General features: G+C 39.3%; 2 protein-coding genes across 2 annotated transcripts; one reads left to right on the top strand and one right to left on the bottom strand.

Annotated features, from left to right (window-relative positions):
- Nucleotides 1-38,444: 38,444 nt before the first annotated feature.
- On the top strand, nt 38,445-41,721 carry LOC114264490 (uncharacterized). Its single transcript, XM_028205108.2, has 2 exons — nt 38,445-38,925; nt 41,361-41,721. The coding sequence occupies exons 1-2, from the start codon at nt 38,521-38,523 to the stop codon at nt 41,571-41,573; spliced, it is 618 nt and encodes a 205-aa protein (XP_028060909.1). The 5' UTR covers nt 38,445-38,520; the 3' UTR covers nt 41,574-41,721.
- A 2,435-nt stretch (nt 41,722-44,156) lies between these two features.
- On the bottom strand, nt 44,157-47,419 carry LOC114264572 (uncharacterized). The gene is made up of 3 exons (XM_028205258.2): nt 46,993-47,419; nt 46,631-46,777; nt 44,157-44,553 (listed from the first exon to the last, which is right to left on the bottom strand). Exons 1-3 carry the CDS (start codon nt 47,322-47,324, stop codon nt 44,349-44,351), a joined length of 684 nt encoding a protein of 227 aa, XP_028061059.1. The 5' UTR covers nt 47,325-47,419; the 3' UTR covers nt 44,157-44,348.
- Nucleotides 47,420-72,089: the final 24,670 nt, after the last annotated feature.

Raw genomic sequence — 72,089 nt, 5'->3', positions numbered from 1 at the left:
AATCCCCAGTAGAGCAAGGGCTGTGTATCCAGAATCAGGCAGTGGGCTGCTTGGGTTATTTTGCTGTTGGCTGTTTAGTTATCTGATTATTGCAGTGCAAGTGTTCAATTTTCAGACAACAGATCAATTCCATTTACATTGAAGTGTAACATGATGGGATGCGATGCAATACATGAGATATGTAAATGAAACACTTTTAAGCAAAAATTTTGTTCATTTCATAATCTCTTTCAAAGTACAAAGTTTTGAAGAAAACAAAATTTGCCTGCGGCAGTACCAGGTAATCTAACTACCAAAGAAAAGAGAAAAAGTACAAGAAAGAAGAAGAATAACAAAAATCCGCATCTGTGTCGAGCACTCCAAGGGCCATCAGTCTATCCTGGTCCTCTTCCTGGACGAGGGTCCAGGAGCATCATCAGCATCGTCGTCAGAGCCCGAGCTAGAACCGCCTCCAGTCTCCTCCTCCGATGACTCGGACTCCGCCTTTGACTCCTCCTCATCATCATCATCCGGGACTGGAGCTCGCGAGCTATTCCCAACATGAGTGCGCCCCGCCTTGGAGCACTCATCTCTCCCCCGGGCAGGGACGGAAGGTCCAGCTGGAGCACCTCCTACCATAGGAATCTGGAAAGGAGGCTGAAAAGGTACACAAAAGGGAAATGCATCAGTATACTGTGGGCAGTTTAACGGTGCAGAATGCAGTGCATGAGTACAGTGTGTGTATGTCGTGGGCAGTTTAACAGTGCAGAATACAGTGTATGAGTACAGTGTGTGTATGCCGTGGGCAGTTTAACAGTGCAGAATGCAGTGTATAAGTACAGTGTATGAATGCCGTGAGCAGTTTGTCAGTCCAGAATGCAGAGTACAGTGCAGAATGCAGTGTATGCAGTGTATCAGATGCTGTGAGATCAGTGTATCAGGTGTTGTGCCGTGCATCAGATTATGTGAAGCAGTGTATGAATGGTTTGAGGCCAGTGTCAGAAGAACATACTGGAATGCTGTAGAGGGCCAGGAGATCAAAAGTCCGCTGGAGCATCCCCATCATCGAGGCATTCATCTCCAATGACTGCCGGGTATACGCAGAAGAAGCCTGCAAAAATATCAGATGCATCAATATTCTGTGGAATATCAAACAAACTGAAATGAAATGACTATACAAAAGTGCAGTAATACATACCGGAGGCAAATCGGGGACACCGACGAACTCGTGATCGGCTGGTGGAGGGGCGAAGGGGATCTGATAGGTCGACCCACCCTGCCCTCGGAAAGTCAGTGCAGCAGGCAGGGCGGGCCAGCCAGCTCCCCGTCCTCCCTGAACTCTGCCCCTGCCACGGACTCGGGCCCTCCTCGCAGCCCCTGCTCCAGCTCCAGCTCTCGCCCCAGCCGCTGGCGCCACCGGCCTGGATCCCTCTGCTCGACGGCCGTCGCTTAGAGGTCGCATCAGGTACGTCTGCACGTACTCCCGATAGTCGCCGATACCTCTGAAGCGGGCCTCCTCCCAGCCAATGGTGTAGTCCTCCATCTGCTCGGTGGTGAGCCTCTCGGTCTCCCTCATGTCCGCAGGAGGGTGAACCGGGACTATCTGCTCAGGTAACCCCAGGGTCTGGCGTAGGAAACGCTCACCCAGGTACCAAGCCCGACAGACCGGGCCCTCCAGCAAGATCCGGAAACGTGTGGTCTCATCGGCACCAGCAAACCGATCCCGCGTCGCCGCCGGCAACGGAGCCCACGGCCGCCAAGTGATCTGAAAGTGACAGACAGTTTGTTATCTATTGTTATTGAAATATGCAGTGGAAAAGCGAAGCTTAAATAAACTGCAAGTAAAACATACCTCCGCGGGGGTAATGGTGTCGAAGTATCGGCGAAAAAAGCCGAATGTCTCTCGCGGCCGCCGGGTGCATCTCCCGTCGAAGCGGCGTGAAAAGGGGACAACCAGAGGGGTCTCTGTGACTGGTACGAGGGCAAGCCTAGGAAAGTAGGCGTAAACCCACAGCTGTAAGGTAAATACCAGTGCATTTATCAGAAAAAGCAGAATATACAGAATAAAGCAGAAATGGCAGAGCCGTGTATTGTGCAGTGTATTATGTGCAGTGTACAGTGTGAGCAGTGTACAGTCAGTGTGAAGCAGAATGTATGTGTGTGCCGTGTGTACAGTATACAGCAAGTATAGAGCAGACTACAGTGTGTGCAGTGTACAGAGTACAGAAAATATCGGACAGAAATGAAAAGCGGAGAAGAAATGTACCTCCCAAGCCCGCCAGTAGCCTCCGAGCAACCGGCCGCTGCCGCGGGAAGCTGAGCTCATGTATCCATAGAGGGTGGCCAGAGCGGCGCCGCCCCAGTCGTAGTGCAAAATGTCCCAGACGTCTACCAGTGCGCTGAGAAGGCAAAGAGGCACGGTGTTCGCCCGGTCGGCGAAGATGGTCGTCCCAAATAAGAACATGAGGAAGCCGCGGGCGTACCTCTCCTCGGCCTCCGGGGTCATCGGATCTGCATCACCGAGAGTGGGCTGGACCCTAAACTGTACCTCGAACCAGGAGTACCGCACAAAACCTGGGCGAGCAAGAGGTGGGGCCTCCCCCAGCAGATGGACCTGAGCGGCGGTCCACTCATCCATGTCGATATCAAAGGGGATCGGATCACCCCCTACCCCGATGCCTGTGAGCATCGAGAAATCATAAGGGGTCATCGTCATGTCCCCTGCTGTGGAAAAGTGAAAAGAATCGGTGGTGTCCCACCACCTCTCTGCCAGAGCGGCGAGTAGAGGTCTGCAAGTAGTGAGTCGCGAGAGCCCTTGGCAGAAGGCGCCGAAGCCCGCCCGGTCCACTATGCGACGGACCGCGTCAGGGAGCTCATCGTACCACTCCCGAGCGCCAGTGTTCCCATACCCGCGGATGGTATGGGAATCCTCCTGTAAACAGAAAATAACAATTGCAAGGTAACATTCAAAATGCAGTTTTGAAAAGCATACAGATACAGCATGCGTGCAAGTTTGACAGATTTTAAAACAAATACCGGGTGCCGGTGTGCTTACAGTGAACTACAGCGTGTGATGCGTCAACATGTTTGGGGGGTTCAGAACAGGTATAGCATGCGTGCAAATTTAACAGGTTCAAACAAATACCGGGTACCAGTGTGTTTGCAGTGAAAAACAGTGTGCGCCGTGTGTTTGAGTGATTCGGGGTTAGTGCAGTGTGTGTGCATGTGCCAATCTCAAACAGATGTCAGTTGTATGTATGTTTACAGTCAACTACAGTCTACGGTATATCAAATTTCAGCAGTTAAAGAGTACAACTAGCTACGGCAGTTTTGTATCCTACATTGTGGAAAGTAAAGCAGAAGACAGAGAATTACCTCGGAAGCGCCACATGAAAGGTGGGAGGTAGGCTCGCGCAGCAATAACTCAGGCGCCACGTGCCTCTCAAAGCTCCGGAACTGGCGCAGACCGTCGGGGGGCAGAACATGGATCGCCGGCCGGTAGGTCGCCGGGTCGAACGGGCGCTCGCGCAAGGGCAAGAGCTCGACCTCGGGATCCATCTCGTGGTCCGGGGGAGTCCCACCGCGTGGAACGTCGTCCGCCATGTCGAGAATGATGAGAAAATAGCCGGAAGAAGGAAAACCGGACCGGAATACGAAGAGTCAACCGAAAAGTCAACTCCCGAGAGGGTCGGAAATGACCGGAAGGGCCGGGATATGAAAAGGCACGGAAATCAAGAGGAAAGTGAGGAGAACAAACTCCAAAAAGACGGGAACGCCAAACGAAGCACCGAAACAAAGTTTTGTTAAGTTGAAAATGTCCGAAACGCGAAGGAAATCGCGAATCCGATGACGAAACGGGCGTAGAACGCGAAGAAACGGGCGAAAGAGGAGAGGAAAACACTCTAGAGAGAGAGGGCTTGGGGCGGTGGCGGAAATGAGAAAATAGGGTTTGAAACCCTATTTTAAAACACCCGAAGTGAAAAGTCGAATCTGCCCCGACTCAGCAACTTTTTGCCGGTCGGCAATGTTTTGTGCCGGCCGGCACAATTGTGCCGATGGAGTTATTTTTAAGCCTGTGGACAGCCGGTGGCCTCCCCTTCCGGCCGGTGGTGTTCCCACAGCCTTGTTTAGGCCATATGAGTAGTTTTTGGTCTTCATAGCTCAAGAAAGTGCAAGAAAGTGCATCTCCGACGCTCAACCTATCTCCGCTTTGACCTCGGGTCGTGTCTTCTGTGCATGGCACTCGAATTTGTGCAAGGTGTATCCTTTTTGTATCCTTTTAAATTCAAAAGTTGCCCCGTGTGCGTTCCACGCGTTTGCCGCACCATCTCGGTGCATTACATCGCGCTATTACGCGCCTCACAGTTGCATGGTTATGCATACTACATGCGTTGTAACACGCACCCCTTGCATTGTCATGCACATCTCTCATGCATTGTTATTGCATTTTCATTACTAGCATTGTCGCGTATTTCAAGACATACGTCGTCTCGCGCATCGTCTGCATTGTCGTGCATCTCGAAACACGTGCGTTGTTACGCATTTAAGTCCATTTACATTTCGTATGGCATGCGTGTCACACTTCGCATCATTTCGTGTTTTATAAGGCATGCGTGTCTCATTTGTATCGTTTGCATCGGCACGTGTGCCTCATCTTGCATCATGCCTCATTTGTATCGGCATGCGTGCCCCATTTTCATCGGCATGCGTGCCTCATTTGCATCGGCATGCGTGCCCCATTTGCATTGGCACGTGTGCCCCATTTGTCATTGGCACGTGTGCCTCATTGTCACCGGCATGCGTGCCCCATTTTCATCGGCATGCGTGCCTCATTTGCCTCATTTGTACCGGCACGTGTACCCCGCTTGCATTAGCATGTGTGCCTTGTTTACATTGTTTATACATTGTTTTTGTATAGACTGCATAACATTTTGCATCCACTTTTGCATTGTCATGCATATTAATTACATTACCTGCATAGACCGCATGTTTGTAATCATTTTATTACCTGCGTAGACCGCATGTTTGTAATTAATTTTATTATTTGCGTAGACCGCATAATTGTTCAATTTCATTACCTGCGTAGACCGCATGTATTGCTTGCGTAGACCGCATAATTGTTCAATTCTATTACTTGCGTAGACCGCATGTTTGTAATTAATTTTATTATTTGCGTAGACCGCATAATTGTTCAATTTCATTACCTGTGTAGACCGCATGTATTGCTTGCGTAGACCGCATAATTGTTCAATTCTATTACTTGCGTAGACCGCATGCTAATTACATTACCTGCGTAGCCCGCATGTTTGTAATTAATTTTATTATTTGCGTAGACCGCATAATTGTTCAATTTCATTACCTGCGTAGACCGCATGTATTGCTTGCGTAGACCGCATAATTGTTCAATTCTATTACTTGCGTAGACCGCATGCTAATTACATTACCTGCGTAGACCGCATGTTTATAATTAATTTTATTATTTGCGTAGACCGCATAATTGTTCAATTTCATTACCTGCGTAGACCGCATGTATTGCTTGCGTAGACCGCATAATTGTTCAATTCTATTACTTGCGTAGACCGCATGCTAATTACATTACCTGCGTAGACCGCATGTTTATAATTAATTTTATTATTTGCGTTGGCCGCATAATTATTCAATTTCATTACCTGCGTAGACCGCATGTATTGCTTGCGTAGACCGCATAATTGTTCAATTCTATTACTTGCGTAGACCGCATGCTAATTACATTACCTGCGTAGACCGCATGTTTGTAATTAATTTTATTATTTGCGTAGACCGCATAATTGTTCAATTTCATTACCTGCGTAGACCGCATGTATTGCTTGCGTAGACCGCATAATTGTTCAATTCTATTACTTGCATAGACCGCATGCTAATTACATTACCTGCGTAGACCGCATGTTTATAATTAATTTTATTATTTGCGTAGACCGCATAATTGTTCAATTTCATTACCTGCGTAGACCGCATGTATTGCTTGCGTAGACCGCATAATTGTTTAATTCTATTACTTGCGTAGACCGCATGCTAATTACATTACCTGCGTAGACCGCATGTTTGTAATTAATTTTATTATTTGCGTAGACCGTATAATTGTTCAATTTCATTACCTGCGTAGACCGCATGTATTGCTTGCGTAGACCGCATAATTGTTCAATTCTATTACTTGCGTAGACCGCATGCTAATTACATTACCTGCGTAGACCGCATGTTTGTAATTAATGTTTTGATTGCGTAGACCGCATATTTATTAATTTCATTACCTGCGTAGACCGCATGTTTTGATTGCGTAGACCGCATCATTATTAATTTCATTACCTGCGTAGACCGCATGTTTTGATTGCGTAGACCGCATCATTATTAATTTCATTACCTGCGTAGACCGCATGTTTTGATTGCGTAGACCGCATATTTATTAATTTCATTACCTGCGTAGACCGCATGTTTTGATTGCGTAGACCGCATGTTTATTAATTTCATTACCTGCGTAGACCGCATGTTTTGATTGCGTAGACCGCATATTTATTAATTTCATTACCTGCGTAGACCGCATGTTTTGATTGCGTAGACCGCATATTTATTAATTTCATTACCTGCGTAGACCGCATGTTTTGACTGTGTAGACCGCATTATTGTTCAATTTCATTACCTGCGTAGACCGCATGTATTGCTTGCGTAGACCGCATAATTGTTCAAATTCATTACCTGCGTAGACCGCATGTATTGCTTGCGTAGACCGCATAATTGTTCAAAATTCATTACCTGCGTAGACCGCATGTTTTGCTTGCATAGACCGCATATTCGTTAATTTCATTACTTGCGTAGACCGTATGCTTATGATCAATTTCGTTGCCTGCGTAGACCGCATGCTCCACTTACATGTCTATATTTTCGCAAGCATTGTCATGCTCCCCACTTGCTTTGCGCTGTCACGCATTTCGAGTACACCACTATTCATGTTGTTAACAATATTGTACCTGTTAAGTTTGCTTTCTTTTCAGGCACGATTTTGTATGTACGGTTCATTTAAGGCTGGTGCAACCAAACGAACCGCGCAAATAATCATACGGTCTAGGAGACCTTAAATCCTTGGAAGGTGTGAGACCTTTGGCACATTGATGTGCATAGTTCGCTTGCATTGTCATGCGTATCAAAAGCCGCGCGTTGTCGTGCACTTCAAACCTTTACATTTCATAACAAAAAATATATAGTTGCATTGTCATGCATCATTATCATATAATGTAGACATCGCATCGTAGGTCGCATGCATTCATTGCATCACCTTCTATTTATGGCTTGCGCCTTTCCATGTTGAGCTTGGTTTGGTATGTGCCCATACTTTTCACGACGAAGCATAGTTCAGTGGACCGTTCTATGTTAGCCGCGGCTTGTTTGTGTACATGCCTTTCCTAGGCAAGATTTGGTTTGGCCCGCGTGCCATGTCCATTGCATTGTAGTTTGCATACATTCATTGCATCACCTTCCCTCTATGGCTTGCGCCTTTCCATGTTGAGCTTGGTCTGGTATGTGCCCATACTTCTCGTATCGAAACATAGTTCAGTGGACCGTTCTATGTTAGACGTGGCTTGTATGCGTACATGCCCTACCTAGGCAAGATTTGGTTTGGCCCGCGTGCCATATTCATTTCCATTACATTGTAGTATAATTTTTGCATCCGGCATTAGGATCATTGTCCTTTCTCCAGCGGGTCGTTTCCCCACTTATGTCATTCCACCCAATACTTGTTCTTGTGTCTGTCTACAATGCTCACAGTTCAGTTGACCGTTCTGTGGTAGACAGACTTGTTACCTCCATCAATCTATTTGACATAGGTGTGGTTTCGAACCACTCATGATTGGATCGTGATTCAATTGCTTTGCATTTTAGTTTGCATTGTTTCAATTACATTGCATCTTCATTTGCATTATTTATACATTGTTTTGTATATATTGCATATCATTTTGCATCCATTCTTCCATTGTCATGCATGTTGCTAATAATATCGTACCTGTTAAGTTTGTTTTCTTTTCAGGCACGATATTGTATGTACGGTTCATTTGAAGCTGGTGCAACCAGACGAGCCGCACAGGTATTGTATCCTCCGAGTGAGACGTATTGAGAATTGCATAATTCTCTTACATCCTTTCTGCATTGTAGTGTAGTTTGGTGTATGCTAGCTTAAAACCGTCGCATGTGTGCTTCGTTACAGCTTTCTTTGCATGATCATAAGTTATGCTCGGCTCTGTGCATTGTCTTGCATTTTGCCCCTGCCTTCGGGCGCATATCTTGTCTGTTTTGCATGTTTGTCTGAGTCTTCGACCTTGTCAAAAATGGGTCGTCTCTGGGCTTTGACATTCACTCCCGTCATTGTTATGACTTTCGAGTTCTGTCAAAGAGGGTCAACTGTAGACACCCCATTTTTGACCGTCCTCAAGACTTGGACGTCACCGTTTGAACACTCGGTGATTATCCATGTTTGTGTTCGTTTGGAGTTCCCGGAGGTCTCGGCTCGCCATTGTTGGAGAGCTTAGACAGCCATTGTTAGGGTTTGAGTTCTAGGGTTAGGGTTAGATACACATTATCTCTCTCTTTTTCCCTCTTGTGTGTGTTAAAGTGTGTTTAGTCCATACTATTGCACACAAACACCTAGTGTTTCACCTTCACTTAGCTACTAAGGTTCTAAGGGACTGATTTTGAAGTTTTGGTGTTGGATTCAAGCCAAGGAGGGCCATTGGAGCATCATTTGTAAAGGGGTCTTCAAGGGTGAAAATCTAGTCCCATTATTCCCCAATCTTGCATTGTATTTTTACCTGTCTTAAAATCATTTTTGAGCTTAGTGTATAATATAAAAAAGTTCTATTTTTTAGCCCTCTTGATTGTTTATTAAGGGTGTTTTGTGGTTTGAGGGTGTTTGACCCCTCTTAGGCCTTGAAAGGCCTCATTTTGTGCTATTTTGTGCTAGTTTCGAGACTTTGGTGTTTGGGCCTCTTCACCACTGAAATCTTGAGGGATTTCAGTGGTGAAGATGGTGCCTTGAAATCTCCAAAAGGAGAGGGCCATCCCCTCTCCTTGTTGTCATTGAAATGGACCATTTTTGGCCTCTTGAGGGAGCACCTAGCTAAGCTTCATGTTGACCATGCCTTAGTTGTTTTTTGTGCTTAATATGTCATATAATGCCTCTGTTTTTTGTTGGTTTTGGTACTCCATGCATGCTTAGCATAATTGCCATGTAATGCCTTGTGATCCCTTAACATGTCTTAGGTCGTGTGCCTTTGTTTCTAGCATGTTTTAGGCTTACATTTGTGAAGATTTTGTGCTTATCTTGACATGTTTTAGGTATGTCCATAAGTGTTTGGGTTGATCTTGGCATGCTTAGTATAGCCCCTTTGCATGTTTGGCTTGTTGGTCTTAAGTGCATAAGTGTGTAGCATGCATCGCTTGTATAATTTTCAAAGGTTTGGAACCATTTTCCATGCTATTCCAGTCCCTTAAACATGCTTGCTTGATTGCCTTGCATGCCTCTTTAATGCTTTGGAAGCATGTGTTGCATGCTCCATGTTTTGACCATTGTGCATGCCTCTAAATTTGAGCCACTTAGATGCCATCTAAGTAGCCCTTTAGCCTTGTTTTAACATGCTAAAAATTTGTTTTTAGTTGTTTAATGCATGCCGTGATTGTTATGCTAAATGTGCTTCAAAGCTTCATGACTTGCCTCAAGTATTTGGACCATGCTTGCGTGCATTTGCCTATCTTGTTTAACATGATTTGGGCATCATTTTATAGCATGATTTTAGAGCTCATGTTGCATGCTAATTGTCTATGAAATCTCTTTTCGAGTGTGCTTGAATGTTGCTTGTTTAATGCTTGAGGCTCGGACCATAACATGTGTTTGTGTGCATATGTGTTTAGCCTCCATTTTTGGGTATTTTAGCCACTGTTTTGGGCCTATTTAGAGCTGCCCAAATCATGTTTAAGTCCATCTTGCCATCAATTTGCATTGCCTCATGTTTGCTTGTATGCTTGCATAAGTGCCTTGCCATGCCATGTTGCATCCTTAGCTTGTATGCCTAGGTTGCATTGCATCTTGCATGCATGCCTTGTTCCTTGACTTGATTATAGGAATTGGGCCTTGATTTGTGTGTTTGGTTTGCACTTCATTTGACATAAAAGTTGCACACTTGATCACTTGGGCCATCATGCATGGAAATGCGTGATCGGTGGTCCCAGAATCGAGACACATGCCCCTTTGAGTCACAAACATGATAAGGGACATGAATGGTGCATATATGCTTTGAATTGTGTTGCCATGCTTTGCCTTGCCCTCTGTTGCTGTCAATTGCAGGTTCTGCAGGCATATATTGCCGACCGGCAGTAAACGAGCAGCCAATGGATTCATCTTGTGCCGGTGACTACACCACACTGCCGGTGGCAATTCTATTCAGCCGGTGGCACTCCTCAATGTCCAGAGAAGCAGTCCTGAGGTTTTGACAACCTCCAGAGGAGTGAAGGAAGGAAAACAGAGGCAGCTCATGCATGGCGGCGCATTTCCCGAGGCGATTTACTGTTTTCTTAGCTTAATTTAATTTGCTTAATTAATTAGGCAATTTGTAATATTTAATTAGCTTACGTAGTTAATTAATTTGTATTATTTATTTGGTCCCTCCGAGCGAGGGCAAATCTGTAATAAGTGTGTGTGAGTGGAGTGTATGTCTTCCAATCCCCACTTCTTTCTTCCCTTTTATTTACTTGCTTATGATGGTAGATTAGGGCATCTTTAAAATTAGCATACCTTATGCTATGCATGCGTGCATTCATGCATTTGTATTGCATACATTAGGCTCGGTACATCATGCTAACTGCATTTGTACTTCAATTCCAATTTGAATACGTGCATCGATTAATCATATTTCACACGCCATGTTTAGGGTTAGCCGAGCCTGCCTAGATTGCATTTTTGCATGTGATGCATTAGCCATTTTTAACATGAACTAGGACATGCATGTTTGCTAACTAGTTTATTGTTTTGGCACGGAGTACGATGTAAGTATTTATGCTTTAGCATCCCGCATGCGTGTGAGAGTTGCCATGACAGTATGCCTGCCATGCGGCTAAGTGCTTATGTGTTAAATTGTTTTAATGCCTGTGGGTGAAGGTTGGATTGTTTGGGTTGGAAAAACTCGTTGAAATCCGTATTTTAGCCTATTTGCAAGTAGCAAATTCCCAAGCGCTTTTCAAAACCGAACGGATATGCAATGCTTATTTCGAAATTAGGCAATCTAGTCTATACTTGTTTGCTGCACGCATAACATAGTAATTCTAGGCTAATAAATGGAATAAGAACACATAACGTCTTCAAAATCAGATATCATGGTTAGTAGAGGCCGGTCTTCGGTTCGGGCGAAAGGGGGTGCTCATAGCTGACCTTCCCCGATCGTACCCAAGCTCCCGAGCTGAGACAAGTCCGGTGATGATGGACATGTGGCCTTCGGCACCGAGTCAGGGTTTCCTAAATTTCCCCATTAAAAAAATATTTAGGTGGCGACTCTGTATCTGGCAAAGCAGTCCATGTTTGGCACTACTTTTTCAAAAATCTGTTTCTCAAAACGATTTGCCAAATTTGGACTCTTTGGTTCAAGATTAAGAACCACGACAACAAAATCGCGAGTCCGAACTATAGTAGCATAAGGCCCCCTCCGCGGGCGCGTCTACAACTGTTTACACTTTTTTGCGTAACATTCGGCATTCGCTCTCATTGTCGGCCAATAAAACCCCTGCGTTATAGCTCGATAGGCCAAAAAGCGTCCGCCAGAATGGGCACCACAACTGCCTTCGTGTATCTCGGTCAGAAGCTCCTCAACTTTGTCCGGGTGCACACATTCCAAATATGGGCCAGAGAGGGGTTTTTATAAAGCCTTCCTTGCGGATCCAAGTAGTATCGCATGGTTTTGTTTCGTAGCTTGTGCGCTTCTTTCTTGTCCTCTGGGAGTTGTTCAGAAGATAGGAATGCAACAATGGGGTCCATCCAACTTGGTGCAGATTCTATAACGTTGACCTGGACTTCCTCCAAAGGGCCAATGCTTGGCTCCGGGATGAAACCTACTTCGATGGTCCGTTTAATCTCTGAGTTAATTGGGGAGGCTAGGCAAGCCAAGGCATCTGCATGGGTGTTCTGATCACGTGTTATCTGGTTCAACTCATGATGGTTAAATTTTGCCAACAAGGAATTGGCCGTTTTCATGTAGGCCGTCATACGGTCGTTTCTTGCCGCGTACTCCCCATTTAGCTGATTGATCGCTAGTTTTGAGTCGCAAAGCACAAGCAAATGCCGAGCACCCAGGATATGCGCATTTCGCAAATCGACCAGAAGGGCTTCGCATTCAGCTTCGTTATTTGATGCTTCGAAGCCGAGCTTGACGGCCTGCTCAATTATTGCGCCGTCGGGGGCCATGATTACAACTCCGGCTCCACTGCCCCGCTGGTTGGACGATCCATCACAATACAACTGCCAAATGTCCCCAACATAAATCCTCCAGTTCGGCTTTGGTCGAATTTCATCTGAATTGAAGTCGACAAGGCCCCTAGTGAATTCGGCGACAAAGTCTGCAAGCACCTGTCCCTTGATTGAGGTTCTGGGTAGAAACTGAATATCATACTGGCCGAGTTCCAGAGCCCACTTTGAAACACGTCCAGATGCTTCCGCACTGCGTAGTACTGATCGGAGGGATAATCTGTTAGCACCCCAATGCTATGCCCCTGGAAGTAATGCATCAGTTTCCTTGCTGTCATGACTAGGGCTAAGATGAGCTTTTCCAGCGGAAGGTAGGGTGTTTTAGCGTCAACCATTGCCTTGCTCACATAATACACTGGCCGCTGCTCCCTCAGCTCTTCCTTTATCAGTACGGCACTGACGGCTCGGTCAGAAACTGCCAGATAAAAAATGAGCGGGTCGCCAGCGGAGGGTGTTGTCAGGAGTGGTACTGAGTGGAGGTAGGTGTTCAGGCCGTTGAAAGCGGCTTCACATTCGGCGGACCATTCAAAAGCCTTGCCCTGTCGTAGTGTATGAAAGAATTGCCGACATCGATCTGTGGACCGGCTGATGAACCTATTGAGTGCAGCGGCCATCCCCATCAACTTTTGAACCTCATTTACTGAATGAGGGGAGCTGAGCTCCAGGATTGCTGTGATTTGCCTTGGGTTGGCTTCGATTCCTCTGTGGTTGACAATGTAACCCAAGAATTTGCCAGAGCTGATACCAAACGCACATTTGGAAGCGTTCAGCTTCATTCCATATTTCCGTAGGATGCCGAATGTCTCTTCCAGATCGGCTATATGATTCTGCTCTTCCTTGGACTTGACCACCATATCGTCAATGTACACTTCCATAGTCTTGCCGAGTTGCTCCTTGAACATGGTGATAACCAGTCTCTAGTAGGTTGCCCCTGCATTCTTCAGCCCAAAAAGCATAACCTTATAGCAATAGGTACCTCTTGGGGTGAGGAATGCAGTTTTCTCTTGATCCTCCGGATGCATAGTGATTTGATGATAACCTCTGTAGGCATCAAGGAAGCTCATACGCTGATGACGTGCCGTAGCATCTACAACATGGTCTATCTTGTGAAGAGGAAAACAGTCTTTGGGGCAAGCTTTGTTTAGATCTGTAAAATCGACACAGACTCGCCAAGTCCTATTTTTCTTCTTCACAACCACAGTATTAGAGAGCCATGTGGGGTAAGTCACTTCTCTGATTGCTCCGGCATCAAGCAACCGGTCTACCTCTTCAACTACGGTGGTAGTGTGCTCTGCGGTTGATCATCGACTTTTCTGAATGATCGGCTTGCACTTAGGGTCAACATTCAAACGGTGCTCCGAAACAGATGGGTCTACGCCTGGCATTTCATATGGAGTCCACGCGAATACATCAAGATTGCCGAGCAGGAAGGATACTAGATGCTGTCGGTCGGCTTGACTCAGGGAGGGGCCGACCATGAAGAACCTCTCTGGATTGCCGTCAATCTCAACTCGGTCTAGGTCTTCCGTGGCTTTCTCATTTGGGAGTCGCCCGACATTGTCGAGGCTGTCTCGATCCGGCACCTCAATGGAATTAACTTGCAACTCCTTTGGCGTCTTTCTGAAAAGGAGATAACATGCCTGTGCCGATTGCTAGGAACCACGGATTTGCTCAATGCCATGTTCTGTCGGGAAGCGCAACAGCTGATGATAGGTGCTTGGAACGGCGCGCATTGTATGCAACCAAGTTCGCCCCATGATGAGATTATATGGCGAAGGAAGCTTGACGACTAAGAATTCCACATCCACTGTTCGGGAGCCCGCTCAAACGGGTAGTGTGATTTTCTCCAACAGATACTCTGGATTTGCGTTGAAGCCGAATAGTGGATAAGGAGCCGAAGACAAGTCTGATTCGTTTAAGCCAAGTTTGATGAAGGTCTTGTAATACATAACCTACGAAGTACTCCCCTGGTCTATGAGAACACGCCCAACGGTAAATTGGTTTACACGTAGTTCAATGACCAGTGGATCAATGTGGGGGACTGTTATGTCGATAAGATAAGAATCGTCGAAGGTAATACTTAGAGCTTCACGAAGCCTTTTTGCTGGCATTAGTTGCTTTTGGGGTACTGGGTGTGACTGAATTGCATGCACGGTTGGAGGCATTGGCAAGCTGTATATCATATGAATGACGCCAGGCAAGGGTGAATCCTGCCGCAATGCAACTGTTTTGGTTGCGCTCTTTCGGACACATTGCTAGAGCCGACCATCTTGCACCAACTCCTCAAGGTGGTCTTTCAAAGCATAGCAACTATCAGTGTCTTGTTTCCGGGCTCGAGGTCGTCGACCACCTGCTTTCAAAGATCGTTCCGGATCTTGGCGCACGGCTTGTTTGGACTTTGCCACCTCTAAGGCCAAATCCTGACGGAGACACTCGTTCTCAGCGATCGTGTTCTCCAACCTTTTCTCGTTTTGCTTTGCCTGTTCCATGATCGCTTGCATTGCCTCATGCTCTGGAGTCGAAGGTGAGGCGAAGTTCAAAGCGCGTCTTGCTGGGATAATCTCCGGTCCATGCATGTTTGTTGGAGTGAAATCGTCTATCTACGTGGTTTCATCAGTGACTATTGGAGGGTCCTCCGTCACGCCCGCCATGGATATGCTTGAGTATTTCCACAGACGGCGCCAATTGTGGAGAAGTGGTTTGGAAATACTCTTCTGATCCTGGGGGACGCTCGTGATCCGCTGATAGTCACCTGAAAAGGAATAAACACTCCGGTTGGGGGTGCCGGAATTAGCACTCCGACGGACAAGTCAGTCTCAACACTCAAGATTACTTATATTCTAAGTTAAGCACAACAATTCTCACATACCTTTCTTAGTCTGTTGTTCCTTTATTTATACTCGTTTCCTGGGCCTAGGGGCCAGGTCCACTTTTCACTCATTATCCTTTTATTTACTCGGCTCTATACTTCGGTATCTACTCAGCTCATCTGTTTTATTCGGCTTTCCTGATCGTTCAGAAAAGAGCCGAGTAACATCTGTCTTCTAGAGTATGCTTCTGATTCTTCCAATTATCTGGCCCCCACATATGAGTATGGGATTTAACTTCTATGATGTTGATCAAGTCCATGGGTTTCTGAGAGTCCTGTTAGAAAGGCTCTTAATCATTGTCGTTTCTAATTGGAACTCTAACGACGTCGCGGGATGGTCATTATTTGGAAACGAAATTCGTATGTGTTTACGTGATTACGTGCTTATGTGGAGTTAGTTAGTGTTGTCCATTGCATTAGGACGCGAGTGAGTTAGCTTCGGCACATTTATGAATGTGCTAACCTCTTTGTTACCTTCATTAGGATGTCAGGAAGTGTAGGCGTGGTAGTCCTAGGCTACAGGAGATGTCGATACCGGATAATATTCCTGCACTGGAGGAAGGAGTTGGTTAGGCCAATGTGGCTAAACCAGTTGGTCATCAGCCCATGGGCACCTTAGCCCGTGAAATGGCCGGAGCATTGCGGGGAATCCATGGGCATTCTCAGGTCTGAAAATCAAGTCCAAGCGTAAGTAGCTGAAGCAAGGCCATCTTTTCTGAAGAGAGAGTTCTTCGAGTCGAATCCGGACCAGTTTTTGGCTGATCCCAATGAGCCACTGAAGGCTGATGAGTGGCTGGAATAGATGGTGAAGACGTTTGAGATGCTCGACATCGAAGACGGGGGTTTAAGAGTGACCTTGGCATCCTTCCAATTGAAGGGAGACGCAGGTCAGTGGTGAAAGTATGCACGAGGGTGCATTGGGGGAACTTGGAAGGCTTTTGTCGACGCCTTCCAGGACAAGTACTTATCTGCTACAATAAAGGAGAAGTTGAGGGATCAATTCTCCAAGTTGGTGCAATTGAACATGCCGGTGGCCGAGTTTGAGGCCACATTCACCAGTTTGTCGAGGTTTGCACCGGAGTTAGTGGCTACCGAGGAACGCAGTTGTCTAGAGTTCGAGAAACGGTTAAGGACTGAACTCATGTTTAGAGTAGTCGAATCCATGATTAGGGATTATGGGCGCCTTATCGAGGCGGCAGCCCATCTTGAGACTATCATGCAAGCAGAGGAGGAGAGGATGAGGGGCTCCAAGAGGAGTCAGGGTAATCAGGGGGACAGTAAGAGGTAGAGGGGTTCTAATCCCCAACAGTCCCAGGGAGCTCAGTCGAGGTCCACTTTTCTAGTGCCGAGTTCAGGTTCTAAGAAGGGTGGCCAGGGAGATTTTACTTATTTTAAATGTGGTCACTTAGGCCACAAGTCTCTAGCTTGCCCACAGAGAGCAGCAGGGCAGCGAGTAGCTTCATCTTCAGCTCGTTCTCAGGGCCAGAGTCAGGGTAGAGGGCAACCACTCACTTGTTATCAGTGTGGGCAGGCAGGACACCTGAAGAGGTTTTGCCCATAGTTGGGTGGCATATCTGGTGCATCTGGTTCGAGCCAGACATAGAGTCACTAGCCTGCACAGTCAACACAGCCCTCAAGGGCCAATCAGGGAGCCTCTTTGACTCAGTCAGTGTATCAAACTTATATTCCGAGGGGTGAGCAAGTTGAATAGAGACCTACGGGGCGTGTGTATGTTGTTACAGTGCCGGATCTTGTACTTGCTCCTTCAGTAGTGAGAGGTACCTTCTTGTTTTGTAATTTAGTTGCTAGTGTATTGATTGATACGAGGGCATCCCATTCTTTTATCTCGTCTACATTTGCATCGGTTTTGGGGTTGGAGTTGGCATAATTACCATCTCCTATTTGTGCAGAGTCACCTATTAGTGGTGAGGTTATTTTGAAACACGGATGTCAGGGTTGTGACATCGAGGTTACAAGTCGTCGATTACCTTTTGCATTTATATTGCTTGACATGTCTAGTTTTGATATTATTTTGGGTATGGACTGGTTATCGTCATACCAAGCTATTATAGATTGTTACCGTCAGAGGGTAACTGTATGTACCTTGAGCGGTGATTGCTTTTATTTCTTAGGGGACCGGGTGGATAGAGTCTTATCACCGGTATATGATCCGCATAGGCGGAGTGAACTTAGTTATTTTCTTGCTAGCTTTTTGAGTAGTGAGTGTGATAAAGTTCAGGTCGAGCTGTCAAGGGTGGTATGTGAATACCCAGATGTCTTTCCCGAGGATCTTATTAGTTTACCACCTCACTGAGAGATCGAGTTCTCTATTGATTTAGTGTCTAGCACGGCACCGATTTCTATGGCACCATATCAGTTTACACCAGCTGTGTTAAGTGAGTTGAAGATTCATCTCCAGGAATTATTAGATAAAGGATTTATTCACCCTAGTACTTCGCCTTGGGGAGCACCGGCTCTCTTAGCTAAAAAGAAAGATGGAGCGTTGCAACTTTGTATTAATTACCAAAAGTTAAATTGCGTAACTGTTAAGAACAAGTACCCAATGCCTCATATAGATGATTTGTTTGATCAGTTGAAGGGGTCTCGTTGTTTCTCTAAGATAGACCTGAGATCCGGTTACCATTAGTTAAGAGTAAAGGAGGAGGATATCCCAAAGACAACATTCCGTGAGCAGTATGGCCATTACGAGTTTCTTGTGATGCTTTTTGGGCTAACCAATGCCCTAGTAGTGTTTATGGATGTGATGAACTGGATCTTTCGTGAGTTCCTAGATCGTTTTGTGGTTGTCTTTATGGACGACATTTTGATTTATTCACCCTCCGAGGAGGAACATGAGGAACACTTGCGAGCAGTGCTTGAATTGCTTAGAGTCCATAAGTTATATGCCAAGTTTGGAAAGTATGAATTCTGGCTGAAGGAAGTTAAATTCTTATCTAGGGAAGGGGTGACTGTAGATTCATCTAAGATGGAGGCAATGCAAGATTGGACACAACCTAAGAATGCTTTTGAGATCCGTAGTTTTCTGGGGTTAGCCAAGTATTATTGCAGGTTTGTGAAGGATTTCTCTAGACTAGCTTCACATTTCACTAGGTTGGCGAGGAAAGGAGTCAAATTTGTGTGGGATGAGACTTGTGAGAAGTTATTCCAAGAACTTCAAGTTAGACTGACCACAGCTCCAATATTGATTATCCTGGAGAGGGGTTTAGGTTCTGTATATTGTAATGCCTCACGAGAAGGTTTGGGTTGGGTCTTAATGCAAGAGAGAAAAGTGGTAGGCTATGGCTCATGGCAGTTGAAAACCCACAAAAGAAACTATCCCACCCATGATCTAGAACTAGCAGCGGTGATATTTGCCTTGAAGATTTGGAGGCATTATCTGTACGGCGAGAATTTGAGGTGTTTTCCGATCATAAGAGTCTGAAGTAGCTATTTACTCAAAAAGACTTGAATTTGAAGCAGAGAATGTGGATGGAATTTATAGAGGATTATGATTTCGAGTTACATTATCATCCGGGAAAGGCCAATGTAATGGCTGACGCCTTGTGTAGGAAATCTATTAGCAGTGTAGCTTGTATCGCAATTCAGGAATGGGAGATGTTGGGTGCTCTTAGGGAGTTTGACTTACATCTTGGCGAGTCTGTTGAGTTTGCATCCTTGTTTAGAATAGTGGCATAACCTACACTTGTGAGCCGAGTGTTAGAAGCGCAGAAGGATGACCTTGAGGTAGAATCCCTCCGGGAGAAGATTTCCAATGAAAAAGAAGAAAGAGGCTTGACTGTGTATCCCGACCAGAGTATGAGATACCGTGATCGTTTGTTTGTGCCGGAGTCTTGCCGAGAGGAAGTACTCCGAGAGTTTCACTATTCACTCCTTGCGGTGCATCGGAGAGGCACAAAGATGTATCATGATCTGAGTCGCCAACTTTGGTGGAGAGGTATGAAGAAAGATGTAGCCGTGTTTGTATCAAAGTGCCTTACTTGTCAGTAAGTGAAGGCCGAGCATCAAAGGCCAGCGGGTTTGTTACAACCCTTGCCCATAGCCGAGTGAACATAGAAGCATGTCACGATGGATTTTGTTGTGGGTCTTCCGAGGATTCAACGGGGTAGTGATTCCATATGGGTAGTAGTTGACCGGTTAACCAAGTCTGAGCACTTCATACCTATGCACGTGAGTGATTCGGTAGACTACCTTGCCGACTTGTATATCAGGGACATAGTGAGGTTGCACAGGGTCCCAGTAACAATTATATTGGATAGAGATCCGCATTTCACAGCTCGGTTGTGGCAGAGCTTACAGAGTTCCTTGGGCACTAGATTGACCTCTAGTACCGCGTACCATCCTCAGACTGACGGTCAGTCCAAGCGTACTATTCAGATCCTTGAGGACATGCTTCGAGGGTGTGTTCTTGACTTTAAGGGGTCGTGGAAGAGGCATTTTTCCTTAGTGGAGTTTGCCTATAATAACAGCTTCCAATCGAGTATTGGCATGGCACCATTTGAGGCCTTGTATGGTCAACCGTGTAGATCCCTAGTGTGTTGGGCCAAGGTGGGTGATGCACCTTTATTGGGCCTAGAGTTGGCTCGGGAAACGATGAAAATTGTGGCACTTATTAGTAAAAGGTTGGTTACGGCTCAGAATCGCCAGAAGAGTTGTGTCGACCGTAAGAGAAGACCCTTGTCTTTTGAGGTGGGAGACCATGTGTTCCTAAAAATATTACCTAGGTGGGGTTTGATGAGACTTGGGAAGAGTGAGAAGTTGTCCTGTCGATTTATTGGGCCTTTTGAGATCCTTGAGTGGGTCGGAGAGGTTGCTTATCGGTTGGTGTTGCCACCATAACTTTCCAGAGTGCATGACGTGTTTCATGTTAGTATACTTCGGAAGTATGAGCCGAATCCATCGCATGTATTGGATTGGACCGACTTAGAGGTAGATAAGGATGCCTCGTATAAGGAGAGACCGGTGAGAGTCTTGGATAGACTTGACCAAGTCTTGCGAGGCAAGACAATTCCCTTGGTCAAAGTATTGTGGAAACATCACGGGGTTGAGGAAGCAACTTGGGAACGTGAATTGGAAGTTCGTGAGAAATATCTGGACTTACTTGTTGATGTTTGAGTATATGTTGAGATTTTAGTTTTGTTCATGAACTGTAAACACATTATATATGTTTTGAATTATGAGAACATTGTATATATTAAATATGTTTCAGAAACACAAGTTAAATATGAACATTGTATGTGTTATTTAAGTTTTGGAAATGCAAATCTATCATAAAAATTGAATATGTTTGGAAATATGAGATATATGTATTGAAATTGGTTAAAACTACGGGAGATGCATATTGGTAATATATGTCAAGATGTATATTATGGATTTGTTCATCTTGTGAAGTGATTGAATGACCGGTAAATGGGTCATGGTATTGAATTTGTGAGAATAACATCGTTATGAAGGGTCAAATGTTGTTTTTGAACTTGATTTGAAATTTCGGGGGCGAAATTCTTTAAGGGGGAAGGTTACAACGATTCTAGTTTTGACCTATCACCTATTGTATTCCGGACTTGGGTTTATGGTTTTGGGATGTTGTTCATTGTCTTTCGCTTTTTATTCCTCCCTAAATTTGGTTGTTTGAGCATTTTGAGCTTGTTTGGAACAAGTTGGTTACTTAGTTTTCAAACCTTGTGTTGCCCAAAATTTTGGTCTTCCACTTGAGCGGGACTTCTTGTGCTCGAGCGGGGTTTACAAACACTCAGTACTTTGCACGTCTGCAAAATACTGTAGGAGTGTTTTTGATGCTCGAGCGGCGTTTCCTACGCTCAAGCGGGTGGACACTCGAGTGGCCTTCCTTGCACTCGAGCAGGTTGTCTGTTGTCTGCATAAATACTGGATGTTTGTATTCTTCACTCGAGCGGAACCAAACTTTGTATCTAACACTCGAGCATCAACTTCTTCGCTCGAGCGGACTGTTCGTATATCAGATCGTAAAAGTGATATTTTATATCACTTTTTTATTTCTTTCTCTCTCTAAAACTTTTCAAAAACCTAGATTTGGACCCTCTCTCTCTAAAATACACTCTCTCTACATTTTGGCCTAGATCTAGTGATCCCTCCACCCTACTCCCTTTGATAAAAAGTTAGAGCATCTCGTGGGCTTTCATTTGATCCAAATAAAGTCAAGTTTGGGCGTCTTTGAAGTTTCTCCACTTCTCCTTTGAGCTTTTACACTTGAGGTAAGGATATTCTACACCTTGATATGATCTTTAACCTAGTTATTTGTTGTTATGTACAAAGGGTGAGATTTTAGGAGTATTTGAGTAAACCTAGGATTTGGATTCAAATTGAAAAGAGGGGTTTATATGTGTAGACACCTCATTTTTTTACCATCCTTAAGACTTGGACGTCATCGTTTGTGCACTCGATGATTGTGCTTGTTTGTGTTCGTTTGAGTGCTCGAAGTCCTCAGTGGAACGCCCTGACTTTAAGCCTTGAACCTTGACTGTTTTGTGCTTGTTTTTGGACCAAGGGCTTGTTTCCTCTTGCCTGGAAGGAGGGGGGAATCTGTCGGCCAATCCTAAGCTTTGTCAGCCACTTGTGGTGGCCGACGGCCACCAGTAGTGGCCGGTCGGCTACTAATGGTGGCCGGCGGCCATTTGTCTCCTTTTTTTAGATATTTGTTTGCCAGCTGTGCCAGTTGTTGCTCACTGAAGTGCATCCTCATACACGTGTATGGTAGGATGAATCCAAGCTTTAAACTGGATTTTCCATATATAGGGGGTGCTCTCCCCATTTAGAGGGGTTAGAAATTTTGGAACAAAATTCTCTCTCTCTCTCTCTAGAATTCTCCCTCTCTTCTTATTTTGCTCCTTAAAGCTTAGTTTCTCTACACCTTTGCACATCAAGCCTTAACCAAACACTCTCACCTTTGAGCTGAGGTTCTTTGGAGTTTAGTTTGAGCTCTTGAAGGAGGTTTGAGTTGGAATTTGGGGCTATTTTGTGCTTGAGCTTCAAGAGGTAGTTCACTTGCTTAGTGTACTTGCTTTGACTACTTATTTTGCCATCCTTTTGTATTGTTTTTGAGCTGGTTTTCAACTACAAAAAACTCTATTTTTTTAGGCTTGACATGATGGTTTGAGGCTATTTTGTGCTAAGGGGTGATCCACTCTTCTTGTTGCCTAATTGTGTAGACTTTTCCACTACTTTTTTAGCATGTTCAAATCAAACTTTTTGGGCCTTTTAACCACTGAAATTCAGATTTATTTCAGTGGCAAAAATCTTGTTTTGAAGTCCAAAATTGGAGGGGGTAGCCTCCCCTCTTTGTGTCTTGTTTGCATGCCTAGATAGCTTAACATGTGAGCATGTTTTTCTAGCATTTTGTACCTTAATCTCAGTATGTTTTTGCTACTGTTTTGACTGGTTTCAACTCTGTTTTGAGCTGCTTTGGTCCTTTGAGGCTTGTATTGTGTGGTTGTAGTGTAATTTCCTTCACTAGTTTGTTGTTTCAATGCTTTGATCATCATTCTTTTGAGTCGAAAGCATGTTGTGGTGCTATTCTGCATGTAATTTCAACATCATAAGTTCTGTCGCATGCTCCTTTGTTTCACCCTTTCATTTTGAAAGTGGCCTTGAACCCCTTGTTGACTTGAGTGTGAAATCGAGACATTCATGCTTAATGGTTTAATTCCTTCGGGAGTTCATTATCAATGTCATGAGGTCTCTTTCATGCTCAAGGCACTTGTGGTTTAAACCCTCTTTCCATTAGAGGACACGCACCTTTTGGACTAATCAATTAAAGAATGGATTGGTAAGCTAAAATGAGTAAACAAAATGAACAAGTAAAAGAGGCAAGATAAGCATCTTTCGTATTGCATTGCATGTGTTAGAATCGGACGTTAATTTGAACATGAGAAAAATGGGACGTTTCATACTCGAAGTGATCAAACGTGCCACTTTTTTTGGTCACCATCACCCTTGATCATACATGATAGGGTTTTGGTTTTGTTGAGTCTTGTTTTGCACTCATTAAGCTTGTATAAGCTTGGTTCCTTAGCCATTATGCATGGAAATGCTTGGTTGATGGTTCAAGGGCCAATTGTTACTCTCCTTTGAGCTTGTGTAATGATAAGGAGAGCAACAATACACACACTCCGTGAGAATACACTGCTTTGCCTCTGTTTGCTCTCTGTTGCAGCAAAAAAAGAAGTTCAGGGAAGGGGTGGCCGACCGGCCACCAACAGTAGCCGACCGGCCATAAATGAAATTTTGCACAAGTGTGTTCCTGAATTGAAGCAAAGGTATTCTAGAAGTTGGCAACACTGTTGGAGTTCAAGCATGTGCAAACAGAGGCTGCAGTGGTAAGGCGGTGGCATTTTCGGGAGGAGAATCCGAGCATGCATGCATCCCTCGTCCTTCGAGGCTGTTTAATTGCTTTATTAGTCAATTGTAGCTAATTCACTCATACAAGTGTTGTAATTATTTAATTAATTAATTCGTTTTGTAATTAATTAGTTAACTAGAATAGTTAATTAGTTTCTGTTTGTAATAGTTAGCTTAATTAGCGTAGCTAGTTAGCTTTCATTCATTCGAACCCTCCTTCGCGAGGGCATAATGTTGTAATAAGTGTGCGTGCGTATGTGCATGTCTTCCAACCCTATGTCTTTCTCCCTTTTATTTAATCGCTTTAGATGGTTAGATTAGGGACATTTTCAATTAGCGTACCTTATGCTTGCATGTTTGCATCCAGTCATTTGTCTTGCATGCACCGAGGGTCGGCGCATCATTCAAACTACATTACAATTTCAATACTTCTTTGAATATGTATTTCAAAGCATGCTATCGAAGTGTTGCAAATACCATGATTAAGTAGTCGAGCCTATTTAGTTATATAATTGCATGTGTTGCATTCGTCATTTAACATAATTAGGATCATGCATCTTTCTAACTAGTTTTTTGCTTTGGCTTGGAATACTCGGTAAGTTTTTGCGCTTTAGCATACTTGCATGAGTGTAATTGCCATATTGCCATGTTTCGCATGCTTGCCATGAGACTATGTGCTTACTTGCTAAACTGCATGAATGCCTGAAGGTTTTTTGTTTGAATTTGAATGATTCAACAAATGTATGTTTTAAGCCCACTTTGTCGTGGCAAAATCATGTTTTAAGCCCACTATGTTTGGTGGCAAATCCGCATCTTTAAGCCCACTTGAGGGTGGCAAATTCAAACCATTTTCGCAAACAAACATGAGTTGAATTGTTCCAAGTCTTGCGACTAGTCTATACTTGCTTGTGTGTGTCACATAGTAAAGCTAGTTTAATAACCGGAACAAGAACACATAATGTTTATAAAAGAACATATCATGATTAGCAGAGGCCGATCTTTGATCGGGCGAGCAGGGGTGCTCATTTTAGGGCCTTCCCCTCTTGTACCCAAGTTCCCAAGCCGAGGCAACTTTGGTGATGACGAACACGTGGCCTTTGGCACGAGTCAAGGTTTCCTAAATTTCCCCAAAACAAAATATTTAGGTGGCAACTCTGTATTTGAAAAAACAATCCAATTTTGACATTATTTGATTTAAAATCGATTTTCCAAAAAGATTTGTCAGATTTGGACTCTTTGGTGTTTATCAGTTTCACATTGCACTTGTGAGACTAGATTCGGAACCGCGGGAGTCCGAACTGTGAGGCCTTCTTTTCAACCCTTTTCGAAAGACAGGGCGCGGAAAAAGGCGAGTCCACACTATGTTGTATTACATAAATGATTATAGGGTTTTGGATATGAAGTTATCATATGTTAGAATGGTGGATTTTAGCCTTTGAGTTAATATTTGAAAAAGGGGGAGATTTGTCCTAATATGTCTTGAATGATTATTTTGCATAAATAATGAAATTGGCATGGAAAATGTGAAATTGGGGAAAAGTATAGATGAATGGTGTTGTTGGATTTATTTAATCACTCACCTATGAAAATATGATGAATTATCTATTATAAAGATTGAATATCTGTTTAGAAATATCTGTATTGGGCTATCAGTGGAAGATAGCTATGATTGTTGTAGAAATTGCATGAAGATTAGGTGAATTGAAACTAATCATTTAATTGTATCATTGAATGTGACGGTATGTTGAGGCATTGAATATGTATAATTGATAGTCATTGAATATGATGGTACCTTTAAATACATTGTATATATATAATGTTTTGGAAGAAGAAATGGGATGTATTCCATGTTTTGGAAGGAGATAGGAGATGGACTCCATTTAAAATTAAGTTGGTCGGAGTGTCCAGGGTGAAAGTCCCAAAATCATACGTATACATGGGTGCCGATCCCGCGGACGAAATATCCGTAAAATGGCAAGATTGAAGTGCTTGTATGATGGTTATGTTGATTGAGAACCACTGAGTTGTAGCCTCAGTTGGGTTATTTGGAAAATTGTAAACTTGCCTGATGCATAGAAATGAAATGAATTAACTTGAAATGAATAAATGGAAATGGATTGAGATGTGAATGTTGGTACCGCGTGGTCACGTGAAGAATGTGTGTTTGTCATAAATATTGAATATGTCTCTAACACTTATAACTTAGTTAAACCTCATATACTGTGATAGACTGTTTCTACCGGGCTTTGGCTCACTCTATTTGGGAAACCATTTTCAGGTACTGGTGACATGCTTCCTCCAAGGATGTAGCTTGGGAGGACCTAAGAGCTGGACGTTATATTTTGATGTTTAATTATTTACATGTTTATTCAAGCCAAGGGCTTTATATATGTATAGATCTTATGACTCTCTTTTGTTGTAACCAAGTAATGTCTTGGAAAGATGTAAGCCCGTAGGACATTTATTTTGTGTTATTAACTGGTGTTACACGCTATAGATTCAGGATGAATATTTATGAATCTATATTGCATGTAACATCTTTTGTAATATGAACTCTGATTAATGAAAATATACCAATTCTATTATGCTAATTTCTCTTGTGAATTGGATTATTTGTATTATTATGGGGGCGTTACACTTTCACTCCAAATGAATATCTCATCCAAATGACCTAGAATATCTCACATCATTGTATCTCCCTCCCTCTGATTTTAGTTTACAGTCCTATCTCTCTCGCCAAATTTAGTTTTAATAATCTCTGGCGTTGTTTTTATGTATTTATGTTCAAGAATATACTTGATGAGAATTTGAAGTTGAAGCCGACAACTAATACCAATGATATATATGATGTTGATCATTTCAATACATTCTAGAGGAATTGAATCATTGAAATTTATAATTTCATAAAGAATTGCAAGTTGAATCTTGCCCCTTATTAAATTGCTCAAGTTGGGTGATCCAAAGTTGTAGACAGCAGCACTAGGAGGTGCCCAATGAACACTTGGGTTTAAAAATGATAAGAACAAAAATCAGATTGATAGGCCTTGTAATGCACCACTTTTAATTACTAGGATACCATTACCAAATCCTTTATTATAATTCAATTCCAGAGACAACATATGGAAATTCTATACATTAACAAGGGTAAATAAATAAAGATTATCTCATTCGGATACTTAATGAATGCTACTTAAGCTACCATTAAATAAATCGCCCATGGGCTTACATCATTACATATAAGAGAAAGGATTTCACCCTTTTTCAACAATGGCATTCCGCCAACAAGTAAAAGGCCCCATGGCCAACACATAAAGAAGATCCTCGATCTTGAGCCACTTCTCGACATCACTTGAAAAAAGGACTAATAACATGGGATGAGCATAAAGCCCAGTAGGGATCCCAACATGATCCTAAACGATAACAACATACAGATAGCTATGATCATGAATACTTCATATCATACAATATAAATAATGTAACGGTTCATAATCAAAGTATACTTATATATAAACTTTTTCCAAAAATCAACCAATTTTCTCAACAATACATAATGCTTTCTCTTCCTTCTCTTACATTATTCATTTCATAAAGAATATATATTAATAACACATTTTCGATAATGTGTTCACAAAGCACAATTACCTGTCATTCCTTACACTCCCAACCCATTACATACACCCATTACTAATACATGAACCACATTTCTAAGCCCTAAGCCAAAGGGTAATGAAACATTTCGACCACACACGAAAAGAAAATGACGCATGTGCCAAGACTACTACACAATCATATGAGACAACCCAACCTTATCAACCAAATCGCTACCACATATAATATACACAAATAAACCTGTTCAACACTAAAAACCCCAACCTATGCTCTATTTGCCTCAAGCAAGGTAAGCCAACAATAGACCTTTCCACAACAAAACACCAATTTACCAGACACAACCTGGAAGGTAATTGTACCTCTACCAATTTACCAAACACTGGCTTGAAGGTAATAGTACCGCTGCCAAGTTCTCCAGGTGCTAGCTAGAAGGTATTGGTGCCTTTCATTCTAAGCACATCTAATTCGTCAGGCACTAGCTGGAAGGCAATGGTATCTCTGATTCTCAACACAATATACATTTCCAACCATCACAACATGTAAAAAGCATATATAACCTAAGTGTAATACATATACATAATTTGTAACGCCCCACATTTTATTACACGGATAACATTATCAAGCCCATCATTATATTATAATTACAGAGATAATAAACAGAAGTTTCAATACATTGACAAAGATAATTAAATGAAGATCCTCTCGCTCGCATACGTAATGAATGCAACATGCAATAAATAAATAAATTGTATGCAGGCTTACATCATTACATAAAAGAGAAAGTGTTCAACCCTTTTACAACAACGACATTCCGCCAACAGATAAGAGGCCCCGTAGCCAACTGATAAAGAAGATCCTTGATCTTGAACCACTTCTCGACATTCACCTGAAAAAAAGATTAAAAACATGGGATGAACATAAAGTCCAATAGGGATCCCAACATGATTCTAAAAAATAATAACATACAGATAGCTATGATCATGAATGCTATAGCGATCCCAGTTTTGCCACTTCGCTGAGTATGCCGAGGATTGAGCTGCCCGGTCAGCTCACGGGGGTCCAGGGGGTAGCGCCCCTTGGCGGGTCCAAGGGTAGTGCCCTGGCGGGGATCGAGCTGCCCAATCAGCTCGCGGGGGTCCAGGAGGCAGCGCCCTGGCAGGGATCAAGCTGCCCGATCAGCTTGCGGGGGTCCAGAGGGCAGCGCCCCTTAGCGGGTCCTAGGGCAATGCCCTGGCGAGGTTGAGGGCCAGCGCCCCTGAAGCAAAAATGCAAAATGCATTAGAAGTTGCTTGTCCGCTCGAGTAGCCGTTTATGCGCTCGAGCGAAGAATGTCTGGTTTCAGAAGTTTGACCTGTCTGCAAAAGTACTGGGAAAGTGTATTTGACACTTGAGCGGGGCTTTCCACACTCGAGTAGACCATGTTATATCAGTTCGTGAATCTGATATTTCAAATCACTTTTGTATATCTCTCTCTCTCTAAAAACCCTTTCCTCTCCCTTCTCTCTACATTTCCCTACGCCAAATTGGATCAAAATCTTGATTTCTCAAGATCCATTAGAGTTCTTCATCAAAGCTGGTTAACTTCTCGAGGGCTTCGTTATGTGCGGTGAAGATCGAGTTTCGACACCGTTGATTTTAGGGGTTTCATCTCATTTCTTCTTCAAAACTCGAGGTATGGATTTTCTTAGAGTTATATATATATATATTTTTGCAAGATCTATATGATTTTCAAAATCATCTTTCGATAGCTTTGAAAATTGATTGTTGATTCAAGAAGTTGAGCGATTTTGAAAGTGGGTTTGTCTCTTGTTCTTTTAAAATGATCTTATGGGTTTTGATCTTCGTTGATTGAAGAAAAGATGATTTTGGAAAGTTTTCTTTCAAAGGATTTGAGTTGTATAGTTTTGGTGAGAAAACCTAGAATTTGGGGATTTTTTAAAAGAGACTGAAAATCCATGAATGATATTGTTGTATTTATTTTGTGTGTCAAAATAAATTGATGTTTGGAAAATTTTCTTATTTATATTCATATAAATGATGAATTTCAGGGAATATGATAATTGTTGTTCATTTTTGGAAATTATTGTTCAAAATGTTGAAATAGTCTTGAAATGACTAATTGTTGAGGATACTTGAGAAAAGGGAATTGTGTTATTCCTTGGATGATGAATTGGAATAAAAGTATTTATATTCATCTTGTGTTATTGGCATAACAATTCATTTGATTACAGTAAACTTTGAAAGTTGATTTGAAAACTTGTATTAAGAAAAAATGTTGAGAAACAAGTTTTCATGAAATGATTTTGGGGTAAATACGTTGGTAAGTCTTGATAGGTGGTGTAGATGATATTGAATAAGTTGCCCTGAGAGTCTGGGGTGAAAGACCGAAAACCCACGCGGATAGGTGTCGAGCCTTCCGGTTAATACTGGTAAAAATGACAATTTGGTAGTACTTGTATAGTCTACTTGCAGACACCGACCTAGGGATTACCAGAGTCGTATTTACCGCCCTTGAAATAAATTGTTAAGTTTTGAACAATTGAAATTGCATAACATCATTGAGCATAATGATTTCAAAAGATGAAAATGTGATTTATCTTCAAAAAGGGGCATAGCATGGCATGTGCATTTCATGCTCACCCTACGGGATTTTTGTGAAGGAAAAGATGTGGTGATGCCGCCTAACTAAAGGTGAGGAAATGTGTGTTAAGAGTGCGAGACTTTCATTTTGCTGTGACTCTGTGTGTAAGCCAAGGGCTGTATGTGTGTGGGTTTGAATAACTGTTTTGTGTAACCAGGCTCAAGCCTTGGAAACTTGTAAACCCTTTGGGGGCATTTATTTATTTATTTACTTGTTGTTGGATTAATGTATTGTTGCATGAAGAACTATTGTATCATGTAATGTAAGTTTGGAGATTTTTATTCGATTTTCCTTGAAAGAGCCATAATTGTTGTATTATCATTTGGACTAGAAATTTGGGGCGTTACAAGTGCTTTAAGTCATACCATATACATAAGTGCCGGTTTATACTTGAAGATATACTTTCATAGGTACTTTTCTCAAAATCATTCACTTTATCCAACAACCTAAACCATTCTCTTTTCTTTCTTCTTGCTACCATTTTACTTTAGACTTGCCTGACAATAACAGGTATTTGAAAACAAATCCATGACATCCAATTACTTTTCTTCCAATTCCAAACTTATGCCCAATTCAAATTACAACTTCCAAATAACGATATCCCAAACGAACACGAAGACAATACATATAAAATGCACCTTACATAACCATATAAGACAACTAACATCCTTCATAAAAAAATCATCACTATGCATGGTACACATAAATGGAACCGAGATGATAACGAGAAACCCAACAATGCTCTACCTGCCTCAAGCATGGTAAGCCAAGGATACACCTTTTCAATACTCACGCCAATTTACCAGACACCCGCTAGAAGGTAATGGTACTTCTACCAATTTATCAGACACCCGTTGGAAAATAATGACACATTTGCCAAGTTCTCCAGGCGCTAGCTAGAAAGTACTGGTACCCCACATTCTCAGCGCAACCAATTCTTCAGGCGCTAGTTGGAAGGTAATGGTACCCCTTATTCTCAGGGCATGCAAATTTCCAACTATCACATAATTCAACAAACATAAATAACCCGAGTATACTACATACACATAATCTATTCAATATCACAATGTCATCCTCCATCGATGACCAAGGGAAAAACCTCTAAGCATAAATATTTAAACACACTAATGCGGTAATCCGATGCTCAGTTGACCTTAAGTCCAACAACAATGATAATAACAATATTCAAAAGTTTCAAAATCCAACCTCAAGTTCAATTCTAAATTTACAATACGCCATGATTTCTTTCTCTTTTCAAAATCAGCTCTTTATTTTCCAAGTTAACATGCCCAAATCCTTTTATTCTCCACATTTCAATAAACCACATCCATGGATTTCAAGACATAACCCAAATCAGCTCAATATGATTAGTCCAAATAAATTCCATTACCAATGTTGATTCTCCTTTTACATTATTAACACAATAGCACAACTCAGTGTTAACAAAACACAAACATTATTCAACTTTACCCCTTTTTAATACATTAGGTTAAATTATTAAATTAGGTTTTTCTCTTCCTTTCAACATAAATATGTTGGACTACTCCCCAATTACCCCAAACTACCATCAATTTTACAATTTCAACCCAAACATTTCCAATCCTAGATCCCCTTTACATGTTTTTCGAAAACTTCTAATAAACATGCTTTTTATACAATAAGATCTACCACATGTCTATCTATAGACAAGGTATTGAAGATGAACAGAGGAATCCCTACCTCTTGAAGCGACGAGGAGAAAGCCAAACAATCCACGGCGGCAAAAACACGATCCGCTCAGATTCAAATGAAGCTCTCGCGACCCTCTACGTTTTGGTCTAAAGGACTATGGGTCAAAGATGGGTAAAAGTATATGAAAACCAAGTATAAGGAGCTTGGGAGCTCAACAATAGAGGATAATGACCCAAAAGTGACCAAAAGTGACTTTTATAGCTACTGTTTTCGAACAGACTGCTCAAGCAATGAAACTTGTGCTCGAGCTAAGTATGTGAACTCTCAAAACTTTAGACCACACAAGGCAGACCGCTCGAGCGATCAAACTTGCACTCGAGCGAACATCAACAACTCTCAGAGTCACAGACCTGCAAAAGTACTAGAAGACTCGAAAGACCCCTCAAGCAACCAATCCATCGCTCGAGCGATGAAAAAAACCCAAAGTGCTATATAATCTGTTCAACACAACAGTGTCATCCTCCACCGATAACTAATAACAAAACCTCTAAACATATGTATTTAATACATGTAATATAATAGTTCTCGTATTCATTCTTAACTTACAAAGAGTTATGATTTCTTTTTCTTTCCAAAATCAATTTTCTTATTTTCCAAGTTACAATACTCCAATCTTTATCCAAAAATTCATTCCCTTCATTTCGCAAAACCAAATCGACGGATATCAAAACCATACCCTAACTTAACTCAACACAACATAATTATCCCAAAAAAATCCCAATATCATGGTTTACTCTCCTTTTTAGCAATTAACACATTTACACAATCTATATCAAACAAAACATAACAATTTTTCAATTGTGAACCTTCTTAGTGGATTCCAAGATTGTAGACATCAGTGGATTCTGAAGTCGTTGGCGTCGTAGTGATTCGACATCCGTTGCGGAGATCCAGTGAGGGAAGAAGAGTGACTCATAGGTTGAGCAAACACATGAGCCTGAAGTGGCCTTTGTAAGATATCGCTTGTACTTTTTTCTTTCATGATGGATTGTTCGCTTGGCTGAGGGCCCATGGTTTTTTATCACAAGTTGGTGGATTCCAATTGTGATTTTTCAACGTAAAAAATCTTTTTTGTTATGGATGATTATCTCTTGCTGTATTTTATCTACATTGATCATGGTAGTATAATTTTTAATTTAAATTATCTAAATCGACAATCACTTATCGAAAGACAAATCAAGATTTTCAAAAGGATTTTTTGATAAAACTAGATTTTTCACTTGTATTTTTAACTGCAAAATTACTAATTGAATTTGCATAATTCAATTAATTAACTAAATCATTTTCAATGAATTAAGTTGTTAATACATTAAATATTTCTTGTGACATAATTGACCGAATGTAAGCTTTAATTAACTTTAAATTAGAGAAGTTTATTTTCTCATAAACAACTGTAATTGGTATAATTAATCACATTCTATACGTAATCCATGCATTTAAGAAACAACCATCCACTAATTTTAATAATTCACCATATCAATTGACTTTTAGCCTTTTTAGTTACTTTTTCATCTCTTTCTCTCTATAAACATTCCAAAACCCTAGTTCTACTCTCTCTCTCTCTCTGTATTTAGTTCTTGAACTTTAGCTCCAAATACTCTCAATCTGTGAGTTTCCTCACCCTATTCCTTTGGAGAAAAATGTTGAGCACGCTGAGGGCTTCATTTAATCAAAGCATCTAGTGTTTTTGACACCGTCAAGTTCTACCCATCTTTTCTTCGTGTCTTCTACTTTAGAGATTTCTTTGACTCGTTTATATGATTTTTAGCTTAGTTATTTACTCTTTGAAAATGGTTATTTATTTTGGAATTTTTGGTAAAACCTAGGGTTTGGTTTGAAATTAAAATAGGGGTTTTCCAAGTTGATTCTTGAAAATGGTTGTAGGAATATGGTTGTGGATGAGTTGTGTTGAAACGGTGGAAATCTTTTCTCAAAATTGATTTTGAAAGAAAAAGGGGTTTGCCCTACTTTTGGATATTTGAAATTGTGAAAAGGAAAATAGAAAATGATGTTGGATATTGTGGAATTTGAATAATGGTTATATTGATGATGATGGTGGAGTTGGATATGTAATATCACTCCCATTGTAATTGACGGAAATGTATCTTTTGATTGAAATTTATCTATTGAATAAAAATATCTGTTTTGGGCTATCGGTGAAGGATAGTCTTGTTTGTTGTAGACATTGCATGAGAATTAGGTTGAATTGAAACTAATTTCTCATCCATTGTGCATTGTGCATCATTATACATTGAACATTGTAAATGTATTGGTTTTTGAAAAAAGTGGTGAATATCTTGGTGAATCTAGTTAGGGGGTTGGTTGTGATTATTATGTTGGCCTGTATGTCCTTGATAAAAATCTAGAAACCCACGCAGTTAGGTGTCGATCCTTCCGGTTAGTACCAGTAAAATGGCCTTGGTAGTGCTTGTATAGCCTACTAACAGACACGTACCTACAGATTCCCAGTGTATTGTATCCACTGCCCTGTTTTCTATATAAAAAGATTATTTTCATGAATTGATATATAATCTGGCATTGCATTATTCTAAGATGGAAAAACAAGAAATGTTTGAAAAATGGCATGTATTGTGCATTCACCTTATAATTTTGCTAAGATTCATATACCGTGTTAGAGTATTCCTACTGGGCTTTGGCTCACCCTATGTGGAAAACAACTTTTAGGTGCTGATGATATGCCTTCGCCAAGGACATAACTTGGAAGGACTCAGAGCTTAAGGCCTCCCTTTTTGTTTCTTGATATAAATATTTTTATTCAAGCCTCGGGTTTTACTTGTATTGAGTTCAAACTCATTTTGTTGTAACCATTGTAACCAAGTATCATTCTGGAAAGTTGTAAGTCATTAGGAAATTTCTTTATTTGATTTTTAATTTCCTTTATACTCTTTTATCCATGTCATATGTTATAAATTCAAAATTTAGGATTTATGAATATATATTGCACGTCATCTTTTGTAATGATCAAAGATAAAATGAATGGAAGATATGAGATTATTGATCGATTATGTCACTAGTATGAGTTGGGCTAATATTAATTATTTCGAGGCATTACAACGGCTAAGTTCCTTAGATCTCGACTTGAAAATCTAATTTGATTGTGAGGTCAAAAATCAACGCTTATATATTTCATAAATAGTTATCATGTGTCAGCTTCAAAACAATTAAAAAGAAAAATATAATATATATGTGTATATATATATATATATTCTATCTCTTTGATTTCTAAATTATGAATTATTTTTTCTTCACATTTGTGTCCAACCAATATGGTGTTTATTGATTTTTTCAAATAATTTATATTTTTTAAAATTTGTTAATACATAACTTCTTATTATTGGATAGATATACCATTAACATAACAGTTTGAAAAAAATTTAATAATTACTCCAAATAAAATAAATGCTAACAAGTGTCCTAAAGCTCTCGTTCTCCCTAATTTCCAACAATTAAATGCCTCTGATTGTCTCTTCATCCCTAATCTCCAACAATTAAATGTCTTCGATTGTCAATTAGATAAACAATAAAGGTGAGATTTACATGATGTGAGACCTACGTATAAGACTCATGTTTTGTAAAATATGTGTCACATTTAGGGATGGCAATGGATAACCTACCCTGTGGGTATTCATGGAGACCCAACCCAAATACATGGATTTTCCCCTCTTTTTCTTATCCATTGGGTAGGGTAGGTGATATTCTTTAAATACCCACAGGGGATGGGTTGGGGATGGGTACCCACTAATTTCCCCATATGTTTTTTTTTTTTTTTTTTTTTTTTTTTTTTTTTTTTTTTTTTTTTTTTTTAAGATTCACAACTAAAACTAAATATACATTCAATCTTTTTTCTTTTTTTTATTTATTTATTTTTTCAGGTTCACAACCATTTTTTTTTTTTTTTTAAGATTCACAACTAAAACTAAATATACATTCAATCTTTTTTTTTATTTTTTTATTTATTTTTTCAGGTTCACAACCATTTTTTTTTTTTTTTTTTTTAAGATTCACAACTAAAACTAAATATACATTCAATCTTTTTTCTTTTTTTTATTTATTTATTTTTTCAGGTTCACAACCATTTTTTTTTTTTTAGATCCACAACCAAAGCTAAATATACCTCTAATCTTTTTTTATTTTATTTTTAAGGTTCACAACCATTTTTTTTTTAATTTTTAAGATTCACAACAAAATTCGTGGGGGACTAAAGGAAAAAGATGGAGGATGGATTGGGTGTGGTAATGCATAGATATCTTAAAATGAGTGGTTCAGATTTGTTAAAGGTATAATTAGATTTTGGATAAATTAAAATGAATTGTTCAAATTTGCTAAGAGAAAGATGGTTTAATGTCTAAATTGTCCGTGGCTAACAATTCCTTATTTATGCCCTGATGCAATTTAATATGAGTCTTATAACACTTTCTTCAAACAAACTTTTTGATTTTCTCAAAATTATATATTTGATTATTATAAAACAAACTTTTTAATTAATTAATTAATGTGCATTTGATTTTGTTGTTGAACCAAATAAAATAAAATAAGATTGAATGTATATTTAGCTTTTGTTGTGAACCTTAAAAAAATAAAAAATAAAATAAAAAAATAAGTTGTTAACATTAAATATATTAAAAAAGAAAGAAAAAAGATTGAAGGTATATTTAGCTAAAACCTTTATAAAAAAAAGACAAAAGAAAAACAAGAAGGTTGTTAACATTAAATATATTAAAAAAGAAAGAAAAAAGATTGAAGGTATATTTAACTTTTGTTGTGAACCTTAAATAAAAAAAAAAAAAAAAATTGTTAACATTAAATATATTAAAAAAGAAAGAAAAAAGATTGAAGGTATATTTAACTTTTGTTGTGAACCTTAAAAAAATAAATAAATAAATAATAAATAAATAAATAAAAAATGTTAACATTAAATATATTAAAAAAGAAAGAAAAAAGATTGAAGGTATATTTAACTTTTGTTGTGAACCTTAAAAAATAAAAAAATAAAAAAATAAAAAAAATTAAAAAAAAAATTGTTAACATTAAATATATTTAAAAAGAAAGAAAAAAGATTGAAGGTATATTTAGTTTTTGTTGTGAACCTTTAAAAAAAAAAAAAAAAAAAAATGGTTGTTAACATTAAATATAAAAAATAAAAATGGGGATTAAAGTGGGTTGGGGAAAATCCATACCCATTAAAAAATGGGGAGGGTGGTACCCATGGGGAATGGGGAATGGGGAATGGGGAAAATTTATTATAGGAGAATGGGGATGGGGAATTAATATCCACCCCATTGCCCCCCATTGCCATTCCTAGTCACATTTTGTGGTTGATCTCTGTATTCCTTGCATAACTCTTAGTTAAAACAACAATGGTAGGGATACCAAAAATGCTATCAAAAAATTTACAAAATATACTCACGTGGGAGTAGGTTCCACACTTATGTAGGTATTTGATAGAATTTTTGAAATCTCTAACATTTTTGTAGATCAACAAAATAGATTTTTCTTTTTCTTCCGATAATTTCTCTTTCATATATTTTCTAATTAATAATATTCTCGTGTCCTTAACTACTTTTGTGCTATCAATTATTTTCTTTTAATCTTTTTTCGTTTCTTTTCTTTTTTGGAGTAGCTTTCTTCTAATTTTATTTTATTTTTAATAATTCGTTGTTTGGATTAAGTAACATACATTTTGACCAGGCATATTTTCAATGGTTCATTACAGTGATTCGAAGTTAAGACCTTAAATTTTATTCTCAAATTTTTATGAACTAAATATTATGTTGTCTAATATTTTTTATGATACAAAGTCTATTAGGGACATAAAATAAATTTTTTATTAAAAATACCTAAAATAATCAATTTACCTTCTTGTTAAAATTGTTCTAAAATTACGCAATAAGCTAACCCATAAAAAAGAATCACCTTCATTGAGTTGAACCTAAAAAAAATTTACGTCGTGTGGTATCCATACACTGCATACCCTTATATGATGACATAGCAGGATTTTGTGCGTTCGAAGATGATGAGGCAAAGCTTTTAACCTCCTAAATTATTGAAAATTCGCAATTTAATGTAAGCTCTCTAAATTATTAAGAATTATTATTTTGACCTTATAAATTATAAAAATATATAAATAGGTCCTTAAATTATTGATATGTTTTATTTTAACTCATTTTTTTAATGGCACGATTTATACAATTTTATAATTTAGAGGACAAAACAATATTTCTTAATAATTTAAGAAATTTATTTATAATTTTTTATAATTTAAGAAATCAAGTAATAATTTACAACAAGTTAGAGGTCTTAGTGTAAGGGTTGGTTTGGGGTGTCCTAAAAAAGTGTATTTTTTGTCTTTTTACAAAAAGATGTGCAGAAAAGTAGAGAGATGATGTGATGAAAAAAAGATAAAAATATAAAAAGATATGTTTGGGAAGAAAAAGCCCAGGCTTTTTTGGCTAAAATAGTCACAAAAAACAAAATAGGCTATTTTAGCCACAAAAAACAAAACATCAAATCCAATCCATAATCATTACAATCCTCTCTCACAAAAAAAGTCAAAAAAACCAAAAAGCCAAAAAGCCCTTCCCAAACCAGGCTAAAATAGCCCAGGCTAAAATAGTCAAAAAGCCAAAAAGCCAAAAAGCCAACCCACTTCCCAAACAGAGGCTATATAGGTTATGCAAAACCAAGCCTAAATAACTCCATAATAAATGATTGACTCAGGACAAGAGGACAGAACTGGAGCGGAACACCATGGAGAAAGAGAACTACGCCGCCGCAGAGATCGAAGAAGCAACCACCGACGACGGCGGCGATGCTCCCACCACCACCGCCGCCGCCGCTGATTCCGACGAGTCTTCGCTGCTATTACCAAACCCTCCCAGGACGAGGACGGTGCGGACCAAGGTCCCGGAGGTGGAGGTCCACCTCTACCGGCGAGGCAAAGGTCCGATCGACGTATTCAAGTCGGGTCTGGGCGGGTGGGACCAGAACCAGCTTGAAATCGGTGACATACTCGACAAATACGGCTTCAAATCGGTCTTCGCCTTCAACCCCCAGACGGGTCGCGGAGCTCCGATCCGGTTCAACCCGAGGAATGGCCGATCTGTGTTGCCCTACAACGATGGATCCGTAATTTTCATCGATGGTGAACCCAAGGTACATAATACACATTCACAGAACAGATATATTTGTATTTGTGGATTTATATAGATGATGGTGATTTTGAGTATTATTTGATATTGTTCATGAAGCATGAAAATGAAAATTTCTCATTTTGCAACAATTTTGAACATCAAAATAAAAAATTGCAATGAAGGGAAACTATAATTCATGTGGTGAATGGTAATTTTGTTTAGATTTAAATTGTGGGTTGGCTTTGTTTTTTGAGCTATCAACTGTTTTGGTGAATTTAATACGACATAGTTAGAATTCTGGAAGACAATTTGGGAGAGAAATTTGAAGAAAAAAGCTAATGTATATCTTGTTTAGGATTGCCAAATTTCACTATTCCTTTTGGATTGGTATGTGTTTTTGTCCTGTAACTGAGATAACTGCTGTGGTCATCAAGGGATCCTTCGAAATTTTCTGTTCATTCTAAGTTGTGTGTTGTTGATGGTGGTGCAATGTTGTGGCGGCGAGGGATAGCCTCCTGGAAAGATAGTAGGCACTGAGATGTCATGGGACCTTGAAGAAGTGAAAGCTAAGATAACCTCTGAGAGAGAGAGAGAGAGAGAGAGAGAGAGAGAGAGAGAATGGAGATATCTTGCTCTGGCCGAAAATAGGAAGTGTTTGTAGAACAAGACCCTCTTCTGTATGCATGAAAGCTTCCTTATATAGGAGGGTCGAATTATAGGAGACAACTTATCCATGGACAGGTGGTTCAACCCCTTACTCCACCTACCAACTATGCCTATGGCATAAGGGAATGCGGTTCATAGGTATCATAAATCTTGCGGAACACGCTATAACACCGCAGTGGTAGGTTTAATACTTTCTTTGAGTAATCACATATCTTGGTCAAAACCTCTCAAACTATGGAAAGGTACTTTGACGAACCCATACCTCTAGCCTCTTAGCAATGCATCCTCTGGTGATCTTGAGTGGGGGTACCTAGGCCAAGGCACTCTTCTAGAGACCAAGAATGTAGGCGATCAAGGTACCATTTGATGGGGGTTGTCTAGGCGAGCTAGGCAGGCTGCATGTGTGCTATGGAGGGAGAGTATGCTTGGCTGGATAATGGGTGCACCTTTTCCTTTGGAGGAACAAGTAGAGGGGACATGCTTGGTTGGAGAATTGTTCGATCAAACAGAGGAGACATGAGTGTGTAAATTATGAGGAGGGGGAATTCTTGGCCAAGTCAAGGGATGCTGTAAAGGTCTCCCAGCTTGGAGGCTCCACTCCATCAGAGCAGCCTGAGGGAACCCTCTTCTTCTTAAGATCAATGCTAGGGCAACATGTACACAATTCTTGGATGATGTAGCTCGTCCACACAGGGTAGCATGCGGAGATGACTTGTTGACCCATGTGTCACCTCACAATGCTAACACATGGCACTATATTCATAGGAGATGCCAATATGGGGATGTCGTGGCAGCTAGGCACATGTACACCTACATGAGATTATATAATGTATCTATTTGAGGCATCTTTATTTCAATAATGCTTCATTGTCAGAAAACTTCATTGTGGTTGGCTTTTGTAGTGACCTCAGCTGCAAGATATACTATCTCTTTAGGAACATCCCTTTCAGGGATACTTACACTGTACTTACATTTAGTATGTATATACGCACTTGGGGTAGGTAGTTTATATTTAGAGTAATTGCACTTTGCGGCAATGACAATAAGGGCATTTCTCCTTGTGCCGTGGTCTTCTACCTAGTTAGTTCATGTTTGTTATCATTCCAATGCATTGATTGTTTTTTTGGTTGTGCTTAAGATTCGACGCATTATGATGGGATAAAAAAATTTCCTCTGTTAAGAGAATAAACATTGGGATCAAAAGGATTGATTGCCTTTCTAGTTTTGGTTCCATAGCCTTTAATTTTGCTGCATCTTAGATTTTGTTTTTTTCCTTTTCTCTTAATCTTTTATTTGCCCTTGTTAACAAGTTAACAAGTTGATATAATCTACATATTATTGCAGAAATATCCTATAACAATGTTGAAGTATAAGAGGATAATGTTTCTTAATGTAACACCTTTATGCATGCTAGTATATCAAACTTGCAAGTAAACCAAGTTATGGTTGCATGACTGATTTTTATGTTTAAAATGTTTGAAAATTTGTTTTCTAAGAAGAAAAAAAAAATTCATTGCTTTTTTTTTATTTTAATTATTTGGTCCAATTGGGTTGCTGTGAAAAACTATTGCATGATGTTGATCAAGGATCTAACATCTCCTGATTCCAAATTCATTTCATTATAGCTTTCTATTCCACAAGTGTGTTTGTCTAGTTATTTCCAAAAAAATTCAAACTGCTTCAAATTCCTTGACATAGTTTTGTATATATCACCAATCTTTCTGCTTTGCTTACTTACGTAATTAATTTATTGCATGCATTTCATCCTATTTACATTTTTTTGATTTTCAGGACTCTCTACTTAAGCCCATTACCAAGATCTTGATAGGGGTCGCATTTATAACCTTCACGATAATATTTGTCATGAAGGAAAATCCAGAATGGATGCAAAAATTATACTTATCAGGTGGGAGAATTCCTCCTTGGGTCCTGGCTTGTGTGGTTATTGTTTTCACTCGCTTTAGGAAGAGAACTAGAGACTTCCCAAGAAAACGTGGTTGGTGAACGGCCAGAGGCCGATGGGATTTTAACAAATTTTGTAAGTTTTGATGAAATCTTCTTTCTGTATTGTGGAATTATTACTTACACGGTATGGGTTCACTTGTGATGTTAAATTCGTTCATTAAAATGTTCCTGATTGTTAGTTTCTCCATGTTGAGTTTTAGAATTTTTATTTTTTTAAAATTTCAGTAAATTTATCTCTATTCCAATTAAGTATATAGAAAAAACAGAGTCAGTACAACTGTTGACATGAATAATTCATAATCCTTAAATATGTAATGGAGGCTTTTAATTGTGAGGATCTTATGGCTAGCTACAATATCAAAATGTCTTTTTTTAAAATGAAGAGTACCATCCATGCAATGTATGCAAGTACCCCACCAAAAAAAAAAAAAAAGATAAGTTGTCACATATTGCATTATTCCAAACAGATCCGAATTATTTATTATGTGAGGTTTCCACATGTAAAGCTACTATAATTGCAAGGAATTTCTAGGCTATGAAGCGCTTGACCTGTCCTTGTTGACTTCATTGCTGGCCCAAAAAGTTAAAATAAATGAAACAAATATTTAGTTTTTTATTTTAATTAGTTTTTATCCTATTCTTGAAACAAATATTTAGTTTTTATCCTATTCTTGAAAATTAACTATTTTAATTATTATTTTTTTATATTTTTTTTTACAGAAATAGGTGTAAAATATTAAAAAGAATATTTAATTTATTTTTAATAAATTTTTGCTTTTGTAATTAGAAAAACATGTTTACCAAAACAACCAATCATCACTTTTTAAAACTTGCTGGGTTGCTTGGTTAATTATTTTATCAACTATTCACAGTAGTCGATACAATAATCTTTTAATTTGTATTTTTTTTTTAACAAAAATATAACTTTTGTATTTTCTTGGCGGCCTTTTCTTTGTTGATGGATTTGCGTTGTATTATTTTTTTTGTACTCTTTTGCCAATACGTCAATAATAAGGCCTCGTTTACCTATAATAATAATAATAATACCTCATTTTTACCATTGAAATCTGATTTGAGATATATCTACTGAAGAACTAGTCATAAGGAACGAAATTTTCAGATAACTCAAGAAGTTGTGGCACTTTGTAAGGCCTTGAGATATAAGTTTTGATTAGTCATTTGGGTGACAGCACATACGATTGATAGGACAAACCTTCCAGGTCTAGACGAGCCGTACCAAGTATTAGAAGTATGGATTCAAATTCCCGTCTATGTGTTAATCCGCGACTTATCGCTATATGATTGAATCAGTCTGTTATATAGCGAGTAACTTCTAGGGTATATATGATTGAATGACTCTATTATATAAGTACCACCTAAGAGTGATTTCTCGGGTCTTGAATCCTTAGAGTCTAACCCCAAAGGTCACTCCGCTGTTGTTGTTAGGCTTTTAAGTTTTCAGGTGAAGTTGGGCCTTTTTTTTTTTTTTTTTTTTCTTTTTTTGACAGTGCAATTTTGGGGGTTTTTTTTTTTGGGTGGGTGGGTGGGTGGGGGGGGGGGGGGGAACTCTTTAGCCTGTCTCAACTAAAAAAAATTGAGGGAGGATTCTATTTACATTAAAAAAATTATTAAATACTCACAATTCTCAGTACATTTTAATTATTTAAGATTTTATGTTACTCTCAGTACGCCTTATATTTTTTTTAAATTACCCTTTAAGGTACACCCAAATAATAATAAAGTCACCATGTTGAGACTTACAATATTGAACAATATTGTTTGATTTAGACTTTCAAATCCGAATATGTTGACTTTGTTAGGATCTAAAAGTCTAAACAACAATGAAAGAATTGTTTTTATACTCAAAATATCAAGTATGGATTAATGGTGTAGCACATTATTTGGCAAGACATTGGGTGAGTTTGTCTGGTACTCTTACATGGAAGTTCAGACCTCCTTTTTGGCTATTACTCCTCTTTGGAGAAAGATGTTTTGTCGTTTTTGATGGTTTTTCCACCTTTTATCATATACGATTTATTCTATAATTTTGACCAAAAAAACCCTTCAAAAACCTTTGAGTAGATTTCTCAATAGTGTTATTCCTTCTGTTTACATACAAGGAAGGTTTGTGGGTTTGTAGGGAGAGAGAGAGGGGAAAAGAAATAATGATGTTGGTGATGATAGTGAGTTTTGATGGAGTGAATTGAATTGTTAAAAAAATGAAATGAAAATAACAAAATTGAGCCAACTTAAAAAAAAGTTCATTAAAGATGAAAGCAAGCCAATTTATTTTAAAAAATTAAAACTAGGCTTATTTTTGTTTCTTTTGGACTTTTTTCAATATATATATATAATTTTTAATATCATCTATTTGAGCCGGATCTAAAAAGTAAAAATATTTTCACTTAATTTAAAAAAAAATAAGTCGATCTGAAAAGCCAAAAATACCCAACTGCTAACAACTCAACTGATTGAAGATGCTCCTTTTATTTGAAATATATTTATTCTATTTATTTGGTCTCTCAATATTTTGAACAATTACATATTTTTATGTCCCAAATGATTTCTCTTCATCAGTCTTCCTCATCTTAAATCCTAAAAACGATAATTAAAAAATAAAAATAAAATATTAATTGACAATAACAATTATAGATAAAGAAAATACATAGTGCTAATCAACTGAGATTAGTTTAATTGAACAGAATTCTTAAAGATCTAGAGTACAAGACTTGTCATAGATAATTTTTTCCTTTTATTAATTACGACGTCTGATGTATCATAAAAATAAGAAAATAAAACGACGTTATATGTTCTTCATATTGAAGAGAAGTGTGAAGGTTGCAAAGTCCATGCAGTAGTAGTGGGAAATGAGAGGGGCATTTGGTTGCAATAAACCATGGAAGGGCTTTCATGGTTGTGGATCCCTTCATATGTAGTAATCACATAGCTTGAGTCTTCTCCGTCTCTTTCTACTCTCTTCTTCACATTGCACCCTTGTGTTGAACACCTGTAGTAGTTCCTGTTTTTCACCCCCCCCAATATAAAGTGCAAGTTAATTGATCATCACATACAAGTTAAAAGCACGAGATCTTCTGTCTTAATTTTTTTTTTTTTTTTTTAATACATTCTTAATCATTAACTCATGTTTTAAGATTCAAGTGTCTTGAACTACTCACATCAACATGTCTCGAGATTTAGCGTGAGTAGTGATATACAAACAAAAGAGTTATATAAAAAATTAATACGAAATAATGTAGTAACTCTTGATTTTATCACAGTAAAAAGCTCATCCGGTTAGTTTATATTTTCACAAATGTCACTATCACATCATTCTTCTTAAAAATTTTGTATAAATATAATTTTTGAATTCAATCATTTTTGAAGAAATGTAACAAGCAGCATAGTTGTTAGTGCTTCTACTGCAAAACATAAGCACATGTGGTGAACCCTAGTTGCAAAACTTCCAATGGTAATACATTACCTAGAGCTTGCTTGCGATGGTGAACAAGAGCATTCATGTCTCACAGGCAATTTGGCAATCACCTGGTGAGATGGATTGAACAAATATAGTCTATGTATATAGTTAGCTTCAATTAGTTGGACATTGAATCTAGTTTTTTCAATGAGAGAGCCAATGGGTTCGATAGCATACTTGTGTTATCGGACTACTCTTTTTTTTTATCAGCAAAAAGAAGTTTTATTAATGGAAAAACATACGTAGTATGTAAAAGTACATCAATAAAGAGGTGGGTGCAAAAAGAATCACAGTGGTACATCAAAATCCCAACCAGGTTGGCTATCGGACTAGTCTTTTAACAAAAAATTAGATTAAATGTTCAATACGTGCTATGGGATCTACCATCTCATAAAAAATTAGACCGAATATCCAATTACCGAAGATAAGTAAAACTTCATAATTAGCACCTAATCATTTCTTTAACTTGTAAAATCGGCCCCAGCCTTCCAACGGATTAATTTAAAAATTACATAGCATAAATTAAAAATGATTAATTTAATAAAAAACATACGTAAGATGAATTAAAATGGGTTAATTTTAGAACATGGTGGAAGAGTTCCACTATTATAGGACTTGACAATGATTACCAAGACCATAATTACAGGCATGCCCAGGTACATGTTGGGAATACCTTTCAAACAGTACACTAAAATATGCATATACATATTAATTAATCACATCCACATATTCTTTTTATCTCATCCATATTCTTAAATAATTAATGAGGTTGCTTTTTGTGAAATGAACTTGAGAATCCAAATTTGACTTATATATATATATATATATATATGATGATGATGATCGTCTTTATAATTTAATCATCGGTGATGGTGGCCTAATGGTAAGCCAATCCCTGACCTAGCAAGAGGTCTTGGATCGACACTCGGGGGTGTGTCTGCAGACACATTGTACTCCTATCATATAATAACATGGGACGCCTATTGTGAAAAGGTAATTAGCACCCATCAGTGCCCCGGTTGAAATCCCTTTTTATGAATTAGATTAAATTTGACTGACAACTAATTATCTTGGAGTCATAGCTTGCGGAAGCAATGATGACCCCAAAGAGTTTCCTTTTTCTGTGGGCCAAAAAAAAATAATAATCTTTATATTACAACAACCATGATAGCACTTTTTATCCAGGGTATGCTCCTATCACCTGAATCCTCTCATAGATCCGTAGATTTGAACCCACCAAGATTTTATAGGTAAATAAAAGCCTCAATTGGGGGCAAAAGTTGCAAGTCAACAAGTGATTCAATTTTTAAGTGCAAAAGAAAAGTGTATAGAAAAATTAATGTGTAGATTTTTCTTTTAAGTATTAAATTTAAATTGATTCATTAATTTTATTTTATTTTTTGCATGTGGCATTACTGAAATAACAAAAGTTTTAGCAATTACTGAATAGATAGATGATGATGCTATGAAAATAGTAGAAAGGCTGATCAAATCTACTTGACAATTGAAGATTGATTGATTGCATGTAGTTTTCTCACTTACATGATCAACATAGATGAAGCACTTAAAATGATAGACATCGAAGAGTAATTAATTAGCTAAAATGTGTATATATATTTACCTTGGATTGGGGCTGTTTTTAACCATCTTCTTTCCATATTTTCTCCATCTAAATCCATCATCCATGATCTCTATATCAGACTTTGTTCGAAATGCGATCCTACATCCCACATCCATCTTCACTCTCTTCAATCCACTTCTACATTTTCTACACACAATAATAATATATGTGATCAAACTACAAGATTAGTATTAAAACATATATAGAGAGAGAGAAGAACAACAACAACAATAAGGCCAATGATTATCTGTTCTCAAATCTGTGTTTTCTGTCTCAAAATACTCACATTCATCAAATCAAGTGAGAATTTTAGCAAAACTAGTTTATTTTCTATAACAAAGATGAATAGCAAGGGCACTAACACTTGCATGTGAGTTGGGTTTCTTGGAACTTTGTTGATGGAATTGAAGGAACTTCCACTACTCCTTTCTTGCAAGACAGTAGAGTGCTGTGAGAGAGACGCAGTGGTAGTGAAGTTAGAAATGGCATGTTCCTCAGGTTGATCCAGCTCCAGCAGTACTGGAAGATACTTTGATGGTGCAAAATCTTGATGATAATGATCATAACCGTCCATTACATATGTAGTACTGTAACTAGTTTGATCATCAAGATGAGGATGAGGATGAGGATGAGGATAAGGATTAGCGTTTTTGGATTGAGGGAAGTTTGCTGCTAGGAAAGTGGAGTTGGACATGGTGGCGTGAGAGGGGAGTTAGGGCCAAAGACTAAACAAAGACTTGGCTTTTAAAATGCTATTTACTTCGTCCAATTTGATACCTTGGACTGCTTGCTTTTCATATATATATATATATATATATATACACTCACATGTCACCGTGTTATGTATGAAATAAAATAAAATATTATTTATTAAAAATATAATAACTATATTTAATTTTTTAATATTTTATCTCTCGTAAATAAAATTTTATATATAAGTTTAAGGGTTTTGTTTCAGATATTCCTCTACTATAACATAGAGTATAAATAGATTAAAATTATTATATTGATAATTAATAATTAAAAACATGACATAGTTCTAATATTTCACTATTTTAAAATAAAAATTTATGAATTTTAAAAATTTGTCATATTGGTTTTTAAAAGGGAAATAATTAAAGAAATTTTAAAAACTTAATGAGTAAGAAAGAATCACCGTACCATATAAAACCGTTAAAATCACAGTTAAACCAGCAAATCATTCAAACAAAAAGTGGTTTAACTTAATCAGTTAGGTCAAAAAACCAACCAATTTACACAAAAATTAATTAATTAAAACTTTTAAATTTTATTTTATTAAAATTTAAATTGTCACTAAATATGGAAAGCAATCTATTAATTTAAATTTAAAATTGGCACAATATAAATTTAAAATTATAATAATTTATCCCCATGATTTATAAGTTTTAAATATAAATTTAAAATTATGATAATTATCTCATAATTTTTGTATTAAGGAGTAGTAAGAGTGACGTTGAGATTACCAATATATCTATACATTTTACAAAAGAATAATTGTAAGGAGAGATATTATGAGAGTTTCAAAACTCATACAAAATTATTTTTAAAATTAAAACTTCTATGTATGATTGTAAAATAAAAGTTAAATAGAATGGGAATTTTTTTAATTGTTTAAAATGAAGAAAATCAAAAAAATTGGTATGAAATATTGATCATAAGATTTTTCAGTAAAAAATCTCTTTTTACTTATATAAATGGGAATATAAGATTCACTTCATGTAAGTGAAGCAATTCAATTTTTTTTTTCTTTTCCCGATGTGAGATTGTAAAATAAAAAGTAAATGAAAGGTAGCCAATGAGAATTTTCTTAATTGTTTAAAATTAAGAAAATTCAATAAGGGGTTTGGAGCTCTTAGAAAGTTTCCCCTTACAAATCTGATTTCCCTTATATAATATATAGATAGATAGATAGTAAAACAAACTTTACTTTTTCTTCTTCTCCCGATGTAGGATTATAAAATAAATCATAAATTAATTAGAGTTTTATTTTTATATAGTTAAATGAAAGTTGGTCAACGTTAATTTTTTTAATTGTTTAAAATTAATAAAATCAGTATGAGAAATCGTAATTAATCCGGCGAATTGGTCAAATCCAAAATGGTTCAGCCTAATCGGTTAAGCCAAATGACCAATCAATCTATACAAAAATTAATTAATTAAAACTTTTAAATGTTATTTTAATTTTAAAATTTAAACTGTCTTGAATTAAAGTATATACAATACTATACTATTAAGATTTATTTTATGTAAGTGAAAAAACTCTTTTTTTTTTTCTTTTTCCGATGTGGGATTATAAAATAAAAGTTAATAATTATTTGGATGAAAAATTTATTTCTAATCAAGCAATTTCAGTCTTTCAATCTTTAATCAGATTAATCTTTAGTTGATTTCAAATCAAACAAATCTAATCAATATATTTTGATAAAATCGCGACTAAACAAACGAATCAATCAAATTAAAAATGATTTAGCTTAATCAACTAGTTCAAAATTAATTAATTAAAACTGTTAAAATTTAAACTATATTGAATTAAAACATGCACAACACTACAATATTAAATGGGATGGGAGTATAAGATTTACTTTATAGAAATAAAACAACTCATTTTTTTTTTCTTCTCCCAACGTGGGACTATCAAATAAATGGGATAATATTAAATGGGATGGGAGTATCAGATTCATTTTATATGAGTAAAACAACTCATTTTTTTCCTTCCTCTTCCGATGTGAGATTATCAAATAAAAACTAGCCAATGAAGATTTTTTTAATTGTTTAAAATTAAGAAAATTAAGAAAATTAGTATGAGATATTGAAACTCTCACAAGACTCCTCACTAAAAATCTCATTTTCCTTATATAATATACAGATTAGAGGATGTGCACACCTATGTGGGTCTACCTTAAATTTGTAGTTACAATTTACAGATTTGTAATTATAAATGGGTAAATTATATTGGTCTCTATATTTTATTCCTTGTATTATTTTAGTCCCTCCACTTTTAATTGGTTCAATTTTGACTTTTAATTTTAAATTTTGTATTAATTTAATTTAATTGATAATGCCGTTAGTATTTTTGACGAAAAACAATCACTAAATTAGTAAAATTTAACTTGTTGAGTTTAATAAATTTATAATTTTACTTTAAAAAATATAACACATGCCACTTATATGCATATTTTTCATTAAAAAAAATATTAGAAGTTATAATCAATTGAATTAAATTGAAACAAAATCATAAATTCATAGTCAAAATTGAGCTAATTGAAATTAAAGTAACTAAAATGATGCGGGGACCAAAATACAAGGACCACTGTCTCAATTCACCCATTACAAATCCAGTGTATTTGAAAACAGTTATAAAAGGGTAATTTAAAAAAAAAAAAAAAAAAATCTATGACATTACCACTAACTCTGGTATATGCTTAATATGATAATATAGATAAATACTAGCAATGGGTGCAAACACGGTAAGTTTGTAATTTTACACTTAAATCTTTGAATGATTTGATAATGTAGGAACGATTTGATGAATGATAAAAAAAATTTAGCAATTTGAATAATTTGATGAAACATTATGAGATGAGGAAGTTATTAGATATAGGTATTATGGGAAAACAAAAAAAAAAAAAATATCAAGAGAGGTGCACATTTTATATAATATAGAATATAAACACAATTTTGTTATGGATATAAAAATTAAACATACAATACAATAATAAATATGAATGGATAACATTTTTTAAAAAAGAAATTGTTAGTACACCACCAATTTTTTAAATGTGGAATTACATTCCCATGGGATAGATTTTTTTTACATAAACATGAAACAGAATCACTTGTGTCTCATATGTTTTTATAATTTTTTTTTATTCCAATTATATTGTAATTCCCTTTTTTTTTAAATATTATTTGAGAGGGAGATTTATGATCTGGATTGGGCCGTGGTACGGGCCGGACAGATTTGGGTCAGACAGAGTTGCGCCGTGCAGATTTGGGCCGAACGGGTGTTGGGTCGAGCTGTATTGCCCGGCCTTGGAGGAAGCTGCTCGGTTAAGGCAGCGCATGGATTGACCGAGCTGCAAGGATCCGTGGGTACGACTCCGGTCAGGTGAAAAGTCCAGCGCCAGGAAAGGCAATGTTGGACTGAGATACCCCGTTTGCTCGGCAGGTAAGTCGACCGCAGACAAGCGTGAGTTGCCCCGATCTCGACTTTGCCTAGATTCCGCCGAGTCCGGTCCTCACCTGAGCTTCGCTGTTGGAGTACTTGGGCATGAAGCGCAGCATGGCAGATTATGGCCGAGATGGTATTGCCCGACTGCCAAGCTCCCAGAAGAGTGGATGGGCAGTTGGGTTAGGTAGAGCTCAGCAAGGTGTATGCTGACAGATGGGATAGCAGTGCCACGTGTTGAAAGGGCACTGGGAGTAGATTTGGGGCGCAGAAGGTATATAAGCATGTCTGCGCCCCCCATACGAAAGTGGAACATTTGGTAAGGAAATTCCTACACTCAAACACTCCTCTCTCTCTCTCTCTATCCTAAGGTGTGTGCTAACTTGATCGTCGGAGGGTTTTTCCGGCCACACACCGCCGGGTAGCTCACCGTTATTTGCTCGTAGGTGATCGGACATAAACGGATCTCGGAAGAAATGAGTACGGGCTTGCCAAGATATTTGCTCCCCGTACAATTGGTGCCGTCTGTGGGAAAGCTTGACAGACAAAACCTTGTCTTCCAGGCTTATCTGATCGCCGTCCATGGCTAACAACGACGAGTTTCCGTTGTTTGCCATAGACGGAGCCACCCCGGAGTTCACCTGAAGGAGAGAAGGACCTCCCGCCATCCATCCAATGGCGGACTTGGGAACACCCACCGGAGGACAATCAGGAGACGCGCGGGATAAGCGCGGAAGAAGTCATGGATATTCACGAAGTCCAGACGGTCATCGGTGGAGGAGAGACTCACACGCCAGACGTCTGGAAAGTAAGTTGAGGGACCAAGACGCTGTCATCCGGCGAATGGCGACGGAGATGAAGGATCTGAAGCGGCATGTCAAGGGAAAGGGTGTAGACGGAGTGGTAGACCGCAGTGAGCGCACCCCGTCCCGCCGTTCAGGCAGTCAGAGTCAGCGATACACTCCATCCATTTCCATTACCAGAAGCTACAAAGTTGGTGATTCAGGAGTTCACGCGGAAAATTCCAGTACGCAGGATAGCACCTACCAGCCCTCGCGTCCGGTGACGACGGCGAGGTATTCATATTCCGCTCACTCAGAGGATTTGCGGGCAGTCTTGAAGGAACGAGCTCGCCGGCGGGAGGCTCAAAGGGTGCCGGCGTTTCAAAGGCTATCCTACGGGGTTCACGCCAGCGAGGAGGTCGGAATGCCTCCACCCCGCCAAGCAACGCCACTCTTTGTAGATACGGACTTGGCTAGGCTGAGCGCCACCCCTTTTTCTCTGGAAATAGAAACAACACCGCTTCCGGCAGCCTTCCACCAGCCTAAGTTCACACTTTACGACGAAAAAAACCGATCCTTACATGCATGTAAGCCACTTCCGACAGGTTATGGCCGGACATAGGCGAAATGACGGACTTATGTGCCTAATCTTCCCATCAAGTTTAGGCGAGCTAGGCTTAAAGTGGTTCGAGAGGTTGCCGGAAGGGAGCATACAAAGGTGGCATCAGTTGGCCGAGGCCTTTATGACACGCTTCAAAACTAACACAAAAACACCAAAGGAAGTCGATCACTTACTAAGTGCCAAGATGGAACCGAACGACACGCTGAAGGCATACAACTCCAAGTATTGGGAGACCTTCAACGAGATCTTGGATTGCCCGGTCAACCTTGCAATCACTCAATACAAGCGTGGTCTCCCGGTCGGACATAGACTGCGGGACTCGCTTACCATGCACCAACCGACATCCATGGGCCAGCTCATGTAGCGCATCAATGAGCACATCTGGGTCGAGGATGATGCGTCAGCATCTACCGTGAAGGCAACTCCGGTCGCAACAGACAAGAAGGCATCAGGTAAAGTGCACGTAGTTCGGCAAGAGTCCAGCCGCTCAAGCGACCGAGCGGAGGAATCGGACCGTGGTTCGAATCGCAAAAACCGGGGCAGAGAACGTCAGAATAACCGGGTTGACTACCCCCGAGATGATGTGACCGACGCAAACAGAAGGTTGAAGGCACGGACTGGCATAACCACAGTCTTCAAGATTCCAATCTATCGCATACTTAGCGAGATCCGAGGCGAGGAATATGTCCGATTTCCCGCTAAGTAGGGCGATGGACAAAAGGGCTTCAATCTGCGGTATCGTTGCACATTTCATCGGGAGCGAGGTCACCGAACAGAGGACTGTCTGCCTTTGAGGCAACACTTGGAAGAGCTAGTCGCAGCCGGGCACCTGGATCTTTACATTGATGGGGGCGTTAAGGCAAATCAAGTTCCGATTGATCCGCGGGGACCGGATGACCGAGATGCACCACAGGGGGTTGTGAATGTCATCCACGGCATAGTGGAACCGGCGCGCGTTTGTGAGCTCCGTGGCATGATCAAGAAGGCAGAGCACATGAGGGAAGTTTTGTCAGTTCAGCCTGCGCTCAAGAGAGGGAAGACGGAAGCGAAAGATGTGATCAGCTTCTCTTCAAAGGACTTGGAGCGCATTCAGACACCGCATAATGACGCCTTAGTGGTAACACTCCGCGTCAAGGAATTCGATGTCAAACGGATCTTGATCGATCAGGGAAGCTCGGTCGAGATCATGTACTACGACGCGTTCAAGCAGCTCGAGCTCCGAGATACGGATTTGGTCCCGGCGACTTCGCCATTGGTTGGCTTCAACTCACAACCGGAGTGGCCTTTGGGAAAGATTATCCTGCATGTCAAAGCGGGATCCGTGGTCAAACAGATGGAGTTCTGGGTGTTACAGGTGCCATCTACTTACAATTTGATCCTTGGAAGGGGGTGGCTACACGCTATGCAAGCCGTGGCATCGACTTTTCACCAAGTAATGAGATTCCCCTCGGCTATGGGGGCAATCGAGGAGATTTGGGGCGATCAGGTCATGTCAAAGCAGTGCTTCGTGGCAGTCAACGGTAGCCGGGCTGCCAAGGGATTCATTCAGATGATTGAGGGACCGGAGGACCAGGGTGTCTTGGATGATGTGGGCACCAAGGCCGAGGACAAAGCTGTCGAGGAATTGGTGGAGGTGCGAATTGATACAAAGCAGCCGGACAAGTTCTTCTTGCTCGGCTCCAGCCTTACTGCCACAGAACGGACCGAGATAGTTGAGTTTTTGATGGCCAACGTCGAGGTTTTTGCATGGTCGCCTTACAACATACCCGGCTTCGATCCAAGTTTTATTTGCCATCATCTCAATGTCTTCCCCGGAGCCAACCCAGTCATTCAGCGAACAAGGAAATCGGCGCTGCATCACGCCGAGGTGGTTGCGGAGGAAGTCAAGAATTTGCTGGAGGCACGAGCAATTCAAGAAGTGCACTATCCTCGATGGATCTCAAATACAGTGGTGGTACCGAAGAAGAATGAGAAGTGGTGGGTTTGCGTTGATTACAAGACCCTCAATCGAGCTTGTCCGAAAGATAGCTTTCCTTTGCCTAGAATTGACCAGCTTGTGGATTTGACGGCTGGACATAACAGGCTGAGTTTCTTGGATGCCTACCGCGGCTATCATCAGATTGCCATGCATGGCCCCGACCGAGAAATCACCTCATTTACTACACCAAGGGGACTCTTCTGCTACCGAGTCATGCCTTTTGGTTTGAAAAACGCCGGGGCAACTTTTCAGAGGATAGTGACCAAGATGTTTGCTCCGTTACTGGGCCGGACAGTGGAAGCTTACATTGATGATATGGTGGTTAAAAGCCAGTATCAGGCAGATCATTTGTCCGACTTGGCCGAGATGTTCGCCATTCTCAAAAAGCACAAGCTACGCCTGAATGCGTCCAAGTGTGCCTTCGACGTGGGATCCGGGAAATTTTTGGGATTCCTAGTCACGAACCGGGGTATCGAAGCAGACCCTACACAAATCCAAGCCGTGCAAAAGTTAAAACAACCTAGCTCAGCGAAAGACGTGCAGCATCTGGCCGGAATGGCCACCGCGCTTAATCGATTTATAAGTCGGTCATCAGATCGCTGCTGCCCTTTCTTTCAGTCTTTAAAATCAAAGTTCTCCTGAGATGAAGAATGTGACCGTGCTTTGTCCGAGCTCAAGGAGTATCTGTCGTCAGCGGCACTGTTGGTCACACCGGAGCCTGGAGAAGTACTCTATCTTTATTTGGCCGTGTCACAGCATGCAGTCAGTGCGATGCTCGTCCGGGCTGAAGGAATTAAGCATCTCCCCATCTTTTATGTCAGCAAAACTTTGCTACCGGCGGAGTCGAGATACTTGTCGTTGGAGAAGCTTGCTTTGGCATTAATGATAGCTTCAAGAAAATTGGCACACTATTTCCACGTACATATCGTCATCGTCTTGACCGAGTTCCCCCTCAAAGCTTTATTCGAGCGGGCAGACTTCTCCGGTCGGATTCTTAAGTGGGCAGTCGAGTTGGGACAGTTTGACATAAAGTTCCAGCCGCGCACAGCCATCAAAGCCCAGACTTTGGCCGACTTCGTTGCCGAATTCTCACCTGGAACTCATCCGGTGTGCCCGGTCGATATTACCGTGGCAGATGATGAGGTACACGCAAGACCATCCGAGATACAACCAGTCCGTGGAGGTAGCAATACAGAGTCTGCGCGCACCACTGAAGCACCCTCAGTTTGTACAGTTTTACCACCCGGTGATGCGATGACGGAGTTGAGTATCACCGACCCACCTGCTCTGTCCGGTCCCGCATCACCAGGGGGTGGAAGAAATGGAACCACACAGCTCAAAGCCTGCGGTCGGCATAGTACCGCCACCTGGTGATTCGCCTACGGACTTGAGCATTACAGATCAACTTGCTGAGTCCTGTGCCGAATCATCAACGGGGACTGAATTGGAACCAATCAACACAGCACTTGAAACCGCACAGCCGAGCAATTGTGACCCCATCAACCTTCAAGCCTCTCAGGACCCCTCAGAATGCTGGAAACTCTTCGTAGGGGAGATGTGAAAACTTTTTGTTGATGGAGCCTTGAACCGTCACGACGCCGGGATAGGTATTGTTTTGATATCACCGGACGGGTTGACAATTGAACACTCTATCACCCTTGGCTTCCCTGCATCCAACAATGAGGCTGAGTACGAGGCGCTTTTGGCCGGTCTCAAGAGCGCGCTCCAGATGCAAGCATCAGAGTTAATGGTTTACAGTGATTCCCAACTTGTGGTTAACCAAGTTTCTGGGGTCTACCAGGCCAATGATGACAGAATGATGAAGTATCAAGCTTTGGTCAGGGACCACATCAAGCGATTCCAGGCGATCAGAGTCCAACTGATTGGCCGAGAAGAAAATGACCGGGCAGATAAGCTGGCCGGCCTGGCCTCTATGGTCGACCGCTCATATCCCAACCCTCTTTTGATCGACTTCCTACCGACACCCAGTATTAACGAAACCGAGCAGACAGAAGTATTTTGCGCCGACCTAGGTCCGTCCTGGATAGACTCTATCATTGTTTTTCTAAGTGAACGGACTCTTCCAACCGACAAGAAGAAAGCACACAAAGTACGTGTAAAGTCAGAGCGGTTTTGGCTCTCTCCTTCGGGCGTTTTGTACAAAAAATCTTTCACCGGTCCTTACCTGAAGTGTGTGCACCCACGTAGCGTGGAAACCTTCCTGTATGAAATTCACGAAGACATCTGTGGCAGTCACATTGGGGGCAGGTCCTTGGCCTACCGAGCTATTTTACAGGGCTATTGGTGGCCGTGCATGCAGGCCGACGCCCAGAAATATGTTCGCAAGTGCGAAAAGTGCCAGAAGTTTGCACATCAAATCCACCAGCCGGCCAGAGAACTTCTTCCCCTCACCAGCCCTTGGCCTTTTGCAATATGGGGGTTAGATATAGTGGGACCGCTCCCAACCGCACCAGGCAGCCGCAAATTCTTCATCACGGCAACGGGCTACTTCACCAAGTGGATTGAAGCTGAGCCTTTGGCAACCATTAAGGAGAAAGACGTGAAGCGGTTTGTCTGGCAGAATGTGGTAACACGCTTCGGCGTCCCCAAAATTTTGATCTCTGATAATGGCACCTAGTTTGACGGCCGCCTCTTCAGAGGGTTTTGTGCAGATTTGAAGATTGAATTCTACAACTCCACCCCGGCTTACCCACAGTCCAACGGTCAAGCCGAGATGTCGAACAAAACCATTCTTGACGGGCTGAAGAAACGGCTGGAGAAGGCGAAGGGAAAGTGGGCTGAGGAACTCCCTAGCATCCTCTGGGCATACCGTACAACCCCTCGGAGGTCGACCGGGGAAACTCCGTTTGCGTTGGCTTATGGCATGGAGGCGGTCATTCCATTGGAAGTTGGCATGCCCACTCTTAGAAGTGAAGGTTTTGAGCCCGAGCTGAACGCCGAGGCCATTGCTCTAGAATTAGATCTGGTGGAAGAACGCCGGGAAAAGGCTCTTATCCATGAGGCCGCCTACCAGCAAGAGCTCTCCAGGAAGTACAACAAGATGGTGCACCCCAGACCGTTCAAGGTGGGTGATTGGGTCTTGAGAAAAGTTATGGGTAACACCCTGGTGCCAAGAGAAGGCAAGCTAGGTGCAAATTGGGAAGGACCCTACAAGGTAACCGGTCTGGCAGGCAAGAAGGCATACCACTTGAAGGATTTGGATGGTAGAGCAATCCTGCGGCCATGGAATGCGGCCAATCTCAAACTGTACTATTTCTAGCTTTTGTTTTCTTTTTGTGCAAAGGAATTTTTTGCCTTACACTTCAGAATGTAATTCTTTTTGTCAATATATAAAAGTGTCTTCTTTGCTTCAGCATTTTGATTGATTGCTTAGAGTACTTGAGATTCTCAACCGAGATGATTTAATCCGGTTGAAAGAATTGATGTTTTGTTCAAATTAGGTATTCTCAACCGAGATGATATACTCCGGTTGAAGGAGTTAATGGTTTGTTCAACTCTGGGATTCCAACCGAGATGACCTACTCCGGTTGAAGGAGTTGATGGTTTGTTCAACTCTGGGATTCCAACCGAGATAACCTACTCTGGTTGAAGGAGTTGATGGTCTGTTCAACTCTGGGATTCCAACCGAGATGAGTTACGCCGGTTGAAGGCGTTGATGGTCTGTTCAACTCTGGGATTCCAACCGAGATGAGTTACGCCGGTTGAAGAAGTTGATGTTTTGTTCAACTCAGAGATTAAAACGGAGATGATTCACTCCGGTTGAAGAAGTTGATGTTTTGTTCAACTTATGTATTTTAAACTGAGATGTGTTGCTCCGGTTGAAAGAGTTGATGTTTTGTTCAAATTAGGTATTCTCAACCGAGATGATATACTCCGGTTGAAGGAGTTGATGGTTTGTTCAACTCTTTGATTCCAACCGAGATGACCTACTCCAGTTGAAAGAGTAGATGGTTTGTTCAACTCTGGGATTCCAACCGAGATGAGTTATGCCAGTTAAAGGCGTTGATGGTTTGTTCAACTCAGAGAGTAAAACCGAGATGATTCACTCCGGTTGAAGAAGTTGATGTTTTGTTCAACTTATGTATTTTAAACTGAGATGTGTTGCTCCGGTTGAAAGACTTGGTGATTTGTTCAACTTTGATGTTCCCACCGAGATGGTTGTTCCGGTTGACGAAGTTCAATTTTGCTACTTATATCGCGATGTGCATTCCGGTTAGGCCTGGTGGTCTAAACCGAGATGTTTTGCTAAAGTTAGAATTGGAGAAAATCGTGCAAACTTTTGTGAAATTAAGGCTCTTTCATTGATGAGAAAATAAGTACAAAGGAGGGGCATAGAGCCCGGTTACATACACACAACACAAAATGAAAGAAAAACTACACTAGGGGGGAAAGATGGGAGAACTCGTCTTCAGCGGCCTCCAGATCAACCGTTGTTCGCTCTTGGGCACCGGCCTCTTTTTCTCCGGGCAACTCCTCGCCGCTTCCCTCCTCGGCATTTACCTTGGTTTCTTTGGCAAGTTCCTCCTCGGCCTCAGCTTGCAACGCGCTAAAGACGTCGTTGGCATAAGGCACAAGATAGACCGGTAGGAAGGTAACCGGAGGAGCGGCAAACACATCGGTGTCAGGGCCTTGACCGAGATGTTCGCAGGCTGACTTCCAGCCTGCTTTGAAATAAATATCCTAAGTAGCAAAGACCTGCTTCTTATAGCTATCCTCGGCCTCTTTGAAGCCGGCGTTATTGGAATCCTCACACTCCTTCTCCCTGGACGCCTTGAGCTCATCCAGCTCGGCCTGAAGTTCGTCTCTCTTCTTCTCGGCCTCCCCAAGCTGGCCGAGCAACCTGTTGTTGTCAGCATTGGCCACTTAAAGTGAGGACTTTGCTCGGCCGAGCTCGGTCTGCAGACTCTGGACTTGGCCGGCAGTGTCATTCGCCTTCTGCCGCAGTCGGTGGATTCGCTCCAGGACCAAGTGCTGCTTTTGGATAGCCTGCAAGGAGAAAGCTGGGACAAATTAGAAACCGTGCAAACACTTAACAAAAATTTCAGCAAAAGATTAAGACTTACCCTGGCCATGGACTTTACTGAAGACTTCACAAGCCGAGTGTCCGGAACGAGGTCGCTACTGACCACATCGCTCGGTAAAAGCAGGGCTTTTGAGAGATCAAAGGCAAGCAGGTGCTCTTTATCACCCTTGATCGAAACGTTAGCCGGGATGTCTTTTCCCCGGTGCTTATGCTGCGGCCGCCATGCTGGAGTTGGGTCTGCGGCATCTGTGGGTTGCTCGGTGGAGAGCTCGGCAACTAGCTCGGCGGATGGATCTGCGCGAGGCCTTTTGCTAGCACGGCGAGCTTCTTGCCTGGATTGCCCGGCAACTGGAGACGCCAAGGCAACCACAGGGCTGCTGGATTGACTGGCAACTTGGGAATGGGGGACAATGCTCGGTATTTCGGCCGATGTCGCGGTCAACAAGTTCTTGATGCGACTCCTTTTCGCCATCTTCTCGGTTTCAGATAACCGGATAAACGGGACGTCTGGCAGAGTTGGGTCTCGGGGAGGAGTTGGAGCACGGAGAAAGTCTGTAACTTCACTCCGGCGTGGTGCTGAGTATCTGTAAGTTGGCACGTAGCCAAGCAATTCGTTACAATCTCGGTGGCTGTAGCGGAGCACGGTCCGGATTGCTTCTGCGTTGGGGTATTGGTAGTTTGCTTGAAAGGCTTGAATTGCTGCATGAGGAATAGGGAAATGGTTAAGCTCAGAATAATTAAAACGAATTAACCAAACAAGACAGCACGGCTAACATGTGGAACCGAAGTTCTTGCTTATGAACCAACCCGGTACCTCGGCTGTTTCGTAATTACCGGTTACCTAGAAGAAATCGTCATCGTGCAAGTCTTTGTCCGGCGTTCCGGTCACGATTTTTTCTTTGCCCGGCCTGATCTTAAGATAGTAAGCGAGAGCATCACCAGTGCGACCGAGAGTATATTGTCGCAATATCTCGGCTAAGCCTAAGTTTGTGCCTAGCCAGTTGTTAAGTCCGTGCACACCGTTTATTATTCGGTAGGTGTTGGTTGACACTTGAGTGGGTGCAAGCCCGGTGCGGCGGAGGAACTCGGTGATCAATGGGTTGAGTGGGAAACGAAGGCCCCCTTCGACGATTGATAGCACGGTGAAGGGGCATTCCTCCCTGCCCCAAGGCGTTGTCTTAATTTCTGCAAGTTCAAGGTGGACATCGGCCGGGATGCCGCACTCCTCCCTGAACGCAGCCAGTGCAGTCGGGGTATCTACGAGAAATCGAAATTTCCCCATGAAGGACCGGCCAAATTTTCTCGGCTGAGGAGGTTTGGCACTGACTTGTGAATTGTTGGCTGCTTGGTCTTTGAGAGCCTCGGAAGTGGTCAGGGGTCCACTTGGACTCTGCAGGAAAAGGTTGTCAAGTGTAAGAGGAAGCACGGTCGCGCGAAACGAGCTTGACTTTAGCTCGGTCATAGATTGTGCCAAACCACCTCAGTTTTGAAGGTTAGCCAAGGAGCCCGGCCTTAAACCGGACCAGATATTAGCCCGGTCGATCGACCAAACCCTTTGCCTACTCCGGTTTTCACTAAGGTTGGGGCAAACATTTTATTAGCTCGGCCGGGGGTGATTTTTTGGATCAAACGAAGTCCTAGAGCCTGGACCGCCCCAGTTCTTCGAAGTTCATCAGCAAAAATGAAGAACACCATGAGTAGTGGGAGGTTTGGGATGATTTCTATGTCCTATGTCCTAAGAACTACGTTCTACTGCCCTATTGTATGAAGTATCAATGAAAATAACAAATAACAAGGGTTGGAAAGCTTACCAATATGGAGCAGTGGCTGCTTCTTCTTCGAGCGCGAGTTCGGGAATGGCAAAGGAGAGGCAAGAGCTTTGGGTTGCTTGGAATGGCAGTGAGTCAGTAAGACCTCAAGGAAGATGAGGGGGGATGTTTATAGAGGAAACGAGACCGCCCAAATTCAAATTCTGGCAAAACGGCGGGTTGGCTGCTCGAGAACCAATGGCAGCCCGCCACGTGTCCCCATTCATGGCGACGTCAGAATTGAAGAGACAGGTTGAAAAGTTGAGGAGCCAACCAGGCTACTTTTAAAGAAGAGGACGTCAGTCGAGGATTATAACCGGGCAAATTTGCAGACAGGAATGTTAACTAGCCCCGTCGTCATTTAGCATTCTGAAGACCGAGGAAGTGTTATCCCGGTCGAAGTGAATAATCCCAGTCACGCTTTCGCGGACGGAATTAAGGAGCAATTGAGAGGGAGATTTATGATCTGGATTGGGCCGTGGTAAGGGCCGGACAGATTTGAGTCAGACAGAGTTGCGCCGTGCAGATTTGGGCCGAACGGGTGTTGGGCCGAGCTGTATTGCCCGGCCTTGGAGGAAGCTGCTCGGTTAAGGCAGCGCATGGATTGACCGAGCTGCAAGGATCCGTGGGTACGACTCCAGTCAGGTGAAAAGTCTAGCGCCAGGAAAGACAATGTTGGACCTAGATACCTGTTTGCTCGGCAGGTGAGTCGACCGCAGACAAGCGTGAGTTGCCCCGATCTCGGCTTTGCCTAGATTCCGCCGAGTCCGGTCCTCATATGAGCTTCGCTGTTGGAGTACTTGGGCATGAAGCGCAGCATGGCAGATTATGGCCGAGATGGTATTGCCCGGCTGCCAAGCTCCCAGAAGAGTGGATGGGCAGTTGGGTTAGGTAGAGCTCAGCAAGGTGTATGCTGACAGATGGGATAGCAGTGCCACGTGTTGAAAGGGCACTGGGAGTAGATTTGGGGCGCAGAAGGTATTTAAGCATGTCTGCGCCCCCCATACGAAAATGGAACATTTGGTAAGGAAATTCCTACACTCAAACACTCCTCTCTCTCTCTCTCTATCCTAAGGTGTGTGCTAACTTGAACGTCGGAGGGTTTTTCCGATCACACACCGTCGGGTAGCTTACCGTTATTTGCTCGCAGATGATCGGACATAAACGGAGCTCAGAAGAAAGGAGTACGGGCTTGCCAAGATATTTGCTCCCCGTACATTATTCATTCATATATATTTTATATTTAATTTTGTGTCTAATTTCTATCTTTCCATACTTAATTATATATATAATTTTGGGTATATATCCATGTTACTCGTTTAAGATCCTTCCTCAACACCTTCCTTGCGTAGAGTTTCCCATCGGTGCATGTTTCATTCTTTTATTAGTATTATAATAAGAATTATAAAACTATGCTACGAACATGCTTATGTCACCACCTTGACGACAGTTGCTCCCTAAGAAGTCCAATCAAAGCCCTTCTGATTTAATGCGTATATGTGTATGAAAAATGCTTGGGAGCACTAATTAGTGCTCTCACTAATTAGGTGGTAGTGGGTCCCGTTATTAATGATGTGATGTTTTGGTCTTAGAGTTGTATTTTTATTTTTATTTTTTTACTTTTTTAATGCATTAGTGCTATTAGTGGTGATGTTTTTAGTGGGATGAATCATTGTTGTATATGTATATATATCACTTTACTTTACATCAGTGTTTTGTAGTTTTTTTTTTTTTCAAGGCTTCGTTTGAGATATGTATTATATTTTAGTTTTTTTAATTATTTTAGTTTAAAATTAAAAAAAATTCGTATAGGTTAGATTTTTTTACTTTTTAATTTTTTTAAGAAAAAAAATAAAATTATTATGATTTAAATATAATATTTTGTCTTATTAATTTTTTAATTTATTTTGTCTTTTTATTATTATTTTAATTTTTTAGTCCCTAAAATCAACATGCCAAATGAAGACTAAGTAAATTTACTAATGTGCATATTTATGATTTCTAGTTTTATGATTTCGTGTGAGTAGTAAATATTTTTAAAATTTTAAATATTACTTTAGTTTCAACAAGAATCAATAATCAAGAAATAAGGAAGGACCGACTAGTTATTTGACAATTCTTCATTTAGGTTTGATTTGGCTTATACTATATAAGTTAAAAAGTCAAAAAGTTACTCCAAAATCCAAAAAGATATCACTATTCACCCAAAAAAAAAAAAAATTAATTTTTTTCTGCCCAAGTACACACCGAATTGACAACAAGCCAGTTGCTGTGCAGCGGCAGTGCACCTAAATGAAAGGATTGGGTGTGATTTGCACACACACCGCTGTTCGGCCTGTGGGGCCTATCACAGATTCCGTTTTGATAATCTGAACCGTTAAATGTGTAGAACTCGTCGAGTACTATATGTCTGCAAAAAATCACATTGATTGGATATCGATAACTATATGATCAAATCAGTTATGTACAACAAATGGATGGTGTTATAATTAATGATTGAAAAATAAATAAGTCTGATCAGATAGCTATCGATATCCGATTAACGTGATTTTTTATAGGTAGATAGTGTTCGACGAGTTACACACATTGAACGGTTCAGATTATTAAAATGGGACTTGTGATGACCCCCACAGGCCAAACAAAACCGTCCAATGCTTTGTACAAAAATTAGGCAATAATTTCCATAGCCAATTCACTCCAGCCGGTTGTACGGTTGGGGCCCACCTCTCACTAATCATCTCTTACACACTTTTTTTTATACAATATTTTAATACACATTTTTTCATGAAAAGCTAAAAAGTTAACTCAAACTTCCATATTTTTTTCTCAACTTTTTTAGTCTAAAAAGACAAAAAGTGCACTTTTTTAGAACACCCCAAACCAGCCCTTATTATGGATATCACATAAATAATATTATATCACACTTTAAAATTATCTAATAACTTTTAATATTTTCTTCGCTAAGCTTATGTCCTAGGCTTGAGGGTGTGTTTGTGTTTGGATTGCATAATAAAATTCATTATATTACCACATTCCTTGATGATAAAATAGCCTGCTTACTAAGCCTCCGTTTGGGAAGTGGGTTGGCTTTTTGGTTTTTTGGCTTTTTTGGCTATTTTAGCCTGGGCTAAAAAGCTTGGTTTGGGAAGGGCTTTTTGGCTTTTTGGCTTTTTGGCTTTTTTTTGTGAGAGAAGAGTGTAATGATTATGGGTTGGATGTGATATTTTGTTTGTTGTGGCTAAAATAGCCTGTTTTGTCTTTTGTGGCTATTTTAGCCCCAACCCACTTGCCAAACACCACAAAAAAAAATTAATGAAATTAAATATAATTTTTTTCGTTAATATGTTTTATTAAAACTAATGTTAAAAAGTTTTAAAATTTTGTATATTTACATGAAAGAATGTGTAATAAAAATATATGTAATATTTTTAATATATATCCTAGAAGTGCACAATTATGAAACCAAAACATGCAAGGGGTGTTTAAGATTATGGTGAAATTATGGAGTCCGAATCCTCTCCAGTCCTCCTCTCTATCTCTCCCTCCGGTCGACAGACAGGATTCGGCCACGTCATCCATAACAAAACTTACGACTTAGATTAACTAAAAAAAAAGTTGAATTTCATTGAATACACAGCACATCTAACACTCTCTGCCCCACGTCATGTCCCACCACTCCTCCTCCTCCTCCTCCTCCTCCTCCTCCTCCTCCTCTCTCTCTCTCTTAATAAAAAATTAAAAAAATATTTTAATCTTTTTAATTTTATTTTTATAAAATATATAATTTTTAATATAAAAATTTAATTTTATAAAATTAATATCATTGAAAATATACCTTTAAAATGAGACTAATATTAAATATATTTAATAAAAAATTAGAATAAATAAAAAGTAATTACTATGTTTAGTTATTTTTTGAAATTATTAGTCTCATTTTAAAGGTATATTTTCAAGGGAGACTTATTTATAAGTCCTTTTTCAGACACTTATGGTAGACTAAGTTCTGTGCAATTTCTTATAGAGTCTCAAGTCCTATTTAGATAGGAATGTATTTCACAAGATCCTACATAAACGTAACGTGACGTACACTTACATAAACGTAACGTAACGTGACACTTATATAAACGTAACGTGACACCTATGATCTATGGCAACATTCAATTTCCTATATAAGAAATTGAATGTTACCATAAATCATATTTATATGAAACGTAACGTGACACTAACATAAATCAACAACATTTTCACATTCAATTTAAAAAAATAAAAACTCGGTAACATGCAATTTCATAAGTGTCACGTTACGTTTATGTACGTGTCACGTTACGTTACGTTACGTTTATATAGATATGATCTATGGCAACATTCAATTTCCTATATATGGTTTTACTATTATTTATGATATTAACAACTAATATTGAGGGTAAATGTGTCAACAAACTTCTCACAGGACTTATGGGAACATAAATTTTTTAGTAAGACCATATGTAGTATAAGTCTTTCTAATAGGATTTATAAATAATTTTTTCTATTTTCAATGATATTAATTTTATAAAATTAAATTTTATATTAAAAATTATATATATTATGAAAAAAAATTAAAAAGATTAAAATAATTTTTTTATTTTTTATTAGAAGAGAGAGAGAGAGAGAGAGAGAGAGAGAGAGAGAGAGAGAGAGAGAGAGAGAGTGTCTGTGTGGTGAGACGTGACGTGGGTGGGCGTTAGATGTGCTTTGTGTTGAATGAAATTCAACTTCTTTTTTTTTTTTTTTGTGTCTTTTTTTTTTTAAAAGTTAATCTGAGCAATAGGTATTGTTATTGTTATGGGTGATATGGTCGAATCCTGTCCGTCGGCCGTAGGAAAAATTGGAGAGGATTTGGACTCAAAATTATGAGCCCTTTTAATTACAAAATGACAAATTTATGAAAATAACAATCCGGACAGCGAACTAGAGACTGAAGTCAAAGTTTGAATTTATTAAAGTTGAACATTTCAATTCTACGATGAAGTTGACCCTTATAAGATTAGTTTGGATATATTTTAATGATTTAAACCGTTTATTTCATACAATTAACTGAGTAATTTATCTATGTAAAAAATAAAATTGATCTAATATCGATTTTATACCATTAGATTATATAATTAACTGAGAAAATTATCCATGTAAAAAATAAAATTGATCCAATATCGATTGTTATACTATTAGGTCATTTTTATTTATACAACATACTGACTTGAGGTAGTTGTTGTATCTTATGGCACAACACGTGTGTTGTGTGGCCCATCAAGGCATGTCTCGAACCTATTTTCATGATCTGAACCGTTTATGTTATAAGATATGTCCAATAGATCATACATTGAAAAATTAAATCAATTGGATATCTATAACCTCCATAATAAGATTACATTTATCTTAAACAAAAACAAACAATTGGTATAATTTTAATGATTTTTTTAAAAAATAATTATGACTAATCATGGGATTATGTATGTCCAATTAACTTAATTTTTTTTATGAATAATATACTCGATAAATTTTATAATATAAACGATTAATATCATCATCAAAAAAAAAAAAAAAAGGCTCGAGCTATACCTTCAGGAACGTCACAACATGGGTGTTGTGGCACAACACCAAACCCTACTCCTACCATATATTCTTAAGAATAATCCATACAGTTGTTATAATATAGGTAATTTGATCATATAATTATTTATGTTAGATTAACTTAATTTTTTATATAAATAATTTTTTTAATTGATTGTATGAAATTAATAATTTAAATCATCGAAATAGATTTGTTGGCACCATAAAATATTATTATTATTATTTTCAAGACACGTGGCATCCTCTTATTCATTTAGAAGTTAAAAAAAGTTATAAGGATGATGGAGAATATGAAGGAAAAAGTGGATGAGTAGAAGGACACATGGCAAGACAAGAATGAAGATGGAAGAAATAGATAGTTACTAAGTAGTTATTACTGTATTTTTTCCTCTATAAATAGTCATTAATGGCTACATTGTAAAAGATCCAGAATTCAAATCAAAGACAATTGATTTCGGTATTTCTTGTCATTTTTCTTATCTTGGGAGTAGTTTAACGTAGATTTATATTTCGAAGCATTTATTTTCAGTATTTCGTTTTCAAAGCATTTTATGCACTTCCTTTTCGAAGCATAGGAGTATAGGTAAGTAATTATTAATTTGATTGTTCACTCAATTGTCTTTCTCCGTCTCCCTCATTCTTCTTTTAATTTTTCTTTTCTCTACACTTGGCAATTTTGGAGTCCTCTTTGTTGAGGCAAAAGAACCATCAACGCAATCACTTGATAATTGGATTGAATTTAATCTGTAAGGATTTTCAATCCTTACTGGCACGCTCGCAATTACAAAAATAACCTTCGAAAGTCAAAAAGCCAACATATATTTTTGGCACGCCCGGTGGGACGTCAAGTGTAATAAATGAAAAATGAATTGGTTTTGTCCATTTCAAACAGCCTAGATGAAATTTATTGGCGTAAACAAGAAATTTGGATCTTCAAGAAGAGATCCAGTTTCTTGATGAAATAAATTTTTATCCCTTACAATATTATTTGGTGGAAGAAAAAAGACACCATTTAATTGGAGAAATTCATCAACTTGATATGAAAATTCGCCAATGGAATGATGAGTTATCAACTCTCACTACCAAGTCTTTAACTGAGGCCTTAATGGGCGGAATTGATGAATTTTTTCAGAATTTTTTCATGATTAAAAATAGCAAAAGTAAAGAGTTGATTTCATCAATGGCTCAGGGGGTTCAAGAGTCCATTTTTAAAGAGCCAAATTATGAAATTAACATAACGAAAGAGCATGTTCTTGAGCCAAATTTGGCTAAGAATGATGTTCCATGCATGGCTCGGGGGTCTCAAAACCAATTTTTAGAGAGTCAAATCATGAAAATAATATATCTATGGGTGATTTTCATAAGCTATTAATGGCTAATATGGAAAAACAACACACTTTATCAAATAATTATGAAAATCTATTCGGCAAAAGTCATGTTTTTAAAACAAACATGGTCAAAAATAATGAACAAGCCACTGTTCATTAATTCAAATTTTTTGACATTTTTCAAAATGTCAAAAAGTATGAATTTTCATGGTCACACTCTACCATGACGTTTGTTGTTCGAAATCCATTTTGGATTTGTGGATCACACCAAAATATAATTATGATGATGTAGCTAATAAAATTAACATATTGTTCTTATGAGTTCGAAGCACTAAGAACAAGGGATGACCATTTAAAATGCATGAACTTGGTTAGGAAAAGCCTATGCATTTAAATAAGTAGTTGAGATGGCTTATCTTTTCAAATTGATGGCCAGTTATTTATATGTACACAATCAAAGCATCGAAGATACATTCGAAGCATCAAGAGTTGTTTCGAAGGTTGATTACTTCACCTTCTGTGACACCCCAAAAAATTTTTTTTTTTTTTTTTTGAAATGTCATAAGATTTTAAATAACAATAACTTGCTAGATAAAATTTTAACTACTAGTTAGGAACTTTTAAGTTCTTACAAAGCCAAAGTCCAACGACAGAATAAAACTACAAGTTCACACACAACGTCACAACATAGTTTAATCCTAATACAAGGGATAACAGGATTTTATTCTGACAAAATATTGACTCTAAGTCAGCCAAGGTTCGATATTGGCAGCAGCTCCAATTTCAGCCTCAGTCCCTTCTTCAACATAATCTGGCATGAAACGCCAGGGCAACAAAATATATGCCATGAGTTTTGCAACACAGTAAGAAAACGTAACCAACCTACCATTCTTTTTAAGAGACAAATAATAATATTCTAAACATGAGATAACAATATAATTATACACAGAAATTACAACCATTAGAATAGTTTCCGTAATTTTAATAATTTAGGTGACACTCGAAATCTCACCAAAGAGATTTAACTTACCAACCACTAAGCATGGCAACGGTTAATTTGAAACCCTCCCTTGGTCAAATATTTAAGTGTTACCAACCGTAACTACCAGGGATGCCCACGTCCGGAGTTATATACCCAAGTAGTGGCATCCGTGGTCTGCCCCAAGGAAACGGTCTGCCAGGGGTAAGCAACCTCCCTGTGTGCCACCTGCACATCCACCCTTATTCCAAAACCGAATACCGAAAAGGGTTCAAATAAGTCCCGTGCCATCTTAGAGTTTCGCAACACAATTTACGTGAGAATTCTCAAAACCAGGGCTCACCCTGAACAACCGGTGTTAACCGTCAACCCTTAATTCCGTACAGTCTTTAAACCAAGACTCACTCCGAACAACTGGTATTAACCGTCAATTGTTAACTTTGTATATGCCGTTAATCATTTCAGTTAATTTTGATATTAATCACAAATAATTTTATACCAACTCATTAAAATTCCCAATCATAAAATATTGCATGTGTCACACAATACTAATAAAAGTACAGAATGTAAATAAGCAATTTATTTAAACCATGGTATGAAATAATAACTTAGATACAAGAATTAAATCCTAAACACACACATGCACAAATTTTTGATTTACAAAATTAGACTAGCATAATATTAAAGTGGTGATTTTATTCTGTCCAGAAATATTTTCAGAGTATATATCTTGCAATTAAAATTATAAATACATTACTTATACAACTCTAAAATTCATATCAATCTACAGGATACTAAATAAACATGTTATGGTTATTTTTCAGAAAGCTTTTTCCAAAAATAACTTATAAATAATTCTAAACAAATTCCAAGGGTGTTTATGATACAGATTTGTCACATTTCCTTATATTAATTCCATGCTTAAATTTATAGATCAAACCCATAATCTAAGAATTTATTATGAAACTAGACTTCTCAAATTTCATCTTCTAGTTAGAAATTACCAGATTTGGCTTAGTATAGAATTTTAAATAAATTTTCAAATACATGGTAAAATCTGTCTCACAGTTTCAGATTCAGTTAGAAATTTGTATAAATTCGTAGAAAGCTCGAAAATTGTTTCCAAAAATTTCTGGATAAACTAGACATCATTATAAACAACTTTGTAGAAGAAATCATCTCGAAATTCTAAGTATAAAATTGTCTAAAAATTCGGGTAACATGCTGGCAGATTCAAGACAGAGTATTCTCAACACAGTTTCAGGTTTAGTTAAAAATTTGTATAAATTCGTAGAAAGCTCAAAAATTGTTTCCAAAAATTTCTGGATAAACTAGACATCATTATCAACAACTTTGTAAAAGAAATCATCTCGAAATTCTGAGTATAAAATTGTCTAAAAATTCGGGTAACATGCTGGCAGATTCAAGACAGAGTATTCTCAACACAGTTTTAGACAATGTATCAAATGTACATAATCTGAAAAATTTCAATTATATAAAAACAAAATGAGAGGATTGAGAGGGTTTTCTTACTTAGTAATAGAGTGACAAAATGGTTGAGAATTTTGGTTTCTTTAATCTCCTACTCTTCTTCCTCTCCTAACACCAAGCTTGGGGGCTTTGGGGATTTCTCTCTTCTTCTTTTTTTTTTCTTCTTTTTTTTTTTTTCTTTCTCACCGGATGCTTGCATGCACAAGGAAGGCTTGCATGCATATAAATATTGAAGACATCTCTCTCTCCCTCTCATTCTTTCCATTATTTTATTTCCTCAAAAACACTCCATTCTCTTTCTCCAATTTCTAAGAGCCAACTTTCTCTAATTTTCATAAGTTCTTCCCTAAATTTTATAAAGGATGGTGGGTTTGGTAGAAGTTGTGGGTTGTTTGCCCACGGTTTGTTTGATTGTATTTTTTTTTTTTTTTTTTGTGGGTTTCTGAAAATTGACACACTAAGATTTTTAACTAAGGTATTTAGTAAGAATAGTTATTATATTGAATCATAATTAAAATAATTTATAAACAACAAATATTGAACACCCACAAAATTATTATTCTTAATAATGTCTTGTTAGTGATTGAATTGAGTCAATTTAAAACTAACTTTTACACTAATGTATAATTCAGATAGACTGTAGACAAAATTAATTAATAAATTTTCTTTAAAGAATAATTAAAAGATGGGTTTTCACACCTTCGAAGCTGTGAGTTCAAAGCACTAAGAATAAGGGATGACCATTTAAAATGCATAAACTTGGCTAAGAAAAGCCTATACATTTAAATATGTGGTTGAGAATGGTTTATCTTTTCAAATTGATGGCCAGTTATTTGTATGTACACAATCAAAGCATCGAAAATACATTCGAAGCATCAAGAGTTGTTTCAAAGGTGGATTACTTCACATTCGAAGCTGTATAAAGCTTTGAAGATACATTTGAAGCATCAAGAGTTGTTTCGAAGGTTGATTATTTCACCTTTGAAACTGTATGAAGCTTCGAAGATACATTTGAAGCGTCAAGCCTAACCTTGAAACTTCATTGTAAGTATCATCATCCTATATCAATGCTTCCAACCTTCGAGGGGTGATGTTGTTCCTTCAAAACTGTGCCGCAAGACCTTCGAATGATGAATTTGGTCTTTTATACCGCCTTCGAAACTTGTTATTGATCATCTAGTCATAATTTCATACTTATTCGAAACATTTTATTAGTGCTATTATATCATTCGAAGTACTTTATTGGTGCTATTACATCATTCGAAGCACTTTATTGGTACTATTATATCATTCGAAGCACTTTGTTGATATTATTCGAAGCACTTTGTTGATATTATTAGTCACGTGCTTGGTTCGGCCATTCAAAAATTCAAGTAAATATCATTTTTAAGGGCCGCGAGGGTAATACTGACACCATAAAATATTATTATTATTATTATTATTATTATTATTATTATTATTATTATTTTCAAGACACGTGGCATCTTCTTATTCATTTGGAAGTTAAAAGAAGTTATAGGGATGATGGAGAATATGAAGGACAAAGTGGATGAGTGGAATGACACATGGCAAGACAAGAATGAAGATGGAAGAAATGGGTAGTTACTAAGTAGTTATTACTCTATTTT

The sequence above is a fragment of the Camellia sinensis genome, chromosome 3, assembly GCF_055761805.1.
Source record: "Camellia sinensis isolate YWXY chromosome 3, ASM5576180v1, whole genome shotgun sequence".
NCBI classification, from domain to species: domain Eukaryota; kingdom Viridiplantae; phylum Streptophyta; class Magnoliopsida; order Ericales; family Theaceae; genus Camellia; species Camellia sinensis.
This window is presented reverse-complemented; position numbering and strand designations above follow the sequence as displayed.

Bases quoted from the DNA above. Each gene is read 5' to 3' on its own strand.
- LOC114264490 (XM_028205108.2), top strand. From the start codon at position 38,521: ATGGAGAAAGAGAACTACGCCGCCGCAGAGATCGAAGAAGCAACCACC. The intron at 38,926-41,360 runs GTACATAATACA...TTTGATTTTCAG, and splicing joins TCATCGATGGTGAACCCAAG to GACTCTCTACTTAAGCCCAT.
- LOC114264572 (XM_028205258.2), bottom strand. From the start codon at position 47,324: ATGTCCAACTCCACTTTCCTAGCAGCAAACTTCCCTCAATCCAAAAAC. The intron at 46,778-46,992 runs GTTAGTGCCCTT...TATTGTGTGTAG, and splicing joins AACCCAACTCACATGCAAGT to AAAATGTAGAAGTGGATTGA. The intron at 44,554-46,630 runs GTAAATATATAT...GGTGAAAAACAG, and splicing joins AAAAACAGCCCCAATCCAAG to GAACTACTACAGGTGTTCAA.